This window comes from Lineus longissimus, chromosome 12 (genome assembly GCF_910592395.1).
Source record: "Lineus longissimus chromosome 12, tnLinLong1.2, whole genome shotgun sequence".
Lineage (NCBI taxonomy): Eukaryota > Metazoa > Nemertea > Pilidiophora > Heteronemertea > Lineidae > Lineus > Lineus longissimus.
The window spans coordinates 4,716,824-4,788,912 of NC_088319.1; the positions used below are offsets into that span (position 1 = coordinate 4,716,824).

The 72,089-nt window shown below is 39.2% G+C and overlaps 2 protein-coding genes across 2 annotated transcripts; one reads left to right on the forward strand and one right to left on the reverse strand.

Moving 5' to 3' along the window:
- The first annotated feature begins 28,599 nt into the window (after window positions 1–28,599).
- Window positions 28,600–31,623, forward strand: LOC135497213 (uncharacterized). Its single transcript, XM_064786958.1, has 4 exons — window positions 28,600–28,657; window positions 28,901–29,030; window positions 30,982–31,056; window positions 31,401–31,623. Exons 1-4 carry the CDS (start codon window positions 28,621–28,623, stop codon window positions 31,621–31,623), a joined length of 465 nt encoding a protein of 154 aa, XP_064643028.1. The 5' UTR covers window positions 28,600–28,620.
- A 1,305-nt stretch (window positions 31,624–32,928) lies between these two features.
- On the reverse strand, window positions 32,929–34,614 carry LOC135497217 (proton channel OtopLc-like). The gene is made up of 2 exons (XM_064786963.1): window positions 33,631–34,614; window positions 32,929–33,129 (listed from the first exon to the last, which is right to left on the reverse strand). Exons 1-2 carry the CDS (start codon window positions 34,612–34,614, stop codon window positions 32,929–32,931), a joined length of 1,185 nt encoding a protein of 394 aa, XP_064643033.1.
- Between the last annotated feature and the right edge of the window lie 37,475 nt (window positions 34,615–72,089).

Consider the following 72,089-nt stretch of genomic DNA (forward strand, 5'->3'; position numbering starts at 1 on the left):
GAAAATTTGAGTTCTAACAATTATGGGCGCAATGCGCGGATGATGGAGATCGTTCCATAGAACGAGTCATTCATACTAACTGTAATTAAACCCAACACACTAAATATACTAAATATGGCTTCTTTAGCCCTGGTAGGCAACCAGTCTAGGACTAACGAAATTCCGATATCAAACAGTCCAGTGCGAGCTTGTCAGTAGGGCAAGCAACGCCGTCCTAGTGTCTAACCGGTTGCGCACGCAACAACAGCAAATTATGTCTTTATTGCAAAATAGGTTGCGAATATAAAAACCGAAATATTGGCTACCTGCTTTTTCCAAAGCCGATGCCCTGTTTTCCCGCCTCTGCAAGTCCAGTCCTTGGTAGCAGCATCCTTGTGAAGATGGCAGGTTTCCGTTTGATCATGGCCGTCATGGCCGTTCTTGGGGGTGATGAAAAAGGCAACGCACATCGGAATATTCGAGCATGCCATACCACATCGAAGAATTGACTGAACTCGTAAGATTGCGAAAGTTAAATTGCTATCAGTTCCGTTAATGTCCATTGTCATGAATTGAAATGAGGAAAATACTAAACTTGCTGGAGCTCTGTCAATGTTGGTCAGGACCAGCAATAACTCCCATATAGTCATGAATTGCATTTACACGCAATAGAATTCTTGATTGGATTACCTGCTTTCTCGAGATATTGATGGTGTCATTGCAAACTTATACCACAGACAAAATCCTCCGGAGCAAATCTTTAAAGTAAATGGCCAAAAATGGCCAAAAAAGACTATATAAAATATATACCGGTATAGCACCTGTATAGGTTTTGTAAAGGACAACATATAAACTATAAGATCCCATGTGAAAAAAATCTATATAGTATATACAGTGTATAATCTATGTATTTTATCAACATAGAAACTCTATATAACTAAAATAACTTTTTAAATCATACATGAAAAACCTATATAGCACCTATTAAAATCCGTTTAGAATACTGTAAAGGTAAAGGGTTTCTCAACAGATTTTCTTCAGAAAAATGTTTGCATGTGATTGTTTCTTAGCATGTTTGAATACACGATATAGCTAAAACAAATTAACTAGTATCACCTACATCTACATGTAGGTGTCTATCCTTCACAATATTTCAGTCGACCTAACACATGCAATACAGTCAGTGTCGTCAAAAGGGCAAATGTCGTCATGGGTGCACCTTAGGTGTACCAAGGACCAAGCTGGGTATGTATGGATCGGGGAATCATCTCATACAGCATACCTAATGACATAATACTTTTTCTTTATTTCTTACCACCATCTGTAATACATGTATATGTACGCACTTTTTAAGCGAAAAATAGAACAAATGTTCGACACGAGATGTTCTGATTTGCTACAAGACAAACATAGCATTTTCAACCTTGGACACAGGTTTTTAATCGGCGCGAATTTCACACTGGGTGCAGATAAGAATCTTTAAGTGAAGTTAAGGTACACCAAGATTGGTCCACCGATTGTTGGGCACTATTTAAGACATGTGGAACTTGTGGTTTTTAGAAGTCACTACGATACGTGCTAATTGCGAAGGGTACACTGTATACGCAGTTTCTTTAAACACCTCGATCAAAATAGGGGCTGTAGCTGGATGCAATGCCAACAATGACATGTAATTCTTGCCGAAAAGGAAAGGATTTTCGCGGCAAAATGCTTTCGCGATCATGACCTACTCGAGAAATTTGTGAAAACCTCCTTAACGCGAAATTTTCTGTTAAGACAAGCATATTTCGACAATGGATCAATGACGATTTGATTATCGAAGTAACATTCTGAAATACATTGCTATCACAAATCATAGTTAGCCTCTTTCTGTTTGCGGAACTGAGAGTTTTTGGAAACTCAACCAACAGCCTCATGGGTTATGTTAAAATGCAGAATTTTGCATGGCACAGTAGGGTAATTATGACAGTTCTAACTCACTGACGTTTTGACTGACTTTCCTTTCAGACAAACACCAGTCAAAACTATTTTACAACTTTATTGAGTCAAACACCAGTCAAAACAATTATTCAGTCAAACACCAGTCAACACAACACACAACTTCTTTCAGTCAAACACCAGTCAACACATCACACAACTTCTTTCAGTCAAACACCAGTCAACACAACACACAACTTCTTTCAGTCAAACACTAGTCAAAACATTATTCATTTTTATTCAGTCAAACACCAGTCAACACATCAAACAACTTCTTTCAGTCAAACACCAGTCAACACGTCTCTCCAATTTTGGATAACGGACTCACAGTCAAACACAGTCAACACACAACTTCTTCAGTCAAAACACCTCTTCAATTTAGAAGAATGGACTCACAGTCAAACACTAGTCAAACTATTTTACAAACCGCTCGCTACGCTCGCAGAACAACAATTCTACAAACCGCTCGCTTCGCTCGCTTCATTCAAACGCTCGCTTCGCTCGCTGAACAACAATCCTACAATTCTACAATTCTACAATCCTTCAAAAGTTCACAACTTCTTCAACGGAACAACTTCTTCAACGGACACAAAATAGATAAATTAATAAAAATTATTTTTTGTACATAATAAAGTATGTCCTTCCTCTCCGACGAACAACTTGAATCACGTATCACAAGATCAACAAATTATCTAAAGTGGAAAGAGCTCCCGTTGTACACATGGTACAAAATCAACTCTATCACAAATTTAACAACTAAAGTGGGTGAGTCAATGTTACTCTCCCTCCAAGATTCAAAAGGTGACAATGTCACCGCATGGGCGACGAGTGTGATCAAGCGAAAAATCACACCTGACCACCAGTATATACGGTCCACAGGTATGAAAGAGTCAAACAATGGTAAGAATTACTACCGGTTTGACCTCGTGGAATAATTTTATAAGCTCTTAAGCTTATAAATTTACAACCACACTACTTTTGTCTGACTCGCTAAAATAGCCCAAACTGATTATCTCAGATGAAAGTCATGTCATTTCGGATACTAGGATGTAATGATGAGCTCAAATTCACTCGCAGAAATAGTTCCATTGTCAATGACTCTTGAAAGTAAATTATTGACATTATTTAAACACGCTTTTTTCTTGGTTAAAATATCTATATGTTTCTTCTCTTTTTTCCTTAACTTAGGGACTACAATTTTTCCAGACAACCCTAACACAGTACAAATGGCGGAAATTGGTATGCTTACTACATTTCCAATCACAGTCGCTGCACCAATCGATGCCACAGTGATGCTGGTGATATACATTCCAATTTCACAACCATGCAAGATTTGACTGGCTTTCTTATATCTGTTATGTAATTTTTTTCTTTCCCCAATATTAAGCTCTCATTCAGTAATTTTATTTTTAATTTTCTCAAGTCTAAATTCTTCAACCCCAACACCATCGACGTCATCCATTTATTCTAACCGTAAATCTATGGTACACGGGGTTTTAAATTCAATGGGTTCATTGTGCTGATTTTTGACATCAATTTCAACATAACTAAAATCCTGGTCTCGAATATCGACTTTTTGTAATGAAGTATATTCCACAAGATTGCCATAATAACCCCCTTTCGCGACGAAGGTGGAAATAATATCAGAAGGAACACCATTTAAAAAATTTTGTCTATGATCCACAATATTACAACAAATACGATATTCTTGATGGGGTAAAAATTGACAAGGGTCTCCTCCTTTCACTTCATTGATAACACGTGCGTCTTCCAACCTAACACCCAATAAGGAGCGTAATTCCTCATGGATCCACACAATAAATGGTGACTTCACTTTTATCACAATTTTACCTTCGTTTTCCAAATAAGTGATCATCATCTTGTTCTGATGTCCTTCTTCCTCCAGCGCATGCTGTATCGCTTTGATATAAGACTCAATGGTATAAAGTCCTTCAGAAATATACACAGAACCTTCATTTCTAAAAGTATCACCTGGGGCTGATTCTGCAAATTGTAAATAGTTATTCTTCTCAAACCTCGAAATATTAAAATAAGTCGTGGGAATAATAGCATGTGCGACACGTACAGTTTTATACTGATTAATACTTGTCTTTAATGACTGTCTCTTTGTACCATGAAAGCGTAGATTCATACTTGACATCACTTTATTTTAGAAGTAATTTTATTTGCTCTTTGTTTAATGGCTCCCATATTGTTTGTCAATACTTGAACAATGACAAGAATAGTGACAGCGACGGCTATAATCAAATGCTCCGCTAAAAATCCTACTACACCTGCTGCTGCTTTCAAGAGAGTGGATACAATGGTTCCTAGAATTCCAGGGAGTGCTGCCAGAGCTTTAGAACCTAAGGAAAGTAACCAATTTTTTAATTTTATCAGACCTTGTGTAATTTTACTAGGTGTACCAGGTGTATCAGGTTTACCAGGTCCTATAGGTTTACTAGGTGTATCAGGTCTTCCAGGTCCTATAGGTTTACTAGGTGTATCAGGTCTTCCAGGTGTATCAGGTTTACCAGGCTTAGAAGGTGCACTTGGTTTTACTAAAGAGCCTATACCATACACGAAACTTGTACCAATGGCAGATAAAGCTAAAATAACTGCACTAACAATGGTAGCAAGTTTAAAGCCCTTCAATTTGAACAAAGCGCTAAGTCTGTCACCTAAGGATTCTTTTGCATCATTAACTATATCCCGTAAATTTCTAGCTGATTGTTTAAAATATTCCCTGCTTCTTTCAGTCAAATTAGTCACTTCATCTGTTTCTGCTTCATCAATTTCTCTAAGATTTTGTTCTTCATGCTCAATTAAAGGCTCCATTTCAATATCATCACTTTGTCTCAATCTGTTTATTTTATCTTTTATTCTGTCACGTGCTCGACTATATTTTTCTTTAATAGCTTTATACTGACGCCTGAAGTAGTCAATGACCTCATCTAATTTAGAATTCTTTGTTTTCATTGGTTCGTTTGAATTCAAAGTGGCATCTTGGATGTCATCAACATCATTAATCTCAACATCAACAAACTTTGATTCATTTGTACCAAGATTGGAGTCTTGTACAAGGTTGGTGTCTTCAGAAGTATCAATAATTTCAGGTTCCAGTGGTATTGGTGTACTAGAACTTGCTCCTTCTGCAGGAAACAATTGTCTTCTGCCTGTTGTTTCCCCCACATTTTCAAGTATTGGAGTTTTCCCCGCTTTATTTTCACTAAAAAATGTCATTAAATCTGCTGTTCTTCCTTTTACAGATCCAACCATATAAGGCTCTTTACTATTCATTGTTAGCCTAATGCTCTCCTTGTCAAAATTGCGAAAAAATATATCCTTTCCCTTAATTGTCATTCTGTTACGCAGGTCGTTCATAGTCTCCCCTGCCTTTAATTTTAATTTATTTTTTTCCATAAATTTGTCTAAAAATTTAGTCTTTACATTAATGGCATCTTCACGTATATCAAGAGTAGGAGAATAAACTGATGGTACACCTCCTTCCAATTGTTCTCTAAGAATTTCATTATCCGCTCCTTGTTGATCTAAGACATCTTGCGCATCCACAAATGCAGGCTCTTCTTCATTGACAGGATTCTCAATTTCCACGACATTGTCCATTTATTTTAAAGAAATTTTGATAACACCGCAGATCCTACGACACTGCCCGCAATGTACATTTGTTCATACTTTTTCTGAGATTCACTTGGTGTATAAAAGTGGTTTAAAGTAGGTTCAGGATGGATGCTGTCATACTGTCGAATGGAGTCTTTCATGTCTAACATGTCTGATTGTGCTTGATGTTTTTTCTGACGTTGTTCTGCAAGGAAATCTAAATGTTTAATTCTATTCTGACTCCATGCTGCAGATTGTTTTTGTAATTTTTCTAATGCTAGGTCATGGCGCTTTCGTTCATCGGCAGCATTCTGTTTATCAAATGCATGAAAGAGTGCAGAACCTCCAACGAAAGCCGTCGCATTAGCTACAGCGCCAAAAATCGTCGTTAATATCATTCCGGCCATTTATTATAGGAGGAATTCAGTTAATTAGTGATGTTCTTTGGTAGACTCATATTTTTCTCAAGATATCCTTTCGTAATAATAGCAAGCGACACTGCACCGGTGAGCTTAACAGCTTCCATTAGGTCAGGTTTTCTAGGATCTCCAATGTTTGACTTTAATATCTTTTTAGCAGCCATTCCATAGCCAACAACAAGTGCTGCTAAAACTGCAGAGTGGTAAATTGTGTTTCCAATATTTTTCGTATCGATCACTGTGCCCATTTATATATAAAAAAATATTATTGAATTTCTAGCTTTGTATTACCGCGTTGAGTGTCTACATTAGTCTTTGCGTTGCCCGATGAGTTTCTAGTACTCACCACGCTCGCTGCTGCTGAGTTGTAATACCACACAAATGCAGCTACACCAATACCACCTACCACAATTAAAGGATAGTAGTTCATAGCTTGTGTGACGTCTTGTTGAACAGGCTTCTTCTTTCCTTTATTCAACTGACCTAATTTCTTACCCCATTCAACTCTCTTAGGATTCTTTGGCTTTTCTTCTGTTGTTGTAATCTCTTTAGTGTCTCCTTGTACATCCGTCGTTTATTTATATGAAAAAATATTAACGACTATTAGCGACTATTAAAGTCATTATTAAAGTGACTATTAGCGACTATTAAAGTCATTATTAAAGTGACTATTAGCGACTATTAAAGTCATTATTAAAGTGACTATTAGCGACTATTAAAGTCATTATTAAAGTGACTTTCACTTCAACACTTTTATAGGGTGTGTTAGACCTTATAAAATTATTGACACTCGCTCGCTTCGCTCGCTGCTATACTTCTCGCAGGTGCTTCCAATGCAGTTTCTGCGGTATTTGCTACAATTGTACCTGCAGCTAAAAGTGCTGGATTCATATATTGACCCAGTTGTTTCTTTATTTCATTGTTGATGATAACATTGTCATTTAATTTGCCATGAGGTTTTTTCTGGTCTAAATTTGGGAACATCACCTTCACAGCTTGCGTATATCCAAATAGCAAATTAGATACTAAATCGTCTGCAATCTGTGTATTATAGCGCGCTTGATATTCATTGAACATTTTTTCAAGGTTTTTCCCACTTGCCTTTTTAATAGTCGCTTCACTCGCTTTCATGCCTAATTTTGTTAAAAGTCCGCTTTGATAATGTGCTAAAAGTTCTGAACGCATCTCCGTCACAGAATCACATGAGTTGTCTACATACACGTCTACGCTTGTCTCCATTTATTATAATACAAAATTTTTACTCTCGCTGCGCTACATTTACGAGCACAGCAAGTACTCAAATGGAATATTTCTGCGCAGTATAAGTCGCTTACCTGCATCAATCTGTGCAAGCACTGTTTCCTTTTCACTATTGGGAATACAGCGATTTTCTTTAAACACTTGATCCAGAGAACATTGATCATTCAACGTATGTATGACCATATGTTTACAATTTTCACGAAAGTCTTTTACGACTGCATTATATTTTTGAGTTAAAAGCCATACAGAAATGCCAAAGTGTCGCCCTGAGAAAGCTAGTTCAGTCAATTTAGTACATTTATTCTTCGCTTCCCACAAATTAGCACAGTCATCAATGATAAATAGTGATTGATGATCTTGACTTTTTAGAACATTAACGTCATCTTCTAAGCATGCATTTAAATCGCATAACACTAACTTAGATGGGTAAATGTCTATATTTTTATCTTGTGTAATCCATGTTCTATCTTGATAAGTTTTGTTCATGTCAATCGTTGGACAAAATATCACGATGTCATCAAATTTCTTTTGAAATTCTTGTTCTAGTAAGTCAAGTATAAAATATGACTTGCCACAATTAGTCATTCCTACAACTAACATGTTGAAAGGTACATCACAATAAAATTCATCCATTTATTTTAACAACAACAAGCGCATACTTTTCGAACATTTTGAAGAAGGAACTGACTACAAAGAAATTACCTTTGAAGAAGCACAAACTCGGTCTACAAATTTGGAGAACGAGGAAAGAAAGTCAGCACATGCAAAATATTTTTGTGTCAACGCTCGCTTCGCTCGCTCGTGAGTGTGAGCGTAAGTACCATTAGTGTACAATCCCCTTCACTTTCTTATTCTCAAGTCCTACTAGTCCATCTGCTACAATAAAGACTAGCATATCATATTCTGTGTCAGAACTTCTGGTGAGTTCAAGTTGTAAACCATGCTTGATATTATTCATGGCTGTTCCTGATCCATGCACTGAGTTATCTTCTGTACTTCTCAAATCAATCCACAGTGCATATTTATGTTTGTCGTAGAATTTTTCGACATCCATCATACAGTCTTCAGTGTGCTTAAGGTCTTCTGACATATAAAGTCGTTTGACTTCGTCAAATTGATTATAGGCTTTCAATCCAGACTTGTATATACAGTGAGAAATTCCTTCTGAAGTAATGCTCACATTAGTGATGTCAGGATTTTGAAAACTTGTATTTTCTGCATCATACTCACTGAAATTCTTCTGGAAAAATATTAGAATGCCTTTTGTAGAAGCACGATTGACAACTACATTGATATTCATTCGTTTATTCTTTCCAATTGACTCTGTCCTCAAAAGATGCACGTCTTCAAACATCCATCTCATCTCAGAGTTATACACAGATTCAATGGTTTCAGCCAGGACAACAGAGGCGACTGTTTCATATTCGAGTTGTATATCCGTCACAGCATACGTCTTTGATGTTGCTGTTCCTGCGACAACATACTTTGCATCATTGAATTTGATGTGATACTCAATGGACTCCAAAATCGCAGAGGGGTAAAAGGGTGCATGAGTATCAAATAGTTCTGACTCAATAGGAATGCAGTAACGATCCTCAAAGGCGGTTTTAATGCCATCTTTTCTCTGATCTTTCACAATCCCTTGTTGTACTCGATTTTTTCGCTGTTTTTCAGTGAGCCAAAAATCCTTGAAGGTGTTGTAGATGAAGGCTTTATTCACCTCACTCATGGTTATACCTCCCAAGCTTGTGGTGATTCTTTCTACAATATTTCGACCTACATTAGCCACAAATGTAGCAGCTGTAGCATTGGCTGCATTACTTGCTTTTGATGAGGTAGAAAGTTTAAACGTGAGCTTCATGCTTTCAGGGACAATCACTTGTCCTTTTTCAAGCTTCGGAATCTTCACATAAAGTGTTTCCCCCGGATTCACAGAATTAGGATTATGTGTAATGACCTCAACATTTCTTTTGGCTTTTAAGCCTCTCGATTCTTTATTTGTTCGATAAGGATCTAAGTATTTACCGTAGGACATGTCCATTTATATACAGAGTAAAAAATTTTTTAAAATAATAAATGAACACGAGCGGGGTTGTGGCTAACATGTGTGCGATTAAGTTCAATGTTAAACAAGATGATCAAGCAGCAGCTATTGAGAATATAAAAGAAGACACTCTCAAGGTTAAAAACAGGTTTAATGTGCAAGATGTTGAAGTTCAAAATAAATTAGATCAGTTGAATGCTGGCGTTATGACAGTGAGTAATGTCAATCTTAAAGTGGATCAACTTGAGACATCAGTGAATGACAGTTTCACCAAATTAGAAACATGGTGGGCTATTATTGGAACTTATTTAGACCATATGTTAACTCGTAGAAGATGGCGAGATGTGCCAAAAGAAATGAAAAAAGCACCTTCATTGCAAATTGAGTAACATCTTTATAAGTTGTTTAATACACCTATAAAAATTTTACTCTCACCAGTGCTCAACGCTGCTCGCCACTCGCTACGCTCGTGAGTGTACGCTTCTTTCTCAATTTTGATTCAATAATATTTTCAGGATCTAACCCTTCTTTATGCTTTAAATTTTTTTCTACTTTTACTTCTTTGTCCACACTCGCCACTCGCTGCGCTTTGTCAACAGCTTCTTCATCAATTGTGGCTAGCACTTGTGTCACTTGCTGCAAAGCATCAAGTCTAACTCTTTCATCATCATTCAATATTGCATGAACACCCTCAATATTTTTTACAGTGTAAGTTCTATTGGACCATATTTGTTTGTAACCTTTAGTAAATATAGGTCTCTTTAACTTCTTTCTAACACAATCACCTATTTTAAATTTGTGTTCAACTGGCATAGACTTTTCTGCATTTAATTCAATCAACTCACTTTCATGATGCACAGCTTCATTTGGGCTATAGTCTAAAATACCAGAATGATGTCTGTCATTGTACGCAGTAATGTAATCTTGCAATGTATCAATCCACTTGACAGTATTTTTCTCTGTGAACTCTTTGAACATCATCTCTTTGATAGTTCTAGATAGTCTGTCAATAAGTCCTAGTGCATGTTGATCACCAATATCAACTGTGCCATGTCTAATGTTCAACTCTTTGAATAGGTCTTGTACTGACTTATTCAGGAATTCATTGCCTGAGTCTGTAATAATAAGTGTGATTGGGCTCGCAAGTGTGTAAATTTTTTCAAAGCCATTTTTCACCTCAAATTTTGTCTTATTTTTCAAAGCTTCAGCATAGGCTTTTCTAGTAAATGTATCAATAGCAAGAAGTATCCATTTGTAACCTTTATTTTGTCTTGAGTAATTTGACATGTCTAAAAGATCCATAAACCATAGCGCATTTTCACGATAGGCTATAATGTGACCCTGAATCTTTTGTGGCTGCTTTTTATGTAGTTGATAACTTTTTTGCTGCTTTACAAATGCATCAATGTCATCAAATTTTATGCTAGGATCTTTCTTCTTCATGATCTTATAAAATTTTAAAGCAGATGGGTACTTGTACCTTGCATATTCTTCTTGCATCACACTCATATTTATTTTAGAGAATATTTTGAACTAAAAGACCTACAGTAATTAATCCTATTGTAAAAGGTAGATGAGTGCTCTCGCTGACGCTCGCTGTAGGTGATTCGCTCACTGTGCTTGCCACTCGCTCCGCTCGTAAGTGTGTGCTCACTGTAGCTGATTCACTCGATGCTAGCGCTATAGATTTTATACTCTCGCTGACACTCGCAGAACTCACAGCAGCGAGCGAAGCGAGCGCTTGACGCTTTTTTCTAACATTGATATGCGTGTTGATACCAAAATTTGTATTTTCCGTGGCGGTTAACAGAGAGTTATTGTACCCTTCAATCGTGCCAATATGTAAGCGCATATGACTTGGCACAAGTTGTAACCCTAAACCAACAGCAAAATTTAGTCGTGTACCTACTTTTTCTAAGGCGTTCGCATACGGTTGTTTTGAGCGAATTAATATACTTGCCGACTGGAATGTTTTGATGGAATCGACTAACGTTTGACCTTGTATCGCATCTTCCACTAAAATACCAAACTGCTTTTGTGCATCTAAGTAGTCTAAAATATCTTGCCTGATCATGGTTTGTGCACCCAGGATGCAATACACATACGTTCTAATCGATTCATTGATTCTACTCATGCCTGCTTTAGTCAATCCTTGACTGTCTAAAGTGATAAAATTTGTCCAATCGTCTGAATATATGAATGATAATGTATCAATATAAAGCCTGCGATGATCAGCATACACATATCCTTTTTTGCCAGCATTAAACGGGAACTTACTAGGGTCACTTAAGTAATAGTTACCATTATCCATTACGATGTCTAATGCTTGCATTTTGCCTTTGTGAAAGTAGTTGAAGTCAACAGAGCCAAATTCAAGCTTTAAATTTTCATATGCTTGTGTGTGATAGGGGTTCTTCTTTGAATTAAAGTCAGGATTTCCTGGTAAAGGAATTTTTAGCTGATGTAATATCTTTCTGATGGTAAAGTACACATGGAATCTAAAGATGCTTTGTACTAAAGGGTCAGCATGGTTAATATGATTGTGCCATGATACGCCACAGCCCGATGTCGCACAAAATATTGCAAATTTAAATTGGTTGTCCCAGTTATCCATGGTCGTATTTTTTAAGTACTCTTGTACTTGTGCATAAGTTGAAAATATTCGTGGTGAGATCTTATTAGGAAAAATATCAATTGTATCGTATTCAAAGCTTTGATGTGGTGCTACTTGAATGTGGTGATGAATGAAAGGGTCATTTGTGATTGAATTATCCTTGTAATTGAGTGGATAATTTGCATCTGAGTTAAATTTAAGATATGAAGGGAATGTTTCCATTTATTTATGATAAAATTTTTACGAGCACAGCGAGTAATGTCCTAATGCCATTGTACTTATTCCATCAGCTTGAATCATTCGCTTATCATCCGCTGCATCTAATGCTACTTTGGTGACTTGCTCTGTGTAAAGTTGATGATTTCTTGACCTAAACACATTCATCCTTTTTTCGATTGGGATTTTACCCAGAAGCACAGACTTGTAGTCTTCAAATGTGACTTCACTTTTCACAACTTGTCGCTTAATTCCTTTACACTTTTTCACTTCTTCATCTTTGTCAGTTGTATAGGAATATAATTTAGCTCTCAAAGCAATGAACTCACTTATCACTTTGCCAGCCTCTTCGTCTTTGAACTTGCCCGTGATCTTCTTATTCGTTTCATCAAACAATGGATGATCTTTAGGAAAATTAGAGAAGTCGTACAAGTGTGCATCTTTCTGCATGTCTTTGTAGATATCATCAGTCTGAATGTTATATACTAGTGAATCTGTATCAGTGTAACAAAGTTGAGCTATTTCAGGATACTTCTTTAGCATGTGATTGTAGTGAAAGTCATACATATGCTCTTTAGAAATATCCAGTACAGCCTGTCCCATAAATATTGGCTTATTGAGAAAGGCTTCTGCTTTTTGGCGTTCTACCATGACTAGATCTTTACAGAAAATTTTGTGTGATGTATAGTTGTTACTATTGACTAATTTTCGAAGCTGATCGGCAGTTGTAGCTAAAGTAATGTCTTTTCTGCGCCTGACTGACTCCATGGTTTTGCCAAATATCGCATTGTTCATCAATTTGAAGAAGTCTCTTCGAAGTCATTTTTGGCATTTGCGCGTTGACTTGTGTTGAAGTCAATATATTTTTTCAAGAAGTTTGTCTCTTCATAACTTACACCTCTGTGAATCTTAGTCAATTTGAGACCTTGACTCAAATAGAACTTCAAGGCCTTGTGGTGCACAATATATTTTTTCTTGTCTTGCAAGTTAGGAATGAGCTTATCATTCATGTGTTCTGGTGCAAGAGGATAGTCATTGTGCAAGTTGTGCAAATGCTTAGGATATTCTAAGTCAACTTCAAGTGTGCAAGGGATGTCTTGCCAATTTTCAAGTTCATTGTCAGCTATCCAGTGAAAGCCTCTAACTGGTAAATTTTGACCCATCGCTACACCATAAAGGTTGTTGGCATCGACAAAGGTGATATAACTTGTAGGTTTTTCTGAGTCAACATTTTCTAAATAGGGGTTGTTTGCCTGTGCATATCTGTGACTTGCTTGACATACTCCTCCACGAATACCTAATTCGAAGAAGTTATACATGTCTACATCTGTGAGGAGTTCAATTTCAACTTTAGTCATTTTTAGCATCGCTTGCCATGACAAACCTGGTGATGTGTAGAAGAATGCAGGATCTAAATTATAGATGTCCATGCAGGTCTGCCTAAAATTTTCAATAATGTCAGCGAGTAGTAGAACATCAGTTTCAAGGTATAACTTGTGGTAATCTCTGAATGTTTGACAGTTGAACTTATGCCACACATGTTGTGCGTGTTTGTATGAGTCAAAATGATGTTGTAAATATTTCAGTTCTTCATCTGTATTACAGTTAAATATTTGTAAAATTTGGTTATTGGTATTATTGAAGTTATTTTTACATGACTCAATATATTCCAACATAGTTTTACAATTAAACATTCCTACCACATTTTCAACTTGAATAAATTGATCTTGTGTTATTCCTGTATTATTGAATGAGGAATAAAATGCATCAATTGGAGGTAATTCAGACTGTTGAAATTTTTCGTACGAATCTACCCATTCATAAGGATATACTCCCTTTCTTGTTAATAGACTGAAGTTGTCACCATTAAACTTTGTAGCTAAATTTTTCTTTTGCTGATTAGGCAAATTCTTAGCTAAAGCATCAAGTGATGACTGCATGAGTCTATATGAGTCAAGGAATCTTATTTCAATCTGATTATCATTGACGCCTAATATTTTACTGAATGAAATGTAATTTTCAGAATTGGAAGCGATGACATTCAGTCTTCCCTTTAAATTTTTCACAAACAGATGAGCATCATAGCCCGACAGATTGTGAAAGTACACAGGTATGAACTTTGGAGAGCTAAAGTGTAGATTACAAATTTTATGTGCTGCTCCTCTGTATTTGCCTGTAAAGTGATTGTGATCACGAACTTTGAAATTTTGTGCTGTGAACATTTTGTCACAGAGATAGCAGTTTCTAGCATAAAAGAAACTATTTTTCTGCTCGTGAGTCAAAGCATGCATTGGCTTAGGGTTGAATAGAAATTCTTTCCCAAGTTGTTCACAGATAGAAGTGATTGAATCTACAAAGTGTTCGCCAATGTCTTCATCTTCTGACTGTTGAATGTATGTAAATATTTTATTTTTCTTTGCTATTTGTGGCTGATCATATTGGATGTAGATTGAATAGCTGTTAGGAATATGTTGTTGTGTTTGATTTGTTTTTTTGCCAAAAGATTTTGGCTGGCTTTCTTTAATGTAGATTCGAAGTCAGCGATGATCACAGCTGGATGTTTTTGTTGTGCTCTTAAGTTAGTGAATAGCAAGGTGTTCATTCCAGCTGAGGGCATCTTGACTTTAACACATTCAAATTGTTTACAGTTATCAAGATGTTCATGGTATCTTTTATCACGAAGTTCACTCGTTGGTGCTGATATAACTTTCATGCATCTAAAGCATACTTTGACTTGTCCATCATGTTTTGAATGTGATGCAGATACAAGCCTTGAGAAATTTTTGATCCAAGCATAGTGATAATTGACATTATCTTTAACGTCTTCTATTTTTTCACTCTCATCGAACTCAACAAACTCGTCGAAAGCGTTAGGATTGTCTATCATGCGGTCATCTTCTTTGTAGTGTAAAAGATTGATGTACTTGTCTTCTGATAAAATTCTCTCAGAAATTCTAGCTGGGGAAATTGGGTAAATGGTAGATTCTTCTCCATTTTTAATCACTACTTGTCTAGGTATAAATGTAAACACATTGACCCCAATGTCAGGGTTGTTGTTCTCAAATTTGTCTATATCTTTTATTTTGAGAGGATAGTCAAGGCCTTTGAACATGTGATCAAATTCAGGCTTGTTGTAATTTGACACTCTCTCTGTGTTCTTTGAGATATTTAACAATGCAGCTTCAACTGAGTATCTGAAGCATAGCTGATCAGTATTTTGTACATTAATCACAGCTTTTTTCTTATGAATCTTTTGAGGTAAAGGAATGTAAGAAGATCCTCCAAGTGGAGTGTAATTTACAGTGTGTAACTCAATCTTTGTTACTTCTATAAATTTCCAGCCAGATCCTTTCTGAACTAAATTTTTCAGTTCTTTAAGCATATCTTCAATGAGAGTGTCATAATTAACTTCTTGACCCACGCCAAGGATGTGCCTAGATCGTAGCTGAAACTCTTGAACTTCAGTTTTCCTTTGCATTGAAAAATATAAGACAATGCTAATTTTTAAACTGCTATTCTGTGTTTCTTCTTTAATTTTATCTTGTAAAACTGGCTTAATGTTGTCAAGATAAGCTTTTATACCAATTTTAGGCAGTCCTTGCATTCTGAAATGTTTGACATAACCTTTGAAAGCAGAGTTGACCTTTACGAAGGAAATTGGTTCAGAATGTTGTTTGATCAACTCCTGGATGAATTTTTTACTCATTGAACTTTTGACATTGATGTCAAACTCTTTTGCTTTTTGAATGAGGTCAGATTTTAGTAATCTTTTGACTGGTTCTTTGGTCAAGAGTTCTTTCAACTTCTCAATGTTGAGATTCTGGAAATTTTTATGACCAAGTGCTTTTACTTGCTGTAAAAGCGGCTTTCTGATAGAAATTTTTGCATTCACAGCTTTTGGTTTAATGTCAGACAAATTCACATGCTGAATTTTCTCCTCTAAAATTGTGTTCAGCTGATCTTTTTTGAAATTCCTAGCATTGACACCTAGTCTTTGCGCAAGGACACGCTTTTCAATTTGGGACAAGTCAGAAACTGACTTATCAATTTTAACTTCAATATCATTGAAACTATTTGGTATTTGTTGAAGTTGTTCAAGTAACTTTTCTCTTGAAAGTGATCCATATTTTTTCACTTTATTTCTGTAGGCGAGTATTTTCAGTTCGTCAGTAGATAAGCCCTCAGCTGGATAAACGTCCAGGCCTTTTGGGCTATTAAAACTTTTGTGATATGAGAGCGACATATTTATTAATACAAAATAATTTTTTATTAGATATAGGTTTGGAAAGGGGATTCCCCTTTTTTAGTTTCGGTTTTGGTTACGGTTAGTCATTTTATAGTCAAAAAACTTGACTATAATATGAAACTCACATACAACAAAAATTGAAATTAACCCAAAAGGCCCAACAGGTCTGAGCTTTTTGTGAACTTTAGTATCCTATATAATCACCACTTGGTCGAAAATGTAGGATTCAGGGCTCACCACACCCATGAGAATTTTAGCGCTTCGACGAAGTGAAGCGAGTTAAATCATCATGGGTGTGTTCATTTATATACAGAGTAAACATTTTTTATTAGATCACGTATGACGGGAGCTCTTTCCACTTTAGATAATTTGTTGATCTTGTGATACGTGATTCAAGTTGTTCGTCGGAGAGGAAGGACATACTTTATTATGTACAAAAAATAATTTTTATTAATTTATCTATTTTGTGTCCGTTGAAGAAGTTGTTCCGTTGAAGAAGTTGTTCCGTTGAAGAAGTTGTTCCATTGAAGAAGTTGTTCCGTTGAAGAAGTTGTTCCGTTGAAGAAGTTGTTCCGTTGAAGAAGTTGTGAACTTTTGAAGGATTGTAGAATTGTAGAATTGTAGGATTGTTGTTCAGCGAGCGAAGCGAGCGTTTGAATGAAGCGAGCGAAGCGAGCGGTTTGTAGAATTGTTGTTCAGCGAGCGAAGCGAGCGGTTTGTAAAATAGTTTGACTAGTGTTTGACTGTGAGTCCATTCTTCCAAATTGAAGAGGTGTTTTGACTGAAGAAGTTGTGTGTTGACTGTGTTTGACTGTGAGTCCGTTATCCAAAATTGGAGAGACGTGTTGACTGGTGTTTGACTGAAAGAAGTTGTGTGATGTGTTGACTGGTGTTTGACTGAATAAAAATGAATAATGTTTTGACCAGTGTTTGACTGAAAGAAGTTGTGTGTTGTGTTGACTGGTGTTTGACTGAAAGAAGTTGTGTGATGTGTTGACTGGTGTTTGACTGAAATAAGTTGTGTGTTGTGTTGACTGGTGTTTGACTGAATAATTGTTTTGACTGGTGTTTGACTGAATAAAGTTGTAAAATAGTTTTGACTGGTGTTTGTCTGAAAGGAAAGTCAGTCAAAACGTCAGTGAGTTAGAACTGTCATAACTACCCTACTCGGCACGAGCGTACATGTATATCTCAAATGCATTTGTGTACAAATAACATACTTTAACACTGCTGTCAGCGCTGACCCCAAACATTCGTCGGTCAAATGCCAGACACATCAACTGAAACCAAGGACGTTTAATAGAGCGTACACGTAATTCACAACAACACATCAAAGGTAAAAGCACACATTTACCATGCGGAAATAATAATTAGGCATATCAAGCTTCGTTTGGTCAATAGTTCGCCAAAAGTAAATCTCTTAAGTAAGTGAGGACGTAAGTGAGGACGTCAGCGTCTACGTCTCTGAGCTCCGCTACAAGAGGCGCTGATCAGGAAATGGTGAATTTCGAAAATAGCATGTTAAGTCACCTCTCTGATCTTGTGTCCCTAGTTCTGCTGCGACAGACACAACCGATGCAATAGAGCCTGATATCAGCAAGATAACTGTGGCTTTAACAAGACAACGTTTAATCAATAACAACACAACCAGCGTCAATAACTGTATTTGTGAAAATTGATTCAAAGAAAATAGTGCATAAACTTATTTTGACATCGATTGCTTTTAAAATGGATATCGTGGAATAGAATCCGACCCCATACGCATGTTCACATATAAAAAATGTTGTTACGTAGCTATTTGTGATCCGGATCCTTGAACCTAAATAAGACTTATGCTTTTTGTCACTACGACCTGTGATCATGATTGCATGCAACAAAAATCGCTCGTTTACCATGTTTACGGTGGTCATCGTAGGTCCTTGCATGGGACAGGAATCGATTATCGCGGCTCTGATCTCCCCGGCCAAAATCCAGAATTAAGATTTGTATAAGATTTTAAAGATATTATTCAGTTTTGTGAACGAGTGCATTTCTTAGTTTAGATCTTAACTATATTAGGAATCTGGCAAGAATCCTCTTACGAATGTACAGTCTAGCTCGTAATAAAGGACGGTACAATACTAGTATATTATCTCTATCGTCTTATCAGTTGTTTAATCGGGAATAGCATAGAAACTTCTTAACCTGTTTCCTACTTTTATCATCCTGTTTGCATTCCTGACTTGCTTGACTAGTATGGGTTATATTTTATGAGATACCTATAATCAAGTTGTTCACTGACATGATAATTATGATTAAACGTAAAAAGAATTTAGAGCGGGTTGGCATTTATTAAGCAATTAACATTTGAAATTCAGCCTTTGGAGCAGAAATATCAGTCTCAAGGGACAACTTGGATTGTAGCCTGGATTGTAGCTTGTAACCTGGATTGTAGCTTGTCATGAGGTGAGTAAAAACGCGATTGGGGTAAGGACAGGGTCATGGTCAATTCCAACATCTGCTCCTGGATAGGTCTTGGTCTCAGCCATGCTGATGCTGCTCACGAAATTTTCGTAACCGTAATGTACTCGATCATGTTGTGTGTGTTACCAATAGGAGAATGCCAAGTTGCCTTTCGACTGAGTTTTTGAGGAAATTCAATTATCCGGAGGCCCCTCTTGTTTGTTACTCCTGAGCAAAATCTCCCGACGTTGCCTTTCCATTGGTCCTAGGCATCGGTGCCGATTTTTGCGTCACAGCCCCCTACTACCATAATAATGTCCTGCTTTGGGAGAGACTGCATAGTAGCCATGATGTCTTCGTAAAATCCATTCATCCTGTCCTCGGATCCAAAGCTTGTTGGAGCGTAGATCTGGACAACTGACAGGTTGAATGGTTTTGCGCTGATCCTCACAGTCATCATACGGTTGGAGACTGGTCAATACTCTTTTTAAAATTAAATAGTGAAAGTAACTAATTATTGTTATGTTTTACTACTCTGGTACATGTAGTTGCTATTGCACTGACTGTGGAATTATTTGTTTTAACTATCAAAATGGTAATTCTTAACCATTTTGATGGTAGTTTTACTACCTATTTTAGTTGGAACCACTAATTAATGGTTCGTTTTTACTGATTTCACAGTTGGTGCACTAGGGACTACCAATAGGTTGCTTTTAGAACTGCTGGTGCCGTGTCCTTATGAATCATGGCTGCCATCCCATATCAACGCTTGGAATGTTTACCACTAAAGAAGAGTCTGTGTCCATCGGCTGTTGTCATCTCACCTGTACCAGTGAGCCTTGCCTCAGCCAGACCAACACTGTTCGACCTATATCGCCTAACTTCATACTCGAGCTGTTCGATCTTGCCGCATTGGAATGGAGTAATAAAATTAGATAGCAGACGCTAGCTCACCTGAACACTCATACTTGAACGCGTACGTCAGGGAGAACAAGGCACAAAGAAAAATGCAGCCGAAACTATGACCCTCAAAAATAAGAAACGGCGGGCATGTTATTACTCAATTCCTGATTTTAAGGTTTCGATCGGATCTCAATCACACTTCAACTGACTGGTAAGTGTCTTCTATTATAACTATTAATCATGCTCATCAAATGATCCCAAGAGGCTTGAAAGCCTCGTGTCTGAATGATGACCAGAACCACAGGTTTAATGATAACATAACAGCAAGCCATGCATCTAGCCAGCATTGAGAAGTAGTCTAAAATAGACATAAAAAATAGAAACACAACGATCCAAAGATTTTCATGAACTCCGACTCGGAGACGATTTTCAACCTGAGATCGTTGAAACGTGGTCGTAAGCTCCGACTCGGTGACTGCACTCGACCAGCGATCGTTGAAACACGAACGTGAGCATGAACTCCAACTCGGTGACGACGGCGACCAGACATCTTTGAAACGAGGACGTAAGCTCCGATTCAATGAAGATAATCGTCCAGATATCTTGGCAACGCGATGGTGAACTCAATTATTCAATGACAAAATTGAACTGGGTCACACAATCCAGTACAGTGTAGAAGTGGAAAATGTCCCCCTGGAAAAAGTATCCGTCCGTTTTGAATTCTGATGGATTGTATTATATGGTGCATAGAGGCCATGACCGTCAATAAAAGAAGATGCAAGCTGAAACCTCCGAATATCGCTTTCTTTCACTTTCAATTTACAACTATTGCGTTGTATTGCAATAACAGTTTAGTGGTCGAACTGACTCTTTCCATACTCTCATTAGAAAGATGATCTCCCAAATACGGCGATCGTCATTCAAATAACAGTCTGTCTTCGACTTGCTCATAGTGTTTTTCATCTCGTCTGGCCGAGGGCACTTAGTTGAACTAAGGTATGTGACCACATCACGTTTATTAAAAGATAGTGGTGTTGCTCAGAACAAGATTACTTAGTATCCTTGGGATTTGCCTGACCAGAGTCTTTCAACTAGTCTGAAAGTCTTCCAATTTTTTTATTTAAAGACTCTTGCCTAACCAATGCTCCTTTATGGTGTCAACTAAACCTGGTCAACTATGACACCGGCTGCCCAAGGCTGTGTTTCATTACTATAATATTGGTGATCACACTATTACAATGAAGTGACAAGAGAAGAGCCAAGTAAATATGGTCAGATCTAAAATAATGTAATCCGAAATACACTTATACTGCATGTGTAATTTCCCTCAATATACTTATTGCGACAATCATATCTCCCGGAATATCAATGAATTTATTTATGCAACACGGAAATTCCTTACGATAGAGAGTGGAATGCTATGATGTCTGTTTCGATTTCGCGTAGAAATATGGATTTAGACAAAGATTCTAGTGCGCAAATTCCGAAAAATGAACGTTAGTAGTGAATTATTAGACATAGCAGCAGTCAGAAATATTGCATCCATAGCTGTGCCGTATCCGTCTCATCTTAGTTTCTTAATCAGCTACTGTGAGATTTGTTCGTGCAGCTCAGCTTTATAAACAATATGAGTCCACCCGAGTACTTTGTTACAGAGTAAATACCTTTGCGGTCATTTGCTTACCAGTATCGAATTTTGGCCAGGCAAATAATCTTTCATTCGCACCGACTATTAACCAATGGTTGGAGACAAAAGGGTCACGTAAGGTCATCAATAACGTATTCTTAGCTTCCACCTCGGATTCATCCAGGCATGGCCCCAATTGCAACCTAAACAGAAATAGAGCGTGATTCTTAGGATTCAGCCTAAAGCTCTCCTTAGGACGCTTACTTAAAAATATGGTAACGAACTTCGCCCGATGAACCTCAACGACGACATTATATGATCCTAGCAAAGACAGAATTGCGGAGTCTCCCAATTTTCTGAACAAATCATCACGTAAGATAATCGACGTGGATTTATTATACTCGTACGGTTTTTCTAAGATGGTGATGGAGTGTGTTCTAGCTGATGATTTATAGAGATAACCATTCAAATCACATCGGATATCCTCTAACATGATGTTATCCATATCAGATAATAAAGCACTTTCGGCTTCAGGCACAAGAGAGTAATCTATCTCTTTTAGGCTTTTAACATACCGAAGTTTAAGAGCAAACCCTATGTTTACTATTTTATACCAATTTAACCAATACATAAACAGGTCTTTTTCCCTGTTTTTGTGCTGCTGAAATTTGCATCGAAAGGTCAACTCCAAGAAAACATTCTCACCACATGAAACCATTTTGAAATATTTGAACCTCGAATTCTTTGGACCGACGCTTTTCTCAAGTTCACCATACGGTAGAATCAACTCTCGGCAATTGCTACTTTCAATCAAATCGAATTGAAATGCTCGCAACTTTTCAGCGACATATTTCCGTCCACGACGAGTGCTAACACCTATGACATCATTGCCATATTCGCCAGCAATGTATGTGAGCTCGTTAAAATGAAAATGATACGTCAATTTAAAATCTCCGCTGATATCATCTTGGCTGTAGACGTAGACATTACGATAAGGACTCAAGGAGTAATGAAAAAGAGCCACTGTGACTATGACACTTAGCCGTGTGTGGTAAAATACCGATGCCGCCCACGGTGGGAACTGGCCATAGATCCTTACATCACGGTACGACCGATAGGTGCCCCTCTGCTAGTTCGGCGTGGCGGTTAAAAGTTAAGATATGACAGCTTTAAATGAAGTGGATGAAATTGTTGAAATTAGGTTTTAATACATTACATTGTGGGAGAGATGGAAGGCTGTCTCTCTCTGTTGATTAGACAATCTTCATAAGTAATGCGCTCATCTTGTTTATACAAACCCATTATTAACGTATAGGTGGATACAGCCTTTTTGGTATACCCTGTATATATTATAGACAGGTTGGCAACAATGAGCGCCACTCTGAAAATCATCCGGACGGCCAGGGCAATTAAGCGAAATCTACGAAAACTGCGGAAAACTGGGAAATATGGTAAAATTGAGCGGAAACACCCAAAAACAATGCACATGAAAAGATCGCTATAGAATATGTATATGATAATTATTTGTAAAAATTGCTACGTTTGGCCTTCTCCCCCACCACAGCCGATGTGGAAATGGTCCGAGAAGAATAATGCAGATCATTTTGTCATGCATCTAATATTCAGTTAATCGACGAACGTTTTCATTGTGCCATTCCATCTGGATTTTTACAGTAATGTTTATAATATCAAATTGGATCAGTGCATAAGATGGCTACAACGAAGTGGTTATCCAAATTGCAGTGCACGACTTGAAATACGACTTCATTATAGACAGGTACGCCTAAAGCAGAGGTCGGTCTGAATTTGAAAGTATTATTGTGCAGTTTCACGTAATTTATCATATATTTGTGAAAAATGTTTACCAGTTCAGTTGAATCGAAGTAATCATCAGACGACCATACTTTACCCTCAAAGTTGAAGTGTAGGTGTACACCTTATTCCTCAGTTGACTATACGCCATGCATTCGCACGAGAATTAGGTTTTTGTTTCAACAGCTGCATAAAGTTGCATATTCCAGTCTCGGGCGCTCCGGTTAACGTCATTGAAGACAATTTGAGTTTTAACAATTATGGGCGCAATGCGCGGATGATGGAGATCGTTCCATAGAACGAGTAATTCATACTAGCTGTAAATAAACCCAACACACTAAATATACTAAATATGGCTTCTTTAGCCCTGGTAGGCAACCAGTCTAGGACTAACGAAATTCCGATATCAAACAGTCCAGTGCGAGCTTGTCAGTAGGGCAAGCAACGCCGTCCTAGTGTCTAACCGGTTGCGCACGCAACAACAGCAAATTATGTCTTTTTTACAAAATAGGTTGCGTATATAAAAACCGAAATATTGGCTACCTGCTTTTTCCAAAGCCGATGCCCTGTTTTCCCGCCTCTGCAAGTCCAGTCCTTGGTAGCAGCATTCTTGTGAAGATAGCAGGTTTCCGTTTGATCATGGCGGTCATGGCCGTTCTTGGGGGTGGTGAAAAAGGCAACGCACATCTGAATATTCGAGCATGCCATACCACATCGAAGAATTGACTGAACTCGTAAGATTGCGAAAGTTAAATTGCTATCAGTTCCGTTAATGTCCATTGTCATGAATTGAAATGAGGAAAACACTAAACTTGCTAGAGCTCTGTCCATGTTGGTCAGGACCAGCAATAACTCCAATATAGTCATGAATTGCATTTATATGCAATAGAATTCTTGATTGGATTACCTGCTTTCTCGAGATATTGATGGTGTCATTGCAAACTTATACCACAGACAAAATCCTCCGGAGCAAATCTTTAAAGAAAATGGCCAAAAATGGTTAAAAAAGGCTATATAAAATCTATACCGGTATAGCACCTGTATAGGTTTTGCAAAGGACAACCTATAAACTATAAGATCCCATGTGAAAAAAATCTATATAGTATATACAGTGTAGTCTATGTATTTTATAAACATAGAAACTCTATATAACTAAAATAACTTTTTAAATCATACATGAAAAACCTATATAGCACCTATTAAAATCCGTTTAGAATACTGTAAAGGTAAAGGGTTTCTCAACAGATTTTCTCCAGAAAAATATTTGCATGTGATTGTTTCTTAGCATTTTTGAATACACGGTATAGCTAAAACAAATTAACTAGTGTCACCTACATCTACATGTAGGTGTCTATCCTTCACAATATTTCAGTCGACCTAACACATGCAATACAGTCAGTGTCGTCAAAAGGGCAAATGTCGTCATGGGTGCACCTTAGGTGTACCAAGGACCAAGCTGGGTGTACCTTAACAGCACCGCACCCAGGATGCTCCTGGGTGCTGCTTTAAAATGATCATTATGTGCAAACAGATTGAAATACGCGCCGATTAAAAAACCTGTGTCCGATGTGGGGTACGCGTGCTTTTGCTCTACATCCGTAATTTTGCTGAACACTAACTGTAAACGAGGTGTCAAAATGTCAGTTCGACATCAGTGGCAGGATCTAGGGTCATTGCGCACACGTGTGCTATGAACGGATGTATGTATGTATGGGGGAATCATCTCATACAGCATACCTAATGACATAGTAAATAGTATTATGTTCTTAAAAATCCTTTTTCTTTATTTCTTACCACCATCTGTAATACATGTATATGTATACACTTTTTAAGCGAAAAATAGAGCAAATGTTCGACACGAAATGTTCTGATTTGCTACAAGACAAACATACCATTTTCAACCTTGGACACAGGTTTTTAATCGGCGCGAATTTCACACTGGGTGCAGATAAGAATCTTTAAGTGAAGTTAAGGTACACCAAGATTGGTCCTGGGTGCACTTAAGGTGCACCAAGGACCAACGATTGTTGGGCACTATTTAAGACACGTGGAACTTGTGGTTTTTAGGAGTCATTACGATACGTGCTAATTGCGAAGGGTACACTGTATACGCAGTTTCTTTAAACACCTCGATCAAAATAGGGGCTGTAGCTGGATGCAATGCCAACAATGACATGTAATTCTTGCCGAAAAGGAAAGGATTTTCGCGGCAGAATGCTTTCGCGATCATGACCTACTCGAGAAATTTGTGAAAACCTCCTTAACGCGAAATTTTCTGTTAAGACAAGCATATTCCGGCAATGGATCAATGACGATTTGATTGTCGAAGGGACATTCTGAAATACATTGCTATCACAAATCATGGTTAGCCTCTTTCTGTTTGCGGAACTGAGAGTTTTTAGAAACTCAGCCAAGAGCCTCCTTGATTATGTTAAAATGCAGAATTTTGCATGGCACGAGTGTACGTGTATATCTCAATTGCATTTGTGTACAAATTAAATTCTTTAAGACTGCAGTCAGCGCTGACCCCAAACATTTGTCGGTCAAATGCCAGACACATCAACTGAAACCACGGACGTTTAATAGAGCGTTCACGTAATTCACAACAACATCTATCAAAGGTAAAATCACACAATTACCATGCGACAAGAATAAGTAGGCATATCAAGCTTCGTTTGGTCAATAGTTCGCCAAAAGTAAATCAATTTCGAAGTATTTGAGGACGTCAGCGTCTACGTCTCAGAGCTCCGCTACAAGAGGCGCTGATCAGGAAATGGTGAATTACGAAAATAGCATGTTTAGTCACCTCTCTGAACTTGTGTCCTTAGTTCTGCTGCGACAGACACAACCGATGCAATAGAGCCTGATTTTAGCAAGATAACTGTGGCTTTAACAAGACAACGTTTAATCAATAACAACACAACCAGCGTCAATAACTGTATTTGTGAAAATTGATTCAAAGAAAACAGTGCATAAACTTATTTTGACATCGATTGCTTTTAAAATGGATATCGTGGAATCGAATCCGACCCCATACGCATGTTCACATATAAAAAATGTTGTTACGTAGCTATTTGTGATCCGGATCCTTGAACCTAAATAAGACTTATGCTTTTTGTCACTACGACCTGTGATCATGATTGCATGCAACAAAAATCGCTCGTTTACCATGTTTACGGTGGTCATCGTAGGTCCTTGCATGGGACAGGAATCGATTATCGCGGCTCTGATCTCCCCGGCCAAAATCCAGAATTAAGATTTGTATAAGATTTTAAAGATATTATTCAGTTTTGTGAACGGGTGCATGTACATTTCGTTGCAAGATTTCTTAGTTTAGATCTTAACTATATTAGGAATCTGGCAAGAATCCTCTTACGAATGTACAGTGTAGCTCGTAATAAAGGACGGTACAATACTAGTATGTTATCTCTATCGTCTTATCAGTTGTTTAATCGGGTATAGCATAGAAACTTCTTAACCTGTTTCCTACTTTTATCATCCTGTTTGCATTCCTGACTTGCTGGACTAGTATGGGTTATATTTTATGAGATGCCTATAATCAAGTTGTTCACTGACATGATAATTATGATTAAACGCAAACACTAGGAATGTTGACCACTCAAGAAGAGTCTGTGCCCATCAGCTTTTGTCATCTCACCTGTACCAGTGAGCCTGGCCACAGCCAGACAAACAGAATTCCACCTGTACCGCTGAAGTTCATACTCGAGCTGTTCGACCTTGTCCGCAGCATTCAGGGTTCGCACATGCCATTTTCCGATAACGATGTTCTGTCGCCGAAGACAGATTATGGGTGTCTGGGTGCCAGTTGCACATTTATCACCTCCACCCTGGTTTGTGGTAGGCCCGAACGTTCATAACCCGGGACGCATCCGATCCGGTATGAATTTCGTTGTTTTCCTTGCCATGTTAATTCACGGGCTGGGTAACTCCTTACAGAGCCCATCTCCACTCCAGGAGTCGATAGGTGGCCAAGGACTCGACAATGAGCTCATCAGCTCTTAAGATGGAGATTGGTTTTAGTTCCATCTTGGTGTCTGGCCATCCTCCACACCAAAGTCAAAGACTCTGGTTGATGTACGGGTTTAGTCGCCGATGGTCCGATCCTGAGCAGGTTGCACTGGTCTACAGGTTTGCCAGTGGCAGGTCATTGGCCGGACCTGACACAATCGCAAGCCATACAATTTTTAAAAGTACAATGAGCAGAGTGGAGCTAAATGTTGCGATTCCATGGGACCCTCAATCGGGAATGGAGTAATTGCATGAGATAACCGACAATAGCTGACCTGACCATATATACATGAATGAACGCGGACGTCGGAAGGCTTCGATCGAATCTAAATCACACTTCAACTTACTTGCAAATGTCTTCTATCTCACCAATTAATCATGCTCATCAAGTGATCCCAGGAGGCTAGAAAGCCTCGCGATTAAATGATGATCAGAACCACAGGATTAATGATAATATTACTGTGATTTTTCAAGCTGAACTACAAGTGTACTTCATACTACAAGTTTGACCCTGTCCCTTCATTGAAAGGGTCAGATATTTGCCCTGCTTATTTCCCAAACAGAACTTCATAATAAAGGAGTGGTTCCACTGGATCGTTTCCCGCTTTGACCGCCCCGCGGCAGGACATTTAACTCATTCCAGCGGTCATTCAGTACCTAACATCATTACCTGCTCATCGAATGCGGGTTGGCGTCTTTTGATGACACTCCTGCTCCCATCTACTGGCGGGTTGAATTCCTAAATACCCACTGAAGTGTTGTATTGCTGGAGCGGCGGCCATGAAGCGGAACATTGCCCAAGTGGTTTTAGTTTTTCACGCAGACAGCAAGTTCTGGTCTCAATCGCAGTACCACTGCACGGGGCAGACTGATCTCCTTGGCCTTGGTAGGCAACCAGTCTATAGGAGAGCAAACACCTAAATCAGCCCGGGTAGTCTGGGCCTGTCGGCTGGGTACGTAATGACAACACGACTGTAGAAGACGGAAACTCCGAAATAAATCTGACCAAGGACGGAGCGCATCGGCCGTATAGACTGGTGTCGAACCGAGTGCGCATGGACAACAACGGCCGCGGCTGGTATGGTTACTCGACATACACAACTGCTTTTTGCGACGTCCTTCATAAAAAATGAGTATTGCAGATGTCAAAAATGCATACTCTATTTTGCCTGGTGTATATCGAGACACAACTCACATTTTATATACATTTGTATTCGAATCTGTTTGTGGAGGCCGACGGTACATCAGATGAGCAAACTATTTTTGAAAACTGATCTGTGACGTCACTGGAGGTATATGGCGACGAGATAGATGAGGTAATGGAACATGTACCTGCCTAGTATCTTTGTCATCTCAAATAGATAGTATATAAACGTGACGAACGTATCATTGACATTTGATAAGTGGGACTCGGAGAAGGAAGAGGTCAAGATGATTGCACTCAAGGTTCTCGTTGTGATGGCTTTAGGTAAGACATATTTTCATTCACCTGTAACCATTAGTTTGCTTTTACCCTCGTAACAACATCTTTGATGTCCAGGGTATCACATCGTTGATACCTTGGGTACTGCATCGTTGATATTGTACCCTCGACCTCACATCTTTATTACCCTGGGTATAGGACCTTTGATACTTTGGGTAGCATATTTTGATACCCTTGGGCTTACCTCTTCATCCGTCCTACAACACATTGTTTCACGTCTTCCTTCAGGCTTTGCTCTTTCTCACGCACAAGATAATCTGACGAATTACGGAAAATGGTGCGGGAAGGCAAGAACTGGTATCTGGCCCTGGGTGAAACCAGGGTACTGTAAATGTGATGACCCAAAGGAAACATGCAGGTAAGCTGTCTTTTTGTTTTCATGTAAAATATATTCCATGGTGGACCACGCATTATTCATGGAAGTCAGTTTGTGAGAAATCCAACATGTCTCACTCCCAGGCCAGCTTGTCCTTTTAAAATCGTGTCGTTAAAGTTGACGGGTCAGATATACATTCCCAAGTGCTCGGCTTCAGCCTTACTCGGGAATGTTGATCTGACCCGTCTGCTTTATGGTCACGTGATACCTCATAAAGATGAAACGGCCAGGGGCAATTGTGCTCACCGTATAGATATTTGGTGCTTTGGAATTCATCCAGATTAAGAAACATTGTACATGTATAGTATATAGGTCAAACCAAAGTCGGTATGACATGTGATGTATCGTTGATGGAGTAAGTACCATAAGAATATCATCAAAAACAAGTCACTAATAAATGAGATATTGCACTTTTTACCTATTTTAGTTTTGGTCTCCTGGTGGCCAAGTTGAGTACCAGATCAGTTTGAAATTCGGTGTCCGAGGTAACATGACGTAGGGAGTCATGTGTACCAAAATTCAAGTTCATAGCTTTAGTGGTTAAGAAAAACTAATCAGTAATAAGCGAGATATGGCACTATTCACTATTTTTGGTTTTGGCCAACTGGTGGCCAAGTTAGGAATCAGACCAGACCGAAAATCAGTGTCACAGGTCATCTGACCTAGGGGGTCATGTGTACTAAGTTTAAAGTTCATAGCTTTAGTCGTTAAGAAACGTGCCATGGTTACAATCAAACGACCAATTTACGCCATTTGACCTCAGTGACCTTGAAAAGCAGGTCAGATCAAAAACTCATACGATATGTGATGTATCCATGCTAGGAGATTCTACCATAAAAATGTTATTGAAAACGAATTCCTAATAAGCGATCGACATATCACACTTTCTAGGTTTTCACTTTTGGCCCCCTGGTGGCCAAATCGAGTATTAGACCGGACGGAAATTCAGGGTCAGAGGTCAACTGACCTAGGGGGTCCTTTGTATAAAGTCTCAAATTCATAGCCTTAGGGGTTAACAAACGTTTCACAGTTACACTCAAATGGTCAATTTACACCATTTGACCTCTGTGACCTTGACAAGTATGTCAAATCAAAAACCCGTATCATATGTGATGTATCCTTGCTAAGAGTATCTACCATAAAATTTTTACCAAAAACTAATCAGTAATAAGCGAGATATGGCACTATTCACTATTTTTGGTTTTGGCCAACTGGTGGCCAAGTTAGGAATCAGACCAGACCGAAAATCAGTGTCACAGGTCATCTGACCTAGGGGATCATGTGTACTAAGTTTAAAGTGCATAGCTTAGTGGTTAAGAAACGTGCCATATTTACACACAAACGGCCAATTCACACCATTTGACCTCTGTGACCTTGAAAAGTACGCCACATCCACCTGATTTTTTGTCAACATGTAGAGCTACGTAACAGGTGTCTACATACCAAATTTAAAGACTATAGGACGAATAAAGACAAAACGTGCCACTAATCGGTGAAATTTTAGAGTTTGACCTCTGTGACCTTGAAAAGTAGGTCAAATCAAAAACCCGTACGGAATGTGATGTATCCTTGGTAGGGGTATACACCATAAAATTTTTGTCAAAATCAAATCAGTAATAAATGAGATATTGCACCTTTTAACTTTTCGGTTTTAGCCCCCTGGTGGCAAGGTCAAGAATCAAACCGGAGCGAAATTCAGTGTCAGTGTAGATATGACCTTGCGAATGATGTATATAAAGTTTCAGGAACATAGCACAAGCGGTTAAGAAACGTGTCACAGAATACGACGACGACGACGGACGACGACGACGACGACGGACGACGACGACGACGACGGACGACGACGGACGACGGACACTGCGGTATCGTATAGACTCCCCTACGGTGAGCCAAAAACGACGACCACGCGCAGATTTTTAAATCCTCATTTCAGAAAGAACTACCCCCCAAGGGACGACCTTGACTCGGCTTGCTTAGATCACGATTACTGCGCACAATGCGATAACACGTAAGTCTGTCTCTCGACTCTGAACATCTCTCCTCACATGTTCCGCCTCGGTTTTGGTCTACATTTTAGTTCCGCCCTCGCGGTCTTGGTGAGACAACCAATACCGACAATAAAATGTCAATTCTCCAAACTTACAATGCGTAGTCATGAGTGAATCGCACACACATTACATCATGCCGATCTATACCGTTGTTGTTCGTATTATCCATCCTTCAAATGAGGAGACTTTAGGATTGATGTTCACCGCAGGTTAACCGACATGACATCTCGTTGGTTTTGCTACCCTTCCAATCTCCCCAAACTTACAGTTGACTTACAATCATTTTGATGTCTTTATCTTCCAGACACAACTTCTTCCGATTCTGTCACTGCGAGAAGGGGCTGGTTGAAAACACTGCGGCGGCGAAGTGCGTGACCGACCAATGTAGGGGGTTCCGGGACCGACTCCTTGCAATGTTCCATGAGATACCGTGTTACTGCAAGCCACTGTGCAAGATCTGCAAGACGTGGTGGTTTGTCGGAGATAACGATTATTGCTTGGTGAAAAACTATCTGGAGTGCAAATAGAAGTAAATGCCACTTGACATTAGGGGACTATAGGCTGACTGGGCTGCGGGGCTGCGGGGCTGCGGGGCTGCGGGGCTGCGGGGCTGCGGGGCTGCGGGGCTGCGGGGCTGCGGGGCTGCGGGGCTGCGGGGCTGCGGGGCTGCGGGGCTGCGGGGCTGCGGGGCTGCGGGGCTGCGGGGCTGCGGGGCTGCGGGGCTGCGGGGCTGCGGGGCTGCGGGGCTGCGGGGCTGCGGGGCTGCGGGGCTGCGGGGCTGCGGGGCTGCGGGGCTGCGGGGCTGCGGGGCTGCGGGGCTGCGGGGCTGCGGGGCTGCGGGGCTGCGGGGCTGCGGGGCTGCGGGGCTGCGGGGCTGCGGGGCTGCGGGGCTGCGGGGCTGCGGGGCTGCGGGGCTGCGGGGCTGCGGGGCTGCGGGGCTGCGGGGCTGCGGGGCTGCGGGGCTGCGGGGCTGCGGGGCTGCGGGGCTGCGGGGCTGCGGGGCTGCGGGGCTGCGGGGCTGCGGGGCTGCGGGGCTGCGGGGCTAGGGGTCCAGCCCGCCGGGCTGCAGGTTGCTCAACATGTTGAGTAACAAACTTTATCACCGGTAGGTAGCAGTAGCCGTTAGTGATCTGACACACTATACATTTCCAGCCCATGTCAAACCCGTGTCAATTTCACCCACAAAAGGTTCTGTAATGCATTGGCCCGCTAACTACTGCTGCCAACTTTCGGCATTAAAAGGCCCTCTTGGTTCTGGTTGACATCGCCATAGAAACTGGTAGGCTGGATAGTGCTGATGTATGTGAGACAGTGGAGACGCCTATTGGTGATTTAAAAAAACTGGGCCTCCACCGAACACTATACAAAACTCTTTATGCTGTTTCACTTAGCTATCTTTGTTGAATTTCAAGAAATTCAGTAATATACTTTCTATAAACTTATCCACAATTGTCTTTTTTCCTCTTTGTCCGTGTTTTTGACACTAAGGTTGATCCAAGTTTGTCCCCAACAGACTTGCCGGTCCGACCATCTCCTCTCTTCGTGTACTCTGCCACCATGGGCGGCATTCTTGATATTCCTCCCTCCTAGCAGGTAATCAGCCAGGCACATGGTACAGTGGACGTGGTGGGACCGTGACACCAGGTTGTAGAATAAAGATTACAGTGCCGTGATAAACAAATGTCCCGTTAGTGCCCTTGTCCTCTCTCCGAGTACCCTGGCCTACCGCCCAGTGTCCTAGACGTCCCGCCTTCAGAAATATTCTCAGAAGGGACATGGCGCAGTTGAATCTTGAGGCCAGCGCACAGAAAACATACTATAATGTCGTATATTTAATAATAAGCAAATGTTGTGAGGAAGTCCTCTCTCCGCGTGCCCAGCTGCCCAGCGTTCTTGACTTCCCGTCTCCACAGCATGAGCTTTGCCAATGACATGGTGCAGTGGAATCGATAGTAAATGACGAACGGATACAACACGTAGACTACTACCTTCCAGGTCGCATCGTCATAGTACAGCACTTGCGAGAAGTTGACCTGAAAGAAAGAAATAGCAAGGTCAAGGTCACGATGAAGGTCAAGGTCGGTGATATCAAGGGCGAGGCACTGCGTTCGGAGTGTAACTTAGGGATGCTTCGGGGGAACCGTGATAGCAAGTTCGTGACACTTTAAACGTGCCGCCGCGCAAACGAGCGAACATGCGATTATGATCACATGCAACAAAAAACCTCTCGTTTGAGCGGGTCATCGCTGGCCGGTGTTGTGTGCTTGCGACAAGAATCGGTGATCGGGTGATTTACAATTAAGATTCGATTAGGATCAAACCCAGCGATTACCAGTTCACAAGCAGACGAGCTATCTTTTTATCGTTTATCGCAATGATAATTGTTGCAGGTTGCAGCATTAAAAATTGCTTGTTTGCGGGGCGCTTTAGTGATCGATGAAGCCCTTTGAGTTAAACACTCCGCCTAATAGTAATATCAGAGACTTACAGTTAGGGGGGATTACGAAAACTCCAATTAATGAAAGCTGACCTACCTTGGGGTACTTCATCTCCACCACAGTCCCGAGGAGCCACTGGGAGAAGTTCGCGGCCATCAGGAATGTGGTAAACTGCATTGCGGTCGAGGAGGCAATGACGTCATCGGGCCAGTTCCGTTTCATAATCCAGTGGATTCTCAAAACGAGGTTTGTCTGAATGGCGGCTTGCGCAATGTAGAGTAATGCATTGAAGAAATCGAGGATATTTTGTACCTCGAGGGTGAACTCATGATCGGCAATGAAACGTGCGTCCATTTTAGTTGAATTCGGTGCCAGTATCAAAAGGTCGAGCGCAGCGACCCCTTCAATAACTCGATATAAGAATATGATGAAAGCCGATATGATGAGAACGATTGATCCGACCGACAGAGTCTGCTTAACTTTCGGATCGGTCTGAAGCTTCCTGCGGCTAATCTCTGCTAGGAAGACGGACGTGATTAGCATGAGAGACATTTTGGCGGTGCTAATGACGTAGAGGGGTGTAAACAACTTCCTCCGCATGTCTCTTGACTGTAGCAACAGAGACATGACAGTCTCCACGCAGAGAAGGGCGAGACTGGCGAATGCAATGAAACCACATCCGTTGTCCGGGCCGTAAATTTGCCGCGGTCTTGGATCAAGGCATCCCCGACACTGATCGCGGCAACACAGGAATGAACACCCGGCTTCCTGGCTATCGGAGGCAGGCCCCCGCGGACTCGTGTGATTCCCGTCCATTGACCCGTAGCCTTCGGATTCGCCCACTTGATCGTGTCTCGAGGTCGTTGATACCGCAATATCTGGAGAATCCGCTTCGTTGTCCCGACCGAATGATGCGATTCTTTCGATAGTTCTATCAGTCGTTAGACTGATATCAAAATCCGAGTCATTTTCTTCAATTTCATTTTCAATAGCAATCTCTTCATTTTCTAACAGACACCTCCTCTCTAATGACGTCATATCATCCCCGTCAGGGGGAGCCTCCGATAAATTCGGTGACATGATAGGGACATGTGGATGAATTCGTTGCTATCTTATTCGGCGTCTTCTGCGACATTTCCTTGTAGATGTTGCGTCATTCTTCAACTTATCATTTGAGAACAGTTTCCAAAGAATGAGATTGAGGGTGGTCGCCATTGTGCAGAATTCAGAATGAAACGGGTAGAGATATGGCCCGATTTTTATTGCCGCTTTGTCCATGTGGGTTCGGTCGTTGATGCAGTCATACTGATGTTGGAAGCTGGCTTTCTCCGCCGTCGAGGCATTCGCGGGTAACGACGGACTCACACAGTACACGCCATGTACTCCTTTATTGGCCGATTTTACTTCTTGCAAGGCGTTGAAAATCACGAACGTGAAATTCATAATTGAGTTCACAATATAGACGTTCCGGCTGGTGTTCGATCGGCCATATTTGACATACATCTCGCTCTCAGATATTAGGAACGTGGCCTGGATGCCCATGAAGAGCATTTTTGCTATCTTATTGATTACACTCACCATTCTTTCCTTTTGGTAACAGTTATCAGCTAGGAACACGTCCATGCAACTCACAAGCCCTATTGTGGAAACACAGTCAAACATTATGGCACCTATGAGAAAAATTACCAACCCGCATTTCGCAATACAGGAAATGACAGCTTGGTTTTTTCGATGCGCATGCGTGGATTGTCTTGCTTCCTGTTGTATTTCCCAGCTACTGGTCTGGCGTGGGATAAGATAACGGAGCATGCAAATGACACAAATGAAAAGAAGAAGTGTCATGTACAGAACTAGGCTGAAGTTTGATGTCAGGTACCGATTTCGCTTTGAACTGATCCAGTAGGAGAAGACGTACGCGACTGAGAAGGCCAGCAGCACGGCGGAAGTGATGAAGTAGGTGGAACGTTCCACCGCCATTTTGGTCAATATGTTGATGTGGTGCAGGGTCGTTAAGCGATTGGCGTTGAATCTGAAAAGACGAAATCTAATCGACATAAGTTATTAAAGGGAGTAGCCTACCAGAGTCCAACCTGACTCTGATGCGTTTGCGTCACCCGGCCGTATTGGATCCAGGAGTGACTTGAAGTTCTCAAAACATTGCGGCCGGATTGAGATGACCAGACTGACTCGCATGCGCTTGCGTCATCACTATTCGATCTAGGAGTACTGTGACTTAGCGATCTCAAACATTGCGGGTCAAGATGGCAGAGTCTTAAGGGTCAATGCCGGACTTAGCCGAACCAGCCTTCGTTGTGACGTACATGCTAAGCGCTTGTCTCAAGGTGCTGCCAGCCAGTGCTATTCCGTGCACATCGACCATATCAGTGAGCGCACGCACGTGTCATTGGGATTCCCCCGCCTCTTTTGCTACATAAATATATGGGAACTGGAGGAACAAATGCTCCGTGGCCATACTTGATGAGATACAGAACTAATTGTATTCTTTACTTCTGATTGAATGAGCTCAAAAATTCATCTTACTTTTGAGTTTTTGATTTTAGTTCCATGATATATTTTAGGAAGTGACTATTTGGCAAGCTCGGCTCACCAAACAGCACCTTTTTTCTGCCCTAGATGGAGAGCCGAACTCATGCATATTCAACCATCCAGGAGCTCATTATCATTCGTGGCAACACGGTCAGCAGCACTGGAGTTACAGTGAAACGCCTTTAGAAATGCACACTAATGCATTTAACATGCTTATCAGTTAAATCACGTTTATGACTTTTTTGTAAATCCATACAGTCATGTACATGTACATGCTTCTTCATGGATTATTGACCAAACCCGAGTTTAGTAACAGAAATTGAATCGAGAGCGGGAAGTCGGCCATTGTTAAATATGCGCATATAAATTCGAATATGACGTCACTGCTCTCTGATTGGCCAACATGTTGTAACCTCTCCGGCTTGCCAAAGAGGGTAGTATTTTTGGCTTTTTAGTGCTGTTTGGCAAGCGGCTCTCCAAACAGGACAAAAAAAGATGCCTGTTCGGCGAGCGGCTTGCCAATAGACCCGGCCTATATTTTATCGTAAATACCTCAGAGCGGGCCGATTACTCTTAAGTACAATGGAACCTTCCTGAGTGGATACCTCTCTATTAAGGACACCCTCTCTATCACGAACCCTGCATTGGTACCAAATTGGTCTTTTACAATGTATACATAAAATTTTACCTCTGTAATGAGGACATCTCTCAATTAAGGACACCATTGGTCAGAGTGTCCCTAATAGAAAGGTCCCACTGTAAATGCAGCGGTTGCGCTTCATTCACGAGTCCCACTCTGACTTTAACTTTGATTTGAGATTCTAAAATACCTTGGTACCGTAAAGTCAACTTTTAAATGGAAAATGCATAAGCCTCGTTCTGAGAGTGGAGTGTTTTGGACACGCAACCAAGTTCCCTCGGGTTGCACTAAAATGTGGAAACCATGCACACTTTAACTTTGATTTGAGATTCTAAAATACCTTGGTACCGTAAAGTCAACTTTTAAATGGAAAATGCATAAGCCTCGTTCTGAGAGTGGAGTGTTTTGGACACGCAACCAAGTTCCCTCGGGTTGCACTAAAATGTGGAAACCATGCACACGTCACCCCGTACGGAATTTCAGCTCACTTCAGAAGTTTGAGGCTCTCAAAACACTGCTTCAAACACAAATCAGCCAAGGAAGCATCAACCACCCTAAGTTTTTTAATGAGCACTACACATATTTGCCGAGAAAAACGCTCCAAATAGCCCATTTGCGCGGATTTTAGCATCACTTGCTCGAGCGCGCCGATGCGGACGTCCTATGCGCGCTGTACAAAATGTACATGTCTCATTTTCTGTAACGTTGCCGTAACATAATGTAAACAACGGCGCTACCGGCGCTCCGGGCCCGCGATGGATGGAATTTGCCAAATTCGTACATATTCAAGTTATTTTCGTGGCCTATCTTTTTAAGTTTGAGGTATTTCAGAATAGAAATTGAACCCTCGGCTTCGGACCTAGACACTCGAGGGTGGAGCTAAAATTTCGTCCAAACCTATCGGCGAGGGTTTGGACGAAATTTTAGCTCCACCCTCGAGTGTCTTGGTAACTCAACCAAGGTCCTCCGCCTCGGGTTCAATTCCTTAAGTGAAATACATTCGTTCATAATGACGACTCAACTGAACTGACGCTCACTTTCACATTTGATAAACATTTTCACATTTGATGCAATTGATTAAGCTAGTTTACTTATTAGTTCATTGATGTTCAGCTTTAGTATTGCCTGTATCATGTATGTATATTATACTATTATACTCTATAAGTCGTGTACCTATGTAAAATACATTTTTATATGGCGACCAATAAGGTTCATTTGAATTTGAATTAAACATTGATAAACGGTACGTGTTAAGTATACCTGGACAATTTACATGTATTGGTCACTAGGGCCCGGTTGTTCAGAGCTTCGCTATTAGGTTTGGCGGCCGCTAAACCACCGTTATCTTAGCTAGCGTGCCGCCAAGTTGACTATGTTAGGCCTAACTGCCGCTTTGTCACCGTTAAATTAGCGGAACCTCAAGGACTTCACATTAGAGGAACCCCAAGGGTTCCGCTAAGTTTAGTGGCGGTCGCTAAACTCGCCAGGCTTTGAACAACCGGGCCGCCCTTCTACGGTTAGAAAAGAGACCTACGCATACATGTGTACATACCTCGTGCTTGTCTTCTCATGAAATCATGCGTACATGTTCACATATATTTGTCCTCTTTAGCGGCGGCGACACGATGCGTATTAAATCTTTGCGAACAGTCCGAAAGAATGGCGATCCCAAAATTTCGGACGACTACAAAATCGTTTTTTCCAACTGTCTTCGATCCAGTGTGGCTGTACGCTTGATCAGTTTGGGCAAACAAGTCCACGGTTTATCTAGCACGAGGCCTATTTCAAGTCAAGCGTAACGTCCTCTAGTCTAACGAAACGTTCTAAAAATAACGCCTTTCTTTTCGAAAACGGGATTTCCCTGAAATGTATGTAGGCCTATCAATTGCTTTGGACTAGGTTACTGTGTAAAGTGCACGCCATGGCAAATCCTGGGGACGATTTCTTTCTCCGATGTTGTAAACAAACCAGGAAGACTGGTATAAGTTAGTTCTTTCCATCACGCATATAATCACACAAGCAGGAAATGTTCGATATATCATTCATGATCTTGGGCGTATGCGTGACTGCATGGGGAGATTTTCCGGCCAGCTGGTGCGAGTATACGAATTGAGGCCGTTTATTTTGTGACAAGTTCTCGAGATTCATCGGGTTGGATCGATGTCTAGATGATGTTGCATATAAATAATTAGCTAAGATGTTATTGGCAGATCAATGACAGGGGCGTCAGGACGTTTTCACTGTTTTCTTCATCCTGAGGAAATCAGGGTTAATGTTCGCTTCTCCGACCCTGCACACAAAATGCACCATGTTTGTGTGCAGGGCCGGAGAAACGAACATGAACTCCCTATTTCCTCCGGATGTGCTTCCTCATAATTGTGCACGTGACAGCTTGGAGGTTAATGAACTGTTTTAGGAAGAAGACACTCATATTTGTTGTCATGGGTTTTGCGGCAGACTGATCATATATCGGCATCATCAAGGTTTCCCATGGCTACAGGGGCATTTTGTGTGAAACTGAGGCCTCTAACTGTAATCTTTTTCTAACAGAATTTCAATAAAGACAACTTTCACAATGATGTTCCAGAAATAAGATCAAAGTGGATGAAATGATAACGCGCATCAATTTTACAAACGCTAAAGTATAATCTTTTTTGTTTATTTCGTATATTAAAATACAACTTTTATACACATATATAAATTACTTAGTATCCTTGGGATTGGCCTTACCAGACTCTTTCAAATTTTTATTTGAATGACCCTGGCCTAACCAATGCTCCTTAATGGTGTCAATTAAACCCGGTCAACGTTATGACACCGGCTGCCCAAGTCGGTGTAAACATTATTATAATTTTGGTGATCACACTATTACAGTTTAATAACAAGAGAAGAGCCACGTAAATATGGCCAGATCTAAATGATCCGAAAAACGCTTTACTGCATGTGTAATTTCCCTCACAATACTTATTGCGACTATCATATCTCCCGGAATATCAATGAATTTATTTATGCAACACGGCAATGACTTACGGTGGAGAGTGAAATGCTACGATGTCCGTTTCGATCTTGCATAGAAGGATTTAAACAAAGATTCTCGTGGGCAAGCTGCGAAAAATGAACGTTAGTAATGACTTATTAGACATAGTAGCAGTCTGAAATATTGCATCCACAGCTGTGCCGTATCCGTCTCACCTTAATTTCTTAATCAGCCACTGTGAGATTTGTTCGTGCAGCTCAGCTTTATAAACAAAATAAGTCCACCCGAGTACTTTGTTACGCAGTAAATACCTTTGCGGTCATTTGCTTACCAGTACGGAATTTGGGCCAGGCAAATAATCTTTCATTCGCACCGACTATTAACCAGTGGTTGGAGACAAGAGGGTCACGTAAGGTCATCAATAACGTATTCTCGGATTCATCCAGGCATGGCCCAAATTGCAACCTAAACAGAAATTGAGCGTGATTCTTAGGATTAAGCTTTGAAGCTATCCTTAGGACCCTTACTTGAAAATAGGGTAACGAACTTCGCCCGATGAACCTCAACGACGACATTATATGATCCTAGCAAAGACGGAATTGCGGAGTCTCCCAATTTTCTCAACAAATCATCACGTAAGATAATCGACGTGGATTTATTATACTCGTACGCTTTTTCTAAGATGGTGATGGAGTGTGTTCTGGCTGATGATTTATAGAGATAACCATTCAAATCACATCGGATATCCTCTAACATGATGTTATCCATATCAGATAATAAATCACTTTCGGCTTCAGGCACAAGAGAGTAGTTTATCTCTTTTAGGCTTTTAACATACCGAAGTTTAAGAACGAACCCTATGTTTACTATTTTATACCAATTTAACCAAGACATAAACAGGTCTTTTTCCCTGTTTTTGTGCTGCTGAAATTTGCATCGAAAGGTCAACTCCAAGAAAACATTCTCACCACATGAAACCATTTTGAAATATTTGAACCTCGAATTCTTTGGACCGACGCTTTTCTCAAGTTCACCATACGGTAGAATCAACTCTCGGCAATTGCTACTTCCAGTCAAATCGAATTGAAATGCTCGCAACTTTTCAGTGACAGATTTCCGTCCACGACGAGTGCTAACACCTATGACATCATTGCCATATTCGCCAGCAATGAATGCGAGCTCGTTAAAATGAAAATGATACATCAGTTTAAAATCTCCGCTTATATCATCTTGGCTGTAGACGTAGACGTTACGATGAGGTGTCATGGAGTAATGAAAAAGAGCAACTGCGACTATGACACTTAGCCCTGTGTGGTAAAATACCGATGCCGCCCATGCTGGGAACTGGCCATTGATCCTTACATCACGGTACGAACGATAGGTGCCCCTCTGCTAGTTCGGCGTGGCGGTTAAAAGTTAAGATATGACATCTTTAAATGAAGTGGATGAAATTGTTGAAATTAGGTTTTAATACATTACATTGTGGGAGAGATGGAAGGCTGTCTCTCTCTGTTGATTAGAAAATCTTCATAAGTAATGCGCTCATCTTGTTTATACAAACCCATTATTAACGTATAGGCGGAGACAGCCTTTTTGGTATACCCTGTATATATTATAGACAGGTTGGCAACAATGAGCGCCACTCTGAAAATCATCCTGACGGCCAGGGCAATTAAGCGGAATCTACGAAAACTGCGGAAAACTGGGAAAACTGGAAAATTATGGTAAAATTGAGCGGAAACACCCAAAAACAATGCACATGAAAAGATCGCTATAGAATATGTATATGATAATTATTTTTAAAAATTGCTACGTTTGGCCTTCTTCCCCACCACAGCCGATGTGGAAATGGTCCGAGAAGAATAACGCAGATCATTTTGTCATGCATGTTGGTTGTTTTTTTTCCTAAGTCGATAAATATATGGGTTTCAGCAAATTGATACTAAAAGAACTTTTCAAATGTTTATTGCAGATTCCGCTAAATCTGAGCCTTGGCCCGTTCCGAGTCCCACTCCGAGTCCCACTCCGACCTCATCTCCGATATTGAATTACGTACGGTTATCTAATATTCAGTTAATCGACGAACGTTTTCATTATGCCATTCCATCTGGATTTTTACAGTAATGTTTATAATATCAAATTGGATCAGTGTATAAGATGGCTACAACGAAGTGGTTATCCAAATTGCAGTGCACGACTTAAAATACGACTTCATTATAGACAGGTACGCCTAAAGCAGAGGTCGGTCTGAATTTGAAAGTAGTATTGTGCAGTTTCACGTAATTTATCATATATTTGTGAAAAATGTTTACCAGTTCAGTTGAATCGAAGTAATCATCAGACGACCATAATTTACCCTCAAAGTTGAAGTGTAGGTGTACACCTTATTCCTCAGTTGACTGTACGCCATGCATTCGCACGAGAATTAGGTTTTTGTTTCAACAGCTGCATAACGTTGCATATTCCAGTCTCGGGCGTTCTGGTTAACGTCGTTGAAGAAAATTTGAGTTCTAACAATTATGGGAGCAATGCGCGGATGATGGAGATCGTTTCATAGAACGAGTCATTCATACTAACTGTAATTAAACCCAACACACTAAATATACTAAATATGGTTTCTTTAGCCCTGGTAGGCAACCAGTCTAGGACTAACGAAATTCCGATATCAAACAATCCAATGCGAGCTTGTCAGTAGGGCAAGCAACGCCGTCCTAGTGTCTGACCGGTTGCGCACGCAACAACAGCAAATTATGTCTTTATTGCAAAATAGGTTGCGAATATAAAAACCGAAATATTGGCTACCTGCTTTTTCCAAAGCCGATGCCCTGTTTTCCCGTCTCTGCAAGTCCAGTCCTTGGTAGCAGCATCCTTGTGAAGATGGCAGGTTTCCGTTTGATCATGGCGGTCATGGCCGTTCTTGGGGGTTGTGAAAAAGGCAACGCACATCTGAATATTCGAGCATGCCATACCACATCGAAGAATTGACTGAACTCGTAAGATTGCGAAAGTTAAATTGCTATCAGTTCCGTTAATGTTCATTGCCATGAATTGAAATGAGGAAAACACTAAACTTGCTAGAGCTCTGTCAATGTTAGTCAGGACCAGCAATAACTCCCATATAGTCATGAATTGCATTTACACGCAATATAATTCTTAATTGGATTACCTGCTTTCTCGAGATATTGATGGTGTCATTGCAAACTTATACCACAGACAAAATCCTCCGGAGCAAATCTTTAAAGAAAATGGCCAAAAATGGCCAAAAAAGGCTATATAAAATCTATACCGGTATAGCACCTGTATAGGGTTTGTAAAGGACAACCTATAAACTATAACATCCCATGTGAAAAAAAATCTATATAGTATATACAATATAGTCTATGTATTTTATAAACATAGAAATTCTATATAACTAAAATAACTTTTTAAATCATACATGAAAAACCTATATAGCACCTATTAAAATCCGTTTAGAATACTGTAAAGGTAAAGGGTTTCTCAACAGATTTTCTTCAGAAATTTTTTTGCATGTGATTGTTTCTGAGCATTATCGAATACACGATATAGCTAAAACAAATTAACTAGTGTCACCTACATCTACATGTAGGTGTCTATCCTTCACAATATTTCAGTCGACCCAACACATGCAATACAGTCAGTGTCGTCAAAAGGGCAAATGTCGTCATGGGTGCACCTTAGGTGTACCAAGCACCAAGCTGGGTGCACCTTAACAGCACCGCACCCAGGATGCTCCTGGGTGCTGCTTTAAAAGGATCATTATGTGCAAACAGATTGAAATACGCGCCGATTAAAAAACCTGTGTCCGATGTGGGGTACGCGTGCTTTTGCTCTACATCCGTAATTTTGCTGAACACTAACTGTAAACGAGGTGTCAAAATGTCAGTTCGATACAGTGGCAGGAACTAGGGGTCATTGCGCACACGTGTGCTATGAACGGATGTATGTATGGATGGGGGAATCATCTCATACAGCATACCTAATGACATAGTAAATAGTATTATGTTCTTAAAAATACCTTTTCTTTATTTCTTACCACCATCTGTAATACATGTATATGTATACACTTTTTAAGCGAAAAATAGAGCAAATGTTCGACACGAGATGTTCTGATTTGCTACAAGACAAACATACCATTTTCAACCTTGGACACAGGTTTTTAATCGGCGCGAATTTCACACCGGGTGCAGATAAGAAGTTAAGGTACACCAAGATTGGTCGTGGGTGCACTTAAGGTGCACCCACGACCAACGATAGTTGGGCACTATTTAAGACATGTGGAACTTGTGGTTTTTAGGAGTCATTACGATACGTGCTAATTGCGAAGGACACACTGTATACGCAGTTTCTTTAAACACCTCGATCAAAATAGGGGCTGTAGCTGGATGCAATGCCAACAATGACATGTAATTCTTGCCGAAAAGGAAAGGATTTTCGCGGCAGAATGCTTTCGCGATCATGACCTACTCGAGAAATTTGTGAAAACCTACTTAACGCGAAATTTTCTGTTAAGACAAGCATATTTCGGCAATGGATCAATGAGGATTTGATTGTCGAAGGGACCTTCTGAAATACATTGCTATCACAAATCATAGTTAGCCTCTTTCTGTTTGCGGAACTGAGAGTTTTTGGAAACTCAGCCAAGAGCCTCCTTGATTATGTTGAAATGCAGAATTTTGCATGGCATGAGCGTACGTGTATATCTCAAATGCATTTGTGTACAAATTAAATTCTTTAAGACTGCAGTCAGTGCTGACCCCAAACATTTGTCGGTCAAATGCCAAACACATCAACTGAAACCACGGACGTTTAATAGAGCGTAAACGTAATTCACAACAACATCTATCAAAGGTAAAATCACACAATTACCATGCGACAAGAATAATTAGGCATATCAAGCTTCGTTTGGTCAATAGTTCGCCAAAAGTAAATCAAATTCGAAGTAAGTGAGGACGTCAGCGTCTACGTCTCAGAGCTCCGCTACAAGTGGCGCTGATCAGGAAAATGGTGAATTTCGAAAATAGCATGTTTAGTCACCTCTCTGATCTGGTGTCCCTAGTTCTGCTGCGACAGACACAACCGATGCAATAGAGCCTGATATTAGCAAGACAACGTTTAATCAATAACAACACAACCAGCGTCAATAACTGTATTTGTTAAAATTGATTCAAAGAAAACAGTGGATAAACTTATTTTGCTTTGAAAATGGATATCGTGGAATAGAATCCGACCCCATACGCATGTTCACATATAAAAATGTAGTTACGTAACTATTTGTGATCCGGATCCTTGAACCTGAATAAGACTTATGCTTTTTGTCACTACGACCTGTGATCATGATTGCATGCAAAAAAAATCGCTCGTTTACCATGTTTACGGTGGTCATCGTAGGTCCTTGCATGGGTCAGGAATCGATTATCGCGGCTCTGATCTCCCCGGCCAAAATCCAGAATTAAGATTTGTATAAGATTTTAAAGATATTATTCAGTTTTGTGAACGAGTGCATGTACATTTCGTTGCAAGATTTCTTAGTTTAGATCTTAACTATATTAGGAATCTGGCAAGAATCCTCTTACGAATGTACAGTGTAGCTCGTAATAAAGGACGGTAAAATACTAGTATGCTATCTCTATCGTCTTATCAGTTGTTTAATCGGGTATAGCATAGAAACTTCTTAACCTGTTTCCTACTTTTATCATCCTGTTTGCATTCCTGACTAGCCGGACTAGTATGGGTTATGTTTTATGAGATGCCTATAATCAAGTTGTTCACTGACATGATAATTATGATTAGACGTAAAAAGAACTTAGAGCGTTTTGGCATTTATTAGGCAATTACAATTTGAAATTCAGCCTTTGGAGCAGAAATATCAGTCTCAAGGGACAATTTGGGCGTGGATTGTAGCTTGTCATGAGGTTAGTAAAAGCGCCATTAGGGTATTAAAAGGACAGGCTCATGGTCAAATCCAACATCTGCTCCTGGAGAGATCCTGGTCTTAGCCATGTTGATGCTGCTCATGAACCTTTTCGTAACCATAATGTAGCCGATCTTGTTGTGTGTGTTACCACTAGGAGAATGCCAGGTTGTCTTTCGACTGAGTTTTTGAGGCTGGAAGGTGTTGGCTATGGCGAGTTCGTGGAATCTAGCAAATTCAATTATCCGGAGGCCACTAGAATATATGTATTGTGGTGGTAGGAATCTAGGTAATTCTAAGCTATTTTAACAAAAGCCCTTACAGGCCTTTTTGTCTCAAAATAGCTTAGAAACCCCTAAGAACCAGACACCACAATACATATATTCTATCATTCATGAAATGGTAAGGGAAGCGTTGCAGTGAAATGGTAAGGGAATACTAGAGTTCAATGGGTTATTCCATTAAAATAAATGGCCTTTTTACTGTCTTCATTAACCAAAATTCAAGGAAAAAATTCAAGTAAATTAAATGTATTATCCAATAGCAAATCAACATAAAAGTAAATTCACCTATGACTTCTTTAATTTAGAAGTAACTGTTAATACTAATAACTTCTTCAGACTACAAGAAACTAAGATAACACCTGGGTTTTTGAGCCTGAAAAATAAGAAAGACTGTCTGCGACTGGAAAAGAATCCATTATCGTTTTACCAGAACCAATTTAACATGGCTGTTTGGTTTGCTACAACAGGTTGTGGTATTTCAATAGACGATCACTTGAATCACAGTGACCCATTGTTAAGGTCAATTTACAGGTTTCATGTTTACTATCAAATATTGAAGATCATGAAGAATCTAGAGATACCAATTCCAGGTGAAAGTGATTTTAATGAGACAAACAATAACATTAACCGTAGGAAACTAGGAGGGTTATTGAGTGAATTTGGTTTAAAAGACGAGTACGATTTCTCTGTGTTTGAAAATAACGGTGGTTGGAGGTCATGGAATGTACCGGATTACAACCCGAACATAACTGATCCCGGATATTACATCAATGATTCTAAAATCAATTTCTTCCTCATGCAAGTTCATGAAAATAGAATGCCACCGATGTTCAGTAAAGACTGGGATGCTGGAATGGCTAATTTCAAATATCCAGATATTTTCATCAAGGATCATGTCAGGAGACACAAGAATGTATTTGATGTAATTACACAAAATGAATGTCAAACCTATCAACAATTCATGATATTTAAATCAAATGGTTTCTCTAATCCTGGAATAGAGAGGTTAAATGATACAATAAGAACATATGTTTACTGTATTCTGGGTGCTCAGGCGTTGACCAGAACACCAATAATTGGAGTACCGGGTACAGAATTGGATGCACAGAAGGAATTTAACAAACTATTAAAGGACTCGATTAATCAACATCCTGATATTCCCACTTCAATTCAAAGATACCAAAAAGCAGTGAGTGACACTCATACAAGACTAGATTATGTAATATCACCAGGATTGTATGTCATAGGATCAAATATGGTACTCGTTATTGGTAAGCTGGATAACTACAATAATAACATTTTAATAGCGCCAAAAAATGCTAAACCCGGTAAGAATGACATTAACCACAAAAAGACCTTACCACCACCACTGATGGAAGGAAATAGCTCTAAGAAAATAAGAGTTAAGAGTAGCGTTGGTACGGACAAAGTCCCGAGAGCAAAGCTCGAGACCAGTCATAAACCAAAGAGTAATGTTGATACACCAAAAACAACTGAAACCTCAAAGAATACTCCTACTGCTACTAAACTTGACACCAAAGTTGAGAAGGAGGATGATACTCATGAAACAATTAAATTCATGCTTTACTCAGTTGTTGGTACATTGATTGTTTTTATGGTTAGATAAATAAGTAATTATGGCTGAAGGAGGTGAAAATTATGAAATGGATGATTACGATTCACAATCATCATCATCATCATCAGGAACTTTTGAACAAATTCTAGAAATGAGAAAGGATGATTTAATTAATCAATATTATCACGCAAGATACAACACAGGTGAAACCAATAGAACTTTTCAAGATGACGGCACAACATACAACACAGGAGGTGAATATATCCAAATGGATGAGATAGATCCTAATACAGGTGAAATCAATAGAACTTTTCAAGATGACGGCACAACATACAACACAGGAGGTGGAAATCTTACTACTGAAACTTCATTCAGTACACCAGAAAGAGTAAGAGGTATTGTCCCTGAATTGATGGAAAAGGAGTTAAGTTACGATACAATAGAGGATAAACTTGATAAAGCATTGGGAGGATCAATCTGGAATTATGACAAGAAAAAATTGAGTAATCTTTCACCACACATTAGTTACAATGGAAACAAACTTTATTACAATCCGAGAAATTCTGAATTTGATTTGATAAAAGATAAACGAGGAAACAAAAATTTATTTGAATATTCTGATAAAAATGGAGAAAAGATAAAGTTAATTCCTTTAACTAAGGATAATGGAATCTTCTATGCTGAAGGCACATTAAAGACTAAGTTTGGTACTAGATTTGTTGACATGATTAGAGGTATGATTGCACCTGACCCACCAGTAAGGAAACCTACATTAGTAACCCCTGAAACACAGGCAGTAATTAATGAGGTAAACAGTTCAAACCAACCAATAGATAAATTAATTGATTCTAATGATGATGAACTTAAATCACTGGGTTTTACTGAAAATGCCTTGAGAGAACTTAGAGGGTTAAAACAGGCTGGTGATGATCTAGCTGCAGTAAAGAGGGATAAGGACATGCAAATACAAGAACTAGAAAATCAACTTCATAATTTAACAAGAGACTATGTAAAGTCTGTAGAAGAAGATACTGAAGACACGGTGGAGTTGAAAAAGCAAATAGATGAACTAAATGACAAATTGTATGAGGAACAGTCAAAGGTATGGAGGTTAGACAATGACAGGGAGTCACAAACTAGAAGAATTAAACGTTTAATTGTTGATGTTCTAAAGAAACCAGATTCAACTATTCCTCTGAAGGACAGAATAAAGTTACTTTTTAAGACATATGGTGTAACTATTAGCGCCATAATAACAGCTGTTGTAATGACATTTACAACTCTAGGTCTTAGTATCAGTAGTGCTTTAAGTGGTACCACTAAATCTGTAAAACCAACTCCAGGACCAGACCCAACTCCAGGACCAGACCCAACTCCAGGACCTACACCAGAACCAGGACCAAAACCATCAATACCAGATAAAGTAAAAGAAGGTCTCAAGAAGTTTGCTGAATGGCTAAAAGAACTAGCCAAGAAATCAGCTGCGGCTTTACCGGGAATCATCGGTTCTATCGTATCATTTCTCCTGAAAACAATTGGTGCAGTTGTTGGCTTTCTAGCTGAACATCTGATCATAGCAGTTATTGCTATTGTGAGCTCCATAATTTATGGTTTAATTGGGGGTGTTAAAGCCTTAAAATCACGTAAAACAGTAAAATCACGTAAAAGGTCTTAGGTTACCTTCTATCAAAACAATGTTTAAAAAAATAATTATTATGTAAATATGAATAAATACATCTCATTAAAAGACTATTATTCTAGTGAGTCGGACTTCGTCCTGAGAGCAGAGCTCGAGTGGAACAATGAGAATCTTAAAGGATACATTCGTCCTAGGGTCATGGATCGAGCAGAGCTCTCAGGACTGCGTCCGACTAGAAATTTTAGTGAAGAAAATGTCAGCAAGAATTATGACAGTGGGAAATTTGATAAGCCTACTCGAGCTATGCTCTCAAGACGAAGTCTGACTAGGACAAAGTCCCGAGAGCAAAGCTCGACTGAGACAATCAAAGTAGTCCTGCCAAGAATGAAAGAATATGACGTCAGTACCAACACTAATGCTCAATTCTGCCGTAATTGTAAAAGGTGGACACTTTTTGAGTATCAAAAAAACTTGAATTCAGCAAGGTACGCAGCTAAAACTGTGAAGTATCAATTCTGCACCAATTGCAATTCGACTACTTACGACGATGATTTTAAAACTCTTGAGATCAATATTGACAACAAGACACGTTACTTTGACAGTATTCTAAGGAAACTTGGATGGAGTCGGCTGTCCGAATCGGCAGTTAAGTATTTAAAGGACTTTGTGGAAGGGTATTTACAGTGCTACTTTTCAAGTCACAGAAAATGTCTTAGTAAGCAGAGATATGAAAGTACTCTTCAGTCAGCCCTAAAAATGGGTATTAACACTCTCCCCTCTAAGTTTTGTAACCAAGGGTTACATGGTGAAGCCATGCTTTTTAAATTTCACTGTGGGGAATATGATTGGTTTCTTGCCATTGAATTTATTAACAGGGCAATTGGTAAACCGCAATTAACCGATGAGAATATCACTGACCTTAGACTAGTGTACTATGCTTTCCTTAGATTTCTGCATTACTGTGGTGTCAAGGTCACCATTAACTACAAGGTATTTTTACACCAAGCCTTTAAAACGCTGAAAATTGATTATGTAATATTTACACCTTTTTTAACCAACAAGGAGCGAGTAAATGATTTGGAGATATTATGGTATGATTTCACTCAAAGTATTTTCTTCCAGAATTACAAGGTTGAGAAGGAATATGACCAGGATATTGACAAGCAGTTTGACGTTTTACTGAGTGCCAGTGCAGGTCGAGACATTAACTGCATCAGTAATATTAAGTTTACACCAGCCGGACTTCGTCCTGAGAGCACAGCTCGAGCCGGACTTCGTCCTGAGAGCACAGCTCGAGCCGGACTTCGTCCTGAGAGCACAGCTCGAGCTAGTGTTAAGATGCAATAAAGTTGTGAAAACAGCATTTTGCACTTAACAGTCATTTTTCCATAATTTTAAATGAATAATCAGCAAATGAATAGTCAGACATCTGCAGTGATTGAACAACAGATGAAACAGATTGGTGTTATGAGTCCTGAGAGCTTAGCTCGAGTTGGGGCTTCTAACCAACAGAATACTGGTAGTTACCAACAAAACAGAACTAACTTTCAACAGAACTGCTCTACAAATCAACAAGTTTCAAACAAGCAGTTGAATAGTTCAAATTTTGTTAATCCTAGTCAAGGAATAGTTAATCCCAGTCAAGGAATAGTCAATTCTAGTTGCCAACTAGGCTAAACTCGAGCTACGCTCTCAGGACAAAGTCCGACTAGCAATCAACAAAATTTGAACTATTTGACTGATAGTGGCCTTAAAGCCAAACAAGACTTAGAGATTCTAGTTGCAACTGGTAAAAGCAAGGATTTCCTTAATAAACAAATAACTTTTAATGACTTAGATAATATGACTGAAAAAGAAATCTTAAAACATCATAGAATGTATGAAACAAAGATGGCTGCCAGACTTAATGATTCTTTGGGTAAGACAGTAATTAAAGCTTACACTAAATTATCAAGGTGGTTATTACCAATAGATGATGAAGATAATCTTTACCATGATCTTAGAAATGATTATTTGATAACTAACGAGTTGGATAAATGGCTTGGATGGTTGAGTTTGAGAATGGGACCATTAACTGCACTTGCCTCAACAACACTTATTACTTTAGGTCATTGTCATGAGGAATCATCTATGACTGCATCGAGTATGACTGCATCAAATATGAATACACCAAATATGACTGTCTCTGAATGTGACAAATCAATAGATGAAAGTCTAGATATCACAGGTAGTGATGATAAAGAAGACTAAATTAACCTGGTTATGAGAACATAGTTCGAATTAAATTCGGCCAAGATAAATGGAACTTGAAACTGTAACTGATACTACTCGAGCTATGCTCTCAGGACAAAGTCCGACTAAAGTTTCAGTGTCTAAGAAACCTCGATCAGAGAAACAATTAGCATGGTCTAGAGAACTGGGTAGAAGATCTAAGGAATTTAAGAAGATAAAAAAGGATAAGACGACATTTAAAGTACAGGACTCCTCACCAAACAACAGAGTTGTGGAAAAGGAGGAAGAAGAAGTAGAGGAAGAAGAACCACAATCTCAAAATACTGATGTATCACTGCGTGAATCTAGTAGTAATACTTATGTCTATGTACTAGGTTTAGGTGCAATTATTTTAGCATCATTTATCATGTTTAAGAAACTTACTAAAAAAGTAAGTAAAGAGCAGCGATCAGGCTTGAGTCGAGCTATGCTCTCAGGACAAAGTCCGAATGAAGCAGTCATGAAGGGATCAATCGAGCTATGCTCTCAGGACGAAGTCCGACTTAACCCTCTTGTTAAACCTGTAGTTAAAGAGAAGAAATGTACTATTCCTTTAATGGAATGATCTCATCAGGTGGTCGAGCAGAGCTCTCAGGACCTTGTCCTAGTCAAGCTTTGTTCTCTGGACCTTGTCTCAGTCAGACTTCGTCTTGAGAGCAAAGCTCGATTCTTAACTCTAAAGAAACCTCTGTTCCTCTGAAATTAACTAGCTTACCATTCTCATCAGTGATTTCGAATTTTATGTGATTAGTACACTTATTTATCGTTTTCTTACAATTCGGTTCGTATCGCTGCATTTTTATTTGGTCACCATCTTCTACAGGTATGATGCAGAAAATGTTAGATGGTTTATTGTTGTAGAGGGTATTAGCTTTGTCAACCAAATTAGCTTGCAGGAATAGATATTTCCTGTAAAAGTTGAGTGGTCTTGTGGAGTAGTATTTTCCTTTCTTGGTGAATTTAGTTTGCTTAAAGCCAAACCACTCATTCACCACTGTGAGCTGTTTTTCTATCACCTCTTTTATGGTTTTGCTTATTTGAAAACCTTCTGTGTTTCTCTCAATCTTTATTTTTTCATTTTTATCTAACTTGTCTACTTTCAGAGGGTACTCTTTATCCTCTGTAAGTTCAAGGGTTATGTAATTATTGTTATCACAGTAAATTTTCACATGGCTTATTCCAATTTCTTTTATGTATTTTTGCCATACCTCACAAAACTCACTTAAACTAAAATGTCGAGAGTATGGAAATGTGTATTGAGTAATGGTGTCTTTAGTTGTGGTAGAATCATTTTCCAAATGCCGTTCGCAAATTTTCATGACTTCCTTTTCAAGTGTATCTGTTTCAAGTCCAGGAGCAAATAATGTCCTACACCATAATTTTTTATCTAAGGGCTCATGTGTTGTAATTCTGGTTATTTCGACTAGAAATGAGAAAATCCTTACTCCCTCTGGTAGAAAATCACCTGTCCACCATGAATTGTAAAAGGTTATCGATTTCAAAGTAATGGATTTTATGTCTAATTGGTCTGTTAAGTAGTACTCAAATTTGGCTTCATTACATTCTTGTTCATTGATTATGAAGTCCATTTCTATTTAATTCAAGATATTTATTGAATTTAATAAATTTTAATCTAATAAATAGAATGACTGATAAGAATCAGAAAATACTTTGCACTACATGTGACAAGTACATATCCTACAATAATATGGCTATTCACAGGAGAACCAAAGGTCACTTAAGTAAATTAAATCCGGATTATGTCCCTATTGCTCAACCCCGAGCCCCATCACTGATCCCTAAAACTATGGATAAGAAACTTGCATTTGAGGAAAATGAGCTAGATGGCATAAAGAAAGTGAGTGGAATAGAAATAGTAAAACAATTTGGCAAGCCTGTAGTCACCATTAGTTTGAAGATTGACAGAGAAGCTAAACAAGTGTATGAATACAGAGATAAATTAGAGGAGGTATTATTTCAACTCAATGATTACCATCACAAAATTAGCATATCAGTATTTGCTCAGTTTGATCGTCAGGGTGAAAGTGTAACACACCCCATACAGTCTCCAATGGAAAGCATAATTTCAAGGAACCAGGCAATTTATGCCATAACCAACCAGTTAAACTACATTAAGACACAGATTGAGGAAAGGTACTTTCAAGGGTCTGGACTTACTTTAAATAAAATAGAGTCTTGTAACATGACCATCTGTTCTTACAAGAGGTGTAAAGGTGGTCATTACACTAAATTACCATTTAAAACAAAAGCAGTAATAAATGTGGAATCAAATGACAATAAATGTTTTCTCTGGTCTTTATTGGCCGCTAAATATCTGAAAGAAAATCCAGAGACGGACTTTGTCCTGAGAGCAGAGCTCGAGAGTACATTCAATATCACTACCGATATCAAAATCAAATCATTTCCTGTATGTATTCAAAAGGATATCCCTAAGATAGAGAGTGATAATAATCTCAAGATTAATGTGTTCAAGTTAGAGAACGAATGGGCTAAGAGCACCTGTGAGGCAAAACTAGAACCTCTCTACCTGTCCAAGAATTATGATGATGATGATGTCATCGATCTGTTGTATTTCAAGGACCATTTCATGTACATAAGAGACATCAATCTTTTCTTCAGGACACTAGCTCATAGAGTGTATCTTTGCAGGAGATGCATGAATTACTTTTACAGGAAGTCAACACTAGATAAACATAAAAAGAAATGTGGAGAACACGATTACTGTAAGATTACTTTGCCTCCACCTAACAGTAAATGGTCACAAATTAAATTTGAAAAACACTCATTCAAAAATAGAGTTCCGTTTGTGATCTATGCTGATTTCGAAGCGATAAGCGAACCTTGTTCTTCTGCCGAAGGCAACATACCAGTAGTATCAGTAGAGCCACCTATGATGAAAGAACCGAGTTCAAAGAAACTTTTTAAACAAAATGCATCAGCTGTTGGTGTTTATGTTCACTCAGACTACACACACCTTTACAGTAGCCAGTATGTGTCTCACAGGGGTGCTGATGTTGTAGATGTGTTCTGTAATTGGTTAATCAGGATGGAAGAACAATTCTCTAATTTATTGAACTGTAACTTTCCTCTAACAATGACAGATGAAGACTCGAGCTCTGCTCTCAGGACAAAGTCCGACTGGCATAAATATCAATTAGAAACACATTGTTACTATTGTAATCAACCTTTGGGATATGACAAGGTCAAGGATCATGATCACTACTGTGGTAGATATCGAGGTGCTGCTCACAACTCGTGTAATTTGAATGAAAAGAAAGCTATGTTTGTTCCAGTGTTTTTTCACAATCTCAGTAATTACGATTCTCACTTATTTATTAAAGAATTAATGAATAAGCTACCGAAGTACAAGAAACTGAAAATACTTGCCAAAACATCAGAGGAATACATTTCATTTCAGTTCGGTTGTTTCAGGTTTTTGGACTCGTACAGATTCCTGCAGTCCAGTTTAGACAACATAACCAAATCAATGTTGGATGATGATTTTAAAATTACCAGACAGCTGTTCCCAAATACCACTGACTTTAAGCTATTGAGGAAGAAGGGTTCAGTACCTTACTCTTTTTACACATCACATGAAAGCTACAATGTTACTTACCTAGAAAAGTCTATGTTTTTTGACGAATTGAAAAATGAAATGGCACCTGATTCTGCCTATGATGAGGCTAAGGTAATATGGGATCATTTCAAGATCAGGAATCACGGTGAGTTCATTGACCTCTACCTCAAAACTGATGTGATCCTTTTAGCTGATTTATTTGAGAAATTCAGGGATGTCAATTTGAACTACTTTCAGATAGATCCCTGTCACTGTTACTCGGCACCAGGCCTAACCTGGCAAGCTGGTTTGAAGTACACAGGAATAAACCTAGAACTACTGACTGATACCAACATTTTACTTACTTTTGAGAAAGCAATACGAGGTGGAATTTCGGGTGTTATGGGAACAAGACATGTCAAGGCAGATGAACACCACAAACTACTCTACGTAGACGCAAATAATCTCTACGGCTGGTCCATGATGGAACCTCAACCCTATGGTAGTTTTGAAATGATAGATATTGATCCACTTAACATGAATGTTATCAGTAAAGAGCAGATTATGGCAATTCCAAGTGATAGTGAAGTAGGCTACTTCTTAGAGGTTGATTTGGAGTATCCAGGAAATATTAAATTTAAGTCAAGGAACTTTCCATTCTGTCCCGATTCTCTCTTTATTGAAGATGATGAATTAAGTCCTTACCAGAGAGAGTTACTGGGCGATGATAAAAGATCAAATGTAGAGAAACTAATACTAACACAAAAGGATAAAACTAATTACATAGTGCATTACAGAATGCTACAATTTTACCTAAAGCACGGAATGGTACTTAAGAGGGTTCATTCAGTGATAAGCTTTAAACAATCAAAGTGGTTAGCACCATACATTGATTTTAACACTAAAAGACGTATGGATTCTAAGACTGATTTTGAGAAAGACTATTTTAAACTGATGAACAATGCGTTCTATGGAAAAACTTGTGAGAATGTAAGGAACAGGGTTGAAATTGAATTTGTATCGGACGGGGAGAGAGCCAGGAATGTAATGGCCAATCCCAGGTTTTCATCGATATGCGTATTTGACGAACATAATGCTGCTATTAGCATGAGGAAAACATCAATGAAATTCAACAAACCAATCTACATAGGAGCTTCAGTACTTGAATTGTCTAAATTATTAATGTATGAATTCTATTATGAAGTTCTTCAACCGTACTTTGGTGAGAAAAATATTGAACTGCTGTATCTAGATACAGATTCCTTTGTACTTAACATTAATACTGATGACTTAACTAAAGACTTAAAGGAGTTGAAACACTATTTTGACTTCAGTAATTATCCAAAAGATCATCCACTCTATGATACCAGTAAGAAGAAGGTACCAGGCTACTTTAAGGATGAGCTAGGAGGAGTAGAGATGACTGAATTCATTGCCCTGAGAAGTAAGATGTACGCTTACAGGACCAAGACTATGTCTGGAGAGCAAGGATCGACTGGGACTACGTCCCGAAAACAGAGTTTGACAAAAGATTACGATTCTAAGAAATTGAAGGGTATTGCCAAGAATGTAGTAAGGAGAAATATCTCATTTGATGACTATGTTGATTGTCTTGAAAAGAGTAGGTCATTTTACCACAAGATGAGACACTTAAGATCAGATAAACACCAAATCTATTTGGAAGAAGTTAACAAAAAAAGCCTCAGTCCTTTTGATGACAAGAGGTTCATACTTGAAGATGGAATAAGCACCTTACCATTTGGAATGTATTATGAAGGCTACAAAGATTACAGCGATTCAAACTTCGCTTGAGTTGCAAAATCATTATTCGGACTTTGTCCTGAGAGCATAGCTCGATTAGGACTACGTCCATAGAACAAAGTTCGATTAAACTAATGAATAGGGTGGTGCTGATGGTAGTGTTACTTGGTGAAATTCATCCCTAAAACCGAAGTCATGATAATAGTGATAGTGATACACCACATTAGGATTAGGACGTAGTCCGGGTCCTGTTTGATTTACTGAACTTTTAGTTTTTCTAGCATCTCTGTCTGTGCTAGTTTTTTTCCTTCTTCTAAAAAAGTCTTCTTTAAAGACTCTACATCAACAGCTGAACTTGCCTCCCTTTGTTTTTTCCTAATGGCATTTTTCATCGAAATGTATTTCTCCTTCTCCTTGAGAATCAAAGTAAACTCATCTGTAGATATGTGAGAATCGGTTAAGGCTTTACTAACCAAATCATTGATTGTGTTCAGTTTTGAAATTGCCAACATTCTGATATTCTCATGCTTTTCAATTTTCTTAAGAATATTCTTTTTCTCCCAGCCTAAGGCTGATGAAATAATGGCACTACCTATTGTTACGCCACCCAAAGCTAAGCCTATCGGTGCCGTGATGACACCAGCTAGAGCGGAAACACCAACAGATCCGGCTGCAACGCTGGCAAAATTAAGGAAATGGCTAATGCCAGTAATTACGCTAAATGCTTTTTTGTACTTTGAAAATATCTTTCTTCTAAATTCAATCTCGCTTTCTAAGAAACTCTTAACCTCACATATTTGTTGTAGTCTGAAAGCCTGAGGGTTACTTTCTGTATGCTTTTCAGACCTTTCATAGTTCAAATGACTTTCAGAATTTAAATTACTTAAATCTGGATAAACCTTATTGTCTCCATCCATTTAATTAGTGGGAATAACTAGAATCAGTTGTTCTGTCATTTCTAGTGTTTAGTGTTGATCCTACAGACACTACAGGTTTTTGAAGTACATTAAATTTTAAAGGTTTTTCTGTCCCAACAGGTTTTTCTGTCCCAGCAGGCACAGCAGGTTTTAAAGGTTTTTCGGGACCAGGCTCCAACTTTGACTCTACTTCTGCCTCTAATTCTCTATGAAATCGTTCTAATCTTTCTTTCCAATTACGTGGTCGTTTTGTGTAACCCCAAGTTCTATTCATTTAATTAAGTAAAATAAAATCAATTCACTGCAAAGAGTAAATTTCTTTCAAGTCTATTATTCAACTTAATCATCTCGTTTATGATTTCTGTCTGACTACATATGTTAATGTTCTGGTTCATTCTCATGTTATTATTTAAATTCGATAATCTATCAAGCAGAATCATATTTTCATCACGAAGATAATCCCCGAAATGCTGTGATATCACTATTTTCCAATTTGGTATTACATCCTGGTCTCGAAAGACAAACCAGTTTTCACTTCTCATTTTTACCATGAAATCCATTGACCTATCCAATTGATCCTTAAATAGTGTGTAGTCTACTTTAGCACTCTTCTGTCTGTTTTGTGTTTTAGACAATGGTCTCATGTTAAACCAAGCAAAGCACAGTTCAGGTTTATCTTTGAATTCCTTGATTGGTAAGACATGATCCAACTCTTCTTCTACTATTCGAACTCTGTTCTCGGGACTTTGTCCTATTGGAGATAGACTCCTCTGGTACTCTAACCACTGTGAGAAGAAACTGTCTGTACATCCTAGATTAAATGAGGAATTACCGTTACACTCTCCCTTAGAAATGCGGTTTAGACCAACTCTAATTTTGTGTCTGTCTCTATTACCATTTTGGTCAAGGTAATCATTTTTGTAATATGAATTAAAACATGATCTGCAGTTACCTCTATTTCCGTCTTTACCAAATTCACCATCACTTAGTAATTTATTTTCATAACATTTATTACATCCCTTGATTTTACTTGAACCACATTCTTTACAGTATTCAAGTAGTTTATTACGCCTGTTCTTTTCAAAATTAATTTCAGGTTTCTTTTCACAGCACTTAACACAATAAATTGTAGGTTGATTTTCCATGTTTTGATTCATCATATTATTCTGATTTTCCATATTTTGATTCATCATATTATTCTGATTTATCATATTTTGATTTTCCATGTTTTGATTTTCCATATTTTGATTTTCCATATTTTGATTTAAGATAAACTGATTTATCATATTTTGATTTAACATAATCTGATTTATCAGATTTTGATTTAACATATTATTTTGATGCAAATAATACAAAAACTTCTGAATATTTTGATTCATCATATTATCATGATTCATCATATTATTCTGATTCATCATACCATTTTGATTATCAAATATTGCTCCATCCATTTCTTTCTTTATTTAGTAGGACATTTTTTTTTTAAATTACGTTTTTCGAACTTGTTCTTGTGACTTAAGTCACTTTAGAGACTTTATTTCATTTCAATGATTTGATATCAGAAACTGGTAACCATTCATTGAACTTATCACTGTAACCCTTCCACTTCACTAATCCGTATTTCTTGCCTTTACTGGTCTTGTACCTTAGGATTTTCTCGATCTTGTACTCTAGCTGGTCAGGATAAGGAACATAGCTCAATTCCTCTTCATAGAAATATCCTTGAATTTCTTCTTTGTGGTAATCCTCAAGCTGGTAGACGATAGGGTGAGTAAATATGATCTGTTTGATTTGGAACACCTCCTCAGTGTAGTTGGGCATGTAACCTTTACCGAAAATGGACTTGTACTTTGAAATTCTTACACTGTCACCTACTTTGTACTTTGGATCACCAAATGTCTCTTTGAGGTGAAGACCGTAAAGATTGTACCACACTGTTCCTTCGTTTTCCATCTTTCTGGCGTCTACAGGTTTCATACCTATTGATGAGTGAAATGTGTTATTGTAGCCGCTGACCAGGTCATCCAGAACGTCAATCCACTTGTCAGTCTCCTTAGCGGTGAAATAACGCCACATTTTTTCTTTAAGGGTTCTATTGAATCTCTCTACTACTGCTGCCTTCTTATCAGATTTTGTGGAGAACCATTCTATGTCATTTTCTGTTAAGAGTTCCTTGAAGTGTTTGTTGTAAAATTCTTTACCGTCATCAAACTGGATTTTCGTTGGTTTTGCTTCCTCAAATATCACTTTAAATGCATCTCTGATTTCTTCTCCCCTCTTACTCTTAACTGCTAGAGCCCAAGAAAAACGACTAAATAGATCTATGACTGTTAAAATGAATCTGAAACCCTTATTCGGACTTTGTCCTGAGAGCATAGCTCGATTCTGTTTCTCAAATTTTTGCATGTCAACCAGATCTGCTTGCCATTGTTGATCGATGTACGATACCATTGTCTTCCTGAAGGTGAATTTCTTAATGGCCGGTTTGTGTAGTTGGTGAGTTGGTAGTGTTTCTAGAAATTCTTTCACTTCTTTTTTTTTAATAAGTTTTCCTGAGCGGGACTTTGTCCCTAACAACAACGAAGTTGTGCTCTGCTCTCGTGACGAAGTCATATCTTCCTTGACCTGTTTCCAGATTTTACTCAAAGAACTGTAAGCCACGGGACTCTCGGGGTTGTAGTACAAATCCCTTAGATACTGCTGTGTGTCATCCTTTACATTCATTTAAATGAGTGAAGTATTTATTTACGAGCCACACAATATGTTAATTTCTGGTGTTACCAATTGTGGTAAGACATATTTTGCCCTTGACCTCTTAGAAAAGGAGTATTGGCACAAGTTCCAGAACATAGTCATTTTCTGTCCAACATATTTCAACAATAAGACATATGAAAGGAAATGGATTTACCAAGACAAGAACGTCTACATAGTTAATCCCGAAGCTGTGGCCAGTAATTTGGACCTTGTGCTTCAGTTTGCTACTCTGACCTTTGCTGGTTCTAACACATTATTCCTCATTGATGACTGTGCTAATTTGAGAGACACAAAAAAGAAGGTGTCCGAGTTATGTAATCTTGCCTTTTCCGGCAGGCACTACAATCTCACTGTTTGGTTACTAGTTCAGAAGTACAATTCAGTTGTTAAGGACTACAGAGAGAACATAAGAATTTTAGTCCTGTTCTTTAACAAGGATGAATCAGCCATGAAAGATGCCTTAGAAGAAAACAGTGTTATTCCTAAGGAGAAAAGACAGTACTACATAGAAGAACTTAAGATGAAAAAAGGATCAAAACTGATCATTAGACTACAACATCCATTTGGATTTACTCTTTCACATCAAAAATCTTAGTCCCGCTTCTGATTGAGCTATGCTCTCAGGACTGTGTCCGATCATCAGGACTGTGTCCGATCAGTTGTCTTAGTCTTTCTAACCCTAGTAAAATAATAAATTATTAACCCTAAACCACTAAGTCCTAGGATAATCCATAGGTACTCGTATTTCTTCATTTCATCACTAGGTTGGTAGTAATCACTTAATTGTGGTCGCTGAGGTAGTACAATAGTTCTTTCTGGATGTAAATGATTGTAAACAGTAAGTGCTGAATCAGTATTGTTAAAATCAATAGAAGCGTCTCTTTCTCTCTTTAATTCAAGATTAACGAAGTCAATGGTACTTTTCCTATGCTCCTCCCATTCGGTTGAAGCTTTTTGTAATTGCTCCTGAGCCAAATCATGTCTTTTCACTTCAGTCTCATAGCCATTCTTGTCTAGTTTTTTAAAAAGGTAACCGGATCCAGTGAATGCTAATCCATTGATTATTGCAGATCCAAATAACATGCCAATGCCAGCCATTTAATTCCAATGAATTTTAATTTCAATGATGTGTCCCTGAGAGCATAGCTCGAGTTAATACCAATTGGTACTGTACATTATGACCATTAAGATCGATGATTTCACCTTTTTCATCAGTTAAGCGAATATTCAGCTTATTGAATCTTGGTTTACAGGGAATTGCTATTGGTTTCTCAAATGTGTATGCTATTAAATCCCCAAAATTAGCTTCCTTTATTGGTCTTGTGGTTAGCACATCAGATGCTTCACCATTACTTAATACACTATTAGATTCGATTATGTCACAGTGAAAAACAAAATGGTTAATTGGTCTAAAATTGATGGGTTTCTCGCTTACAACATCATCCTTACTTTTATTGTCTAAAGGGTAAGGCCATTCTGATTTCATGCCAAATAATTCATTACTTTTACCAAGAAAATAGATCTGATAATGCGCCTCATTTTTTCTCTTTAGGAAGTGTAAGATGGCCTTACCTGTTGGTTCTTCAAGGTCAAATCTGACAGCACCTCTACTCATACTATTTTCTTTCAACTTATCCGCAAATACTTTTGAAAAGCTCTGTAGGTCATAGAGACCATCTGGTAGCGTAATCTCTGCCACATCAAAACCCTTAACTTTGATTCGGTTATTCTCCCTGGCTGCACTTATGTTGTAGAATGTACAAGGTATTACTGCAAAAGTTAAAGTGATGCTACATGCATCTTGAATTTCAGTCTTGAGATTGACTGTTAAATCACTTGAACTCTGATCTGGATAGTCACTTGAATCTATGTTCATTACAGTAATCATTTACTTAAGCAAATTTTCGTTTTCAAATTTACCTTTTATCAAATAAGTAAATTATTCTTACTTCATAATATTTCTGGGTAGGATTCCTTGATCGTAAAGGTACTCTAATGTTCCATTACTAATAGCTACAGTTCCTCCCAGTTTAAGAATTTCCTCTAGGTCGGCCTGACTTGGGGGACCAATATTGATTCTCAAGAACCTTTTCAGTAACATAGAGTAACCAATTGTTGTTGATGCCAACAGTAAACTTTGATACAGTGTATTTATGATATCTGTCTTTCCTGGTGTATCCATTTAATTACTTAGAAAATCACTAATAAAACTCATTTATCTAGTATTCAGTGTTGGAGCGAACTTTTGTTCTTGCAGCACCTCAGTGCTGGAGCGAACTTTGTTCTTGCAGCACCTCAGTGCTGGAGTGAAGCAATCTGAGAATTCTGAATGTTAACCTGGGCGTCAGAAACCACGAATATGTGCATTTTGTATGGTCCCTTTCCAGATTTCTTTGTAATAGATAATTGAATACCATCTTTTGTGTTCTGGAGCTTCTTTCCTGATCCGTGAAGGCGATTATCCTCAGAAGTTCTCAGGTCCAACCATAAACCATAGTGATTAGAATCACCATAGTATTTCTCCATGGTCATGTTACAGTCATGAGTTTTCTTCAAATCTTCAGACATAAAATGTTTCTTGATCTCCTCCCATTGATCCATCATTCTCATTCCTTCTGGGAACACCTGATTGGCAACACCCTCTATTGTGATCTGCACTTTACTTATGTTAGGGTTTTCAAACTTCTCTGAATCTCTAGCTCCATCTACATAGTCAGACACAAATAGTAATAATAATCCTTTAATAGACATTCTTGGAAAGTTGATGTTCTCATTAATTAGTGTTTCATTAGCAGTAACATTGACTGTCTTAAAATGGTCTACCCAATCATAAAATATTGAGAATCCAGAATTGCACTTGTTACTCAATTGACTAGCAATCATTTTGTTGGTTACGGTATCATATTCAAAACAAATATTCTCTAGTTTGTAGCCCATGCTAGCTGTGGTTGTGGTGACTATGATTTCCTCCTTTGGTGCTAAAGTTATTTCAATAATAACATCTTCTTGAATTGGAAACTTGTAAAATGGAGCATGATGATGGAATAGTTCAAAATCTAATGGTATTTTGTACTTCTTGTCAAACACTTTCTTTAAAGTCTTTTCATTAGCTGTTTCTCCAGTGACATCAGCTTCAGCGACTCCTGATCTTAATTCTCTAAGATTTTTTGACTGAATACCCTGAAAAACTCTATCATTTCTTTCTTCTTCTGTAAACCACAGATCTTTAAATGTAGAATAATGACTGTATTCGTCAAGGTCAAATATCTGCTCTGTTCCCCACTTAACCACCATCTTTGAAATCAGGTTTCTACCAAGATTATTTACAACACTATTTTTAGAATCACCAGAAATGGTTACATCAGCAGACAGATAAAGAGATTTAGGTACAAAGAATGTATTCTCTCGCAATGCCGGTATTCTAACATACAGTGTTTCTTTGGGGTTAGCAGATGATGGGTTATGAGTAATGATATGATGCTGCCTCTCAGCTTTCAAACCAAGTGGAATCTTATGTGCCCTTTCGGTATTTAATAAATATCCTGTTGCCATTTTCTATTTATTTACTAGTAAAATTATGTACATGCAGTGAACAGTGCCAACATCATATATCAGGTAAAATGCACGGAAAAAAGCTATTGACGTGTACTTTCTGTTGGAATACAGTAAGTCATGATTACATTAACCCATTGAACTCTAGTATTCCCTTACCATTTCACTGCAACGCTTCACTGAAGAATGATAGAATATATGTATTGTGGTGTCTGGTTCTTAGGGGTTTCTAAGCTAATTTGAGACAAAAAGGCCTGTAAGGGCTTTTGTTAAAATAGCTTAGAATTACCTAGATTCCTAGCACCACAATACATATATTCTGCCACTCTTGTTTGTTATCCTGAGCACAATCTCCCGACGTTGCCTTTCAATTGGTCCTAGGCGTCGGTGCCGATTTTTGCGTTGCAGCCCCCTACTACCAGAATTATGTCCTGCTTTGGGAGAGACTGCATAGTAGCCATGAAATCGTCGTAAAAGCCATTCATCCTGTCCTCGGATCCATAGCTTGTTGGAGCGTAGATCTGGACAACTGACAGGTTGAATGGTTTTGCGCTGATCCTCACAGTCATCATACGGTTGGAGACTGGTCAGTACTCTTTTTAAAATTAAATAGTAAAAGTAACTAATTATAGTTATGTTTTACTACTCTGGTACATGTAGTTGCTATTGCACTGACTGTGAAATTAGTTGTTTTAACCATCAACATGGTAATTCTTAACCATTTTAATGGTAATTTTACTACCCTTTTTTGTTGTAACAAGTAATCATTGGTTAGTTTTTAGTAATTTCACAGTTGGTGCAATAGGAGCTACCAATTAGTTGCTTTCAGAACTGCTGGAGCCGTGTCCTTATGAACCAAACCTTCCGTTCCATGCCCACGCTAGGAATGTTGACCACTCAAGAAGAGTCTGGAGTCCGGTATGGATATCGTTGTTTTCCTTGCCATGTTGATTCACGGGCTGGGTAACTCCTTGCAGAGCCCATCTCCACTACAGGAGTCGATAGATGGCCAAGGGCTCGGCAATGAGCTCATGAGCTCTTAAGATGGATATTGGTTTTAGTTCCATCTGGGTGTCTGGCCACCCTCCACACCAAAGTCAAAGACTCTGGTTGGGATACCGGTGTAGTAGCCGATTGTCCGACCCTGAGCAGGTTGCACTGGTCTACAGGTTTGCCAGTGGCAGGTCATTAGCCGGACCTGACACAATCGTAAGCCATACAGTTTTAAAAAATACAATGAGCAGAGTGGAGCTAAACGTTGCGATTTCATGGGACCCTCAATCGGGAATGGTGTAATAAAATGAGATAGCAGACGCTAGCTGACCTGACCATATATACATGAATGAACGCGGACGTCGGAAGGCTTCGATCGAATCTAAATCACACTTCAACTTACTTTCAAGTGGCTTCTATCTCACCAATTAATCATGCTCATCAAGTGATCCCAGGAGGCTAGAAAGCCTCGGGATTAAATTATGATCAGAACCACAGGATTAATGATAACATTACTGTGATTTTTCAAGCTGAACTACAAGTGTACTACAAATTTGACCCTGTCCCTTCATTGAAAGGGTCAGATATTTGCCCTGCTTATTTCCCAAACAGAACTTCATAATAAAGGAGTGGTTCCATTGGATCGTTTTCCGCTTTGACCGCCCCGCGGCAGGACACTTAACTCATTCCAGCGGTCATTCAGTACCTAACATCATTACCTGCTCATCGAATGCGGGTTGGCGTCTTTTGATGATACTTTCGCTCCCATCTACTGGCTGGTTGAATTCCCAAATACCCACTGAAGCCAAGTGTTGTATTGCTGGAGCGGCGGCCATGAAGCGGAACATCGCCCAAGTGGTTTAAGTTTTTCACGCGAACAGCAAGTTCTGCTCTCAATCGCAGTACCACTGCACGGGGCAGACTGATCTCCTTGGCCTTGGTAGGTAACCAGTCTATAGGAGAGCAAACACCTAAATCAACCCGGGTAGTCTGCGCATATATAAATTACTTAGTATCCTTGGGATTGGCCTTACAAGAGTCTTTCAACCAGTCTGAGAGTCTATCAAATTTTTATTTGAATGACCCTGGCCTAACCAATGCTCCTTTATGGTGTCAATTAAACCCGGTCAACTTTATGATACCGGCTGCCCAAGTCGGTGTAAACATTACTATAATTTTGGTGATCACACTATTACAGCTTTATGACAAGAGAAGAGCCACGTAAATATGGCCAGATCTAAATGATCCGAAAAACAATTCACTGCATTTGTAATTTCCCTCACAATACTTATTGCGACTATCATATCTCCCGGAATATCAATGAATTTATTGATGCAACACGGCAATGCATTACGGTGGAGAGTGAAATGCTACGATGTCTGTTTCGATCATGCGTAGATATAAAGATTTAAACAAAGATTCTCGTGTGCAAGTTCCGAAAAATGAACGTTACTAATGAATATTTAGACATAGTAGCACTCTGAAATATTGCATCCACAGTTGTGCCGTATCCATCTCACCTTAATTTCTTAATCAGCCACTGTGAGATTTGTTCGTGCAGCTCAGCTTTATAAATAATATAAGTCCACCCGAGTACTTTGTTACGCAGTAAATACCTTTGCGGTCATTTGCTTACCAGTACAGAATTTGGGCCAGGCAAATAATCGTTCATTCGCACCGACAATTAAGTCTGTGTCCATCAGCTTTTGTCATCTCACCTGTACCAGTGAGCCTGGCCACAGCCAGACCAACAATATTCCACCTGTACCGCTGAAGTTCATACTCGAGCTGTTCGACTTTGTCCGCAGCATTCAGAGCAGAGACATGTATTCATCCACTGGCGGAAGTGACACTTAGTCCGTACTGAACTGTGAAGCTGTGGTAAATACATGTACATGACTGTGATGGGTGAAAGTGGATTTATTCTTCAATCTTTGGTGGTTTCTTAATATACAGAGCCAGGCCATAACGGGGATACACTTTTGATATTTAATTTAAGGAAATATTGTCTCACTGGCCAGTTTAGAACTTGTATTCTAATAGGCCCATATCAGTCTGCGAGTGACGATTTGATGGCAATGCTGTTCTCAAATCAATTTTTCTCAGGCAATCGGTATTGGAATGTTATGAATTTTTACTATTATTTCGAAAAAAGCCTCTTCAAAACACATATAAAATTTGGTGGGAATTAAAGCACTATTGGTGTACTTTTTTACCGACCTATATTCATTAAAATGTACACAGAATGTACACGCTGGCTAATAGAGGTCTCTGGCCTTCAGGGTTCGCACATGCCATTTTCCGATTGCGATGTTCTGTCGCCGAAGACAGATTATGGGTGTCTGGGTGCCAGTTGCATATTTATCACCTCCACCCTGGCTTGTGGTAGGCGCGAACGTTCATAACCCGGGACGCATCCGATCCGGTAAGGATTTCGTTGTTTTCCTTGCCATGTTAATTCACGGACTGGTTAACTCCTTGTGGAGCCCATCTCCTCTCAAGGAGTTGATAGATGGCCAATGGCTCAACAATGAGCTCATCAGCTCTTAAGATGGAGATTGGTTTTAGTTCCATCAGGGTGTCTGGCCACCCTCTACACCAAAATCAAAGACTCTGGTTGGGGTACCGGTTTAGTCGCCAATTGTCCGACCCTGAGCAGGTTGCACTGGTATACAGGTTTGCCAGTGGCAAGCCATTGGCCGGACCTGACAGAATTGCAAGCCATACAATTTTTAAAAGTACAATGAGCAGAGTGGAGCTAAACGTTGCGATTCCATGGGACCCTCAATCGGGAATGGTGTAATTGCATGAGATAACAGACACTAGCTGACCTGACCATATATACATGAATGAACGCGGACGTCGGAAGGTTTCGATCGAATCTAAATCACACTTCAACTTACTGGCAACCACAGGATTAATGATAACATTACAGCAAATCATGCATCTAGCCAACATTGAGAAGTAGTCTAAAATAGGCATAAAAAATACAAACACAACGATCAAAAGATTTGCATGAACTCCGACTCGGTGACGATAATCAACATGAGATCGTTGAAACGTGGTCGTAAGCTCCGACTCGGTGACTGCACTCGACCAGCGATTGTTGAAACACGAACGTGAGCATGAACTCCAACTCGATGACGACGGCGACCAGACATCTTTGAAATGAGGACGTAAACTCCGATTCGATGAAGATGATCGACCAGATATCTTTGCAACGCGATGGTGAACTCAATTGATCGATGACAAAATCGAACTGGGTCAAACAATCCAGTGTAGAAGTGGAAAATTTCCCCCCGGAAAAAGTCTCCGGCCGTATTGTATTCTGATGGATGTATTATGGTCCATAGAGGCCATGACCGTCAATAAAAGAAGATGCAAGCTTGAACCTCCGAATAACGCTTTCTTTCACTTTCAATTTCAAACTATTGCGTTGTATTGCAATAACAGTTTAGTGGTCGAACTGACTCTTTCCAGACTCTCATTTGAAAGATGATCTTTCAAATACGGCGACCGTCATTCAAATGAGAGTCATAGATTTGCTCATAGTGTTTTCATATCGTTCTGACCAAGGGCACTTAGTTGAACTCCGGAATGTGACCACATCACATTTATTAAAAGATAGTGGTGTTGCTCAGAACAAGATTACTTATTATCCTTGGGATTTGCCTGACCAGAGTCTTTCAACCAGTCTGAGAGTCTTTCAACTTTTTTATTTAAAGACTCTTGTCTAACCAATACTCCTTTATGGTGTCAACTAAACCTGGTCAACTATAATATGACACCGGTTGCCAAAGGCTGTGTTTCATTACTATAATATTGGTGATCACACTATTACAATTCAGTGACAAGAGAACAGCCAAGTAAATATGGCCAGATTTAAAAGAATCCGAAATACACTTTACTGCATGTGTAATTTCCCTCAATATACTTATTGCGATGATTATATCTCCCGGAATATCAATGAATTTATTTATGCAACACGGAAATTCCTTACGGTAGAGAGTGGAATGCTGTGATGTCTGTTTCGATTTCGCGTAGATATAAGGATTTAGACAAAGATTCTAGTGCGCAAATTCCGAAAAATGAACGTTAGTAGTGAATTATTAGACATAGCAGCAGTCAGAAATATTGCATCCATAGCTGTGCTGAATCCGTGTCATCTTAGTTTCTTAATCAGCTACTGTGAGATTTGTTCGTGCAGCTCAGCTTTATAAACAATATAAGTCCACCCGAGTACTTTGTTACAGAGTAAATACCTTTGCGGTCATTTGCTTACCAGTATCGAATTTGGGCCAGGCAAATAATCTTTCATTCGCACCGACTATTAACCAGTGGTTGGAGACAAAAGGGTCACGTAAGGTCACCAATAACGTATTCTTAGCTTCCACTTCGGATTCATCCAGGCATGGCCCAAATTGCAACCTAAACAGGAATAGAGCGTGATTCTTAGGATTCAGCCTGACGCTACCCTTAGGGCCCTGACTTGAAAAATATGGTAACGTACTTCGCCCGATGAACCTCAACGACGACATTATATGATCCTAGCAAAGACAGAATTGCGGAGTCTCCCAATTTTCTCAACAAATCATCACGTAAGATAATCGACGTGGATTTATTATACTCGTACGGTTTTTCTAAGATGGTGATGGAGTGTGTTCTAGCTGATGATTTATAGAGATAACCATTCAAATCACATCGGATATCCTCTAAAATGATGTTATCCATATCAGATAATAAAGCACTTTCGACTTCAGGCACAAGAGAGTAGTTTATCTCTTTTAGGCTTTTAACATAGCGAAGTTTAAGAACAAACCCTATGTTAACTATTTTATACCAATTTAACCAAGACATAAACAGGTCTTTTTCCCTGTTTTTGTGCTGCTGAAATTTGCATCGAAAGTTCAACTCCAAGAAAACATTCTCACCACATGAAACCATTTTGAAATATTTGAACCTCGAATTCTTTGGACCGACGCTTTTCTCAAGTTCACCATACGGTAGAATCAACTCTCGGCAATTGCTACTTTCAATCAAATCGAATTGAAATGCTCGCAACTTTTTAGCGACAGATTTCCGTCCATGACGAGTGCTAACACCTATGACATCTTTGCCATATTCGCCAGCAATGTATGTGAGCTCGTGAAAATGAAAATGATACATCAGTTTAAAATCTCCGCTTATATCATCTCGGCTGTAGACGTAGACATTACGATGAGGTGTCATGGAGTAATGAAAAAGAGCAACTGCGACTATGACACTTAGCCCTGTGTGGTAAAATACCGATGCCGCCCACGGTGGGAACTGGCCATAGATCCTTACATCACGGTACGACCGATAGGTGCCCCTCTGCTAGTTCGGCGTGGCGGTTAAAAGTTAAGATATGACAGCTTTAAATGAAGTGGATGTTGAAATTAGGTTTTAATACATTACATTGTGGGAGAGATGGAAGGCTGTCTCTCTCTGTTGATTAGACAATCTTCATAAGTAATGCGCTCATCTTGTTTATATAAACCCATTATTAACGTATAGGCGGATACAGCCTCTTTGGTATACCCTGTATATATTATAGACAGGTTGGCAACAATGAGCGTCACTCTGAAAATCATCCTGATGGCCAGGGCAATTCAGCGGAATCTACGAAAACTGCGGAAAACTGGGAAAACTGGGAAATATGGTAAAATTGAGCGGAAACACCCTAAAACAATGCACATGAAAAGATCGCTATAGAATATGTATATGATAATTATTTGTAAAAATTGCTACGTTTGGTCTTCTCCCCCACCACAGCCGATGTGGAAATGGTCCGAGAAGAATAATGCAGATCATTTTGTCATGCATGTTGGTTTTTTTTTCCTAAGTCGATAAATATAGGGGTTTCAACAAATTGATACTAATGGATTTTTTCAAATGTTTATTGCAGGTTCCGCTAAATCGGAGACTTGGCCCGTTCCGAGTCCCACTCCGACTTCATCTCCGATATTGAATTACGTACGGTTATCTAATATTCAGTTGATCGACGAACGTTTTCATTATGCCATTCCATCTGGATTTTTACAGTAATGTTTATAATATCAAATTGGATCAGTGTATACATGCTTTCCGAAATTGTTGGCTTGCATTGGAACTAACTTTTCCCCCCTTGTCGTCATTGAAGGCATTCAAGTGTGTTGGTCAACCATGACTATCTCCTTTGTCCCTCCTGCATAAGACATAGTTTCCCCTTATGACATCACTATTTCGGACACTCAGCGCCCCATTTCTGGAAAGGTGTATAAGATGGCTACAACGAAGTGGTTATCCAAATTGCAGTGCACGACTTAAAATACGACTTCATTATAGACAGGTACGCCTAAAGCAGAGGTCGGTCTGAATTTGAAAGTAGTATTGTGCAGTTTCACGTAATTTATCATATATTTGTGAAAAATGTTTACCAGTTCAGTTGAATCGAAGTAATCATCAGGCGACCATAATTTACCCTCAAAGTTGAAGTGTAGGTGTACACCTTATTCCTCAGTTGACTGTACGCCATGCATTCGCACGAGAATTAGGTTTTTGTTTCAACAGCTGCATAAAGTTGCATATTCCAGTCTCGGGCGCTCCGGTTAACGTCGTTGAAGAAAATTTGAGTTCTAACAATTATGGGCGCAATGCGCGGATGATGGAGATCGTTCCATAGAACGAGACATTCATACTAACTGCAATTAAACCCAACACACTAAATATACTAAATATGGCTTCTTTAGCCCTGATAGGCAACCAGTCTAGGACTAACGAAATTCCGATATCAAACAGTCCAGTGCGAGCTTGTCAGTAGGGCAAGCAACGCCGTCCTAGTGTCTAACCGGTTGCGCACGCAACAACAGCAAATTATGTCTTTATTGCAAAATAGGTTGAGAATATAAAAACCGAAATATTGGCTACCTGCTTTTTCCTAAGCCGATGCCCTGTTTTCCCGCCTCTGCAAGTCCAGTCCTTGGTAGCAGCATTCTTGTGAAGATGGCAGGTTTCCGTTTGATCATGGCGGTTATGGCCGTTCTTGGGGGTGGTGAAAAAGGCAACGCACATCTGAATATTCGAGCATGCCATACCACATCGAAGAATTGACTGAACTCGTAAGATTGCGAAAGTT

What these genes read in the sequence shown, in the direction of transcription:
- LOC135497217 (XM_064786963.1), bottom strand. Translation starts at nt 34,614, where the DNA reads ATGTCACCGAATTTATCGGAGGCTCCCCCTGACGGGGATGATATGACG. An exon ending in TGGAGATGAAGTACCCCAAG is followed by an intron (nt 33,130 to 33,630) that starts GTAGGTCAGCTT and finishes TCTTTCTTTCAG; the next exon opens with GTCAACTTCTCGCAAGTGCT.
- LOC135497213 (XM_064786958.1), top strand. Translation starts at nt 28,621, where the DNA reads ATGATTGCACTCAAGGTTCTCGTTGTGATGGCTTTAG. An exon ending in TCTCGTTGTGATGGCTTTAG is followed by an intron (nt 28,658 to 28,900) that starts GTAAGACATATT and finishes GTCTTCCTTCAG; the next exon opens with GCTTTGCTCTTTCTCACGCA. An exon ending in TGCGCACAATGCGATAACAC is followed by an intron (nt 31,057 to 31,400) that starts GTAAGTCTGTCT and finishes TTTATCTTCCAG; the next exon opens with ACACAACTTCTTCCGATTCT.